The sequence below is a fragment of the Amphibalanus amphitrite genome, unplaced genomic scaffold, assembly GCF_019059575.1.
Source record: "Amphibalanus amphitrite isolate SeventyFive unplaced genomic scaffold, NRLGWU_Aamphi_draft 001940F_arrow, whole genome shotgun sequence".
Classification (NCBI taxonomy): Eukaryota; Metazoa; Arthropoda; class Thecostraca; order Balanomorpha; family Balanidae; genus Amphibalanus; species Amphibalanus amphitrite.
In genome coordinates, this window is record NW_024883433.1 from 25,684 (window position 1) to 87,654 (window position 61,971).

The following is a 61,971-nucleotide window of genomic DNA, read 5'->3' on the forward strand; positions in this document are numbered from 1 at the left end:
CTTTCAGTGCTTATTGGAAACCTCAACGACCTCAGTAACTAGTTCGATTGATAAGTGTTTAATGCCGTAATTTCGGGCGCTAATGTTGGTACAAACTCGGTCGTTGTAATATCGTCAGTTAGCGGAAACATAACGAGACAGGTCCGGACAGACGGACCCACTCGCTCGGCACCCTGCCAATCGGCCGTCCCACGCAGCGTAAATCCAGCTGGAAAACGCTCCGAGCAGCGTTTTTGCTCAGAGTTGACGCACTACCGAACTTTGTTAGATACTCGCATAGGCTTCAACTGCGGGTTGTTAGTCTCCTGTGCCCTTCAACTCCCCTTCCTCAACGGGAAGTTCACACCTCAGAGCCCGTCCGCCTCACGCGCTATCACTGCTATCCGATAACGAGCAAACGATTAATTACTCCTCTACGTCGTCACCGATGAAAACCACCGTGTAACGCAAGCCTCCGCCTCCGGTGCGATGTCTGGCTGGGTCTGACACGGACGTCTGATACCGCTACCGGTGCCTCTCGCCCGCGGCACTATTAGTCGGTGACGGTATATGTAAATACCGCCTCCGGGCGTACAGCACGGCGTTTTTATCACAATGAACGTTAACTGGTCCATTAGGCGCGGCCGAGCCCCTGCACCTGTTCCCCTCCTGATTTATCGTCGCCGACGCTGGAGCCCGCCGGTGACGACGCAACAATTAGTTTCAACCCTGATTCTAGTATCGGGTTTATAGTGGAGGCGCCGTGCCGGCGGCGGCGGCGGCGGCGCGGCGGCGGCGGCATTTCAGGCGAGCGGAGACGGCGCCGGCGCACGTCAGGCATGCATCACATGACGTCACAATACGGGGGATTAATGTGTCGTAGTCCGGTCGTCGACGAGGATGGGGACACATGACCGACGGCGATGCGGCGGCGAGGGGTCCGGCTCGCTCCGGCGTTGGAGTGTGATGAGGTGGATCCTCAGGCAGACAATGCGTTCCTTGGTATAGACGGGACAGTTCGTCGAACGGACAGGGGAGACGAAGGAGCGGTGGTGGTCCGACGGACCGGGTGGCCCTCACGAGGTGGCGAGGGGAGAGCGTCGGGGCGATGACATCAGGTGATGACATGGGACGGAGCGGGAAGATGAACATTTGGGGACCCGTCCACCACGATGGTGATTGATGATGACCATTATTACACTCTACAAGTGACAACATGTAAGACATTTCTTTTTTTCACAGATGTACGACCCGCCGTGAGCTGGGGGTGGCGCCACCCTGGCCGCGGCGGGGTAAGACTGGAATAGTCGACGACAGGGGCAGGCCGGCTGTGCCAATGTCCTGTCCTCGATCTGAGAGCCTCTCTCCATCGCAGCCCGCTGAGAAATGGGCAATGCCCCAGGGCGACGGCCGGTCGCCAGAAGAGCGTTTTTCTGGCCGAAAACAAAGCTCCTGTCGGCCTCAGTAAGCACGTTTCTCGGTGAACTGTCGAGGTTTCTGCAGTGGTAGGTAGTTGGGAGCTGACGTCTGATTTCTCAGCGCTCCATTCGCGCGACTTCTTACACCGGCGCGGGGTCTATTTCCACCGCGACTAGATTTGCCTGGCATTACAATCTGATAGTGTTGAAAACGGGAAACAAGCGGCACCATTAATCGTGCGCGTCTGTTTTCGCAGGCTCTGATGTCTTCCTCTATCACGGTTGGGTTTCGCGATTAGGCCATTTGTCATCTTGTACGAGATGTTCTAGCTGTCATGGTGACGATTAACGATTTAGCGCGGCGTTGTGCCTTCTAATGAGAGCGGACAGTGGTCGGCAGTTGGTGATAGGAGGCGGGGCTGGTGCCCGGCAATCACCAGCCACCAGCCAACATCAATAGCTCGTGACAGCAGAACAATGCACCGGCCGCGAGGACGGGGTGAGGCGTTCCCAGCTATGCGGCACAAAGGTCAGCCCGCGGAGAGGCTCGCTGCCAGAGTGAGACGTGATAGCGGTGGGAGGAAAGTGCGACGTAGGCCGTAGACGGAAAACATATGCCATGCGCTTTGATAGATCTGGAGGCACCCACCCATTCTCGAGCATAATAAAAATCGTCACCCATACATTGAACAACTGCCAGTAAAAGTATTCATATTGTGCATGAACACAAGCGATATATCTTCTTTAATTAAATGTACGCACCCGTTCCGGACAGTTTCATGACTGTATTTGTTACTTCGTCAGCGGTATCAAATTGTCCGTATCAGATGACTGCTGAGATAAAAAGTTTTTTATGCTCGTCAGAGCCACACTGACTGTTTGCTTTGAAGCTTTTAGCGATTGATAAGAGTGACAGAATGTAGAAAACGCGTATCTTGGATTGTTGATATCGGTGACCTCGGGTCAGGTCAACTTAACAATCACTATATTTTCGACGTTTTTCGACGAAAGTCATTATGAACAGTAAGAAAAACACCATGAAACAGGCTATGATTGCATTTTGAACCAGAAAATTGCACCTGAAGCTCCATCTTAGACAGCTGGTCATCTTAGGTGATAAAAGATAAATTACAGTTTTCGACAATGGACAATGACTTGTTTATAAATAAGCCTTATAGTGCGATAAAAACATCGTGGATATGTTTATCTTTGTTATATGAGATCGAATGTTTGCAGCATGTAGCCAGGCCTTTTCCGGTCAGGTCATGACCTTCAGCTTAGGTCAAACTGCCAAATTGACCTTTTAAGGTCAAATTACAATTCATTCAATGCGTCTTCAGGAGAAGAAGACGATGCCGGTAAAGTTATCGTAATACAAGTTTAATGTTTAACCTGGCCGGGCCCGGGGGGTAATCCCAACCACCGCAGCCCGGGGGGGCGTTTTTCGCCCCCCTGTCTAACTTCGTAAATAAGGGAGCTACGGAAACAAAAGCGATACCAAATGAAAGGTCCTTACGAGACGATTCTAAAACACCTAAAATTTTTGACCTCAGGTCAATTTTCAAGTTCAGAGGTCAAGGTCAAAGGCAAAAACCGGCACATGTGTAGTGATCTCAAAGTAAGCCTTTTAGAGGACGGCAGGTTGCATCAAACCGTCAAAATTGGGTGTCAAACGAAAGAAGAGAATCTGAGGATTCCGAAAATGTGCTCAAAATTAAAAGTCAAGGTCAAGGTCACGCTCAAAATTGACCTCAAACTTGGCACTTTTTCGCACATCTTGCGTGCTAACTTTCAAGATGTTTTGAAATGTTTTGAGGCTTATCAGTTCCCTATTTGTGGTTCATCTTACGATACAAGGCTGCTCAAAGGTCAAGGTCACAGTAGAGTATCCCTGCTAGAGGCTATTTCACTGATTCAAGTTAGTGATAATAAATAAGACAATTTTGCCATCCGGAAGCTCTAAATGAAGGCTTAGAGGGAAGTAGATGCCAGATTCGTGATCAGCGGGTACAAATCCATCATAAACGACCTTTCATGTGTCAAGGTCAACCAGAGGTCATTCGAGGTCACATGAGGTCAACATAAAACTTGACCTTTTCCGAACAAAATATACATCATTCGACGCGGCTTGACAAGGTGAATGCGATGGTTACCACTGCCGTAGCTCTAGGACCATTTTTGTCGAAGTTATTTGCGAAAAACTAAAACAACATTTCGGGGTCGTTGGCCTGACCTCTGACCTCAGGTCACCAAAACTATTTTTCTATTTTTCTCTAGGTCACACGCTACACAACCGTGCTCGTAATTTGTCTTTATCTTTAAAACTCTATTTTTAGCAGCTCTTTGAAGTTCGCGTCTGTGACGCCGAAGTTTGCCGTGCAGGGGTCTAGAAAAATGGACCTTGTGACGTCATCAAGGGGGTTATGTCCAAATTTTTTACTTTAGAAGTTGTCAAATTGATGGGAGAAAAGGTACTGAAAGTTTCGCTTTCCTATCCCTAAGCGTTCGGGAGCTATCGCAAATATTCGCCAGGGGGGGGGGGGGGGCGAAAAGCCCCGGGCCCGCGAGGGTTAAAGTTATGGCATAAAAGCATTTTCCGCAAAAACGTTAATGTTAAGAGCTGCTGTCCTCTGTAGGCGAAACTATTCAACATAGATTAAATCTGAGAAGACTTTTAAGAAAGAACTTTAAAAGATCTGTCGAATACGCTTAGTCTGCCACGCTGTAGCTTCATTTGTTCTCCGATTCATTAAAAAGTGTTGAAATAGGTGAAAATTGATCATTCATGATCTCTGTTGTCCTGACCTTTGACCTAATCTAAAAAAGTGGGAGATACCTTCTTCGTGATTTTGACGCTCTTTTGAACCCCTCTTACCGTGCCATTTGATTGCTACGTTACTACGTGGCCCATAAGCCGAGTTAGACAGGGGTGTTCAGGCCCTCCCTCGACCCGGTGAAGCGCTGGAGAATGCGTATGGTTATTGTGGGATATTGCAACAGAGTGCGTTCCGGACAAGGCTGCATCCATTCTATATAGACGATGATTCTGTGCGAAATTCTCGAAAATATTCGTTTTTGGGTTCCGACAGACTGAGGCAGACATATTTGTTAAAAGTAATACTTAATAGCCATTTTCACGACGGGCTATCCGGCGAATGCACCTGATTTGACCAAATCTGCACCTAATTTCTTTTACAGCAAATATCTTCATTTTATTAATTTATTTCAGTGTTTTAATCGATGATGCTCTCTGATAATATGACAAAGCAGGCATATAAGCAATTAGTGCAACCCTAGCTGATAGCTGCTAAGAGACACAGTGAACCTGATTTGACCAAATCTGCACCTAATCTGTACTGCAGATGTGCACCAAATGTGTACCAGATGGCCGTCGTGAAAACGGCTAATATCTACATTTTAGCGCATTCGAAGTGAGCATAGAGCGTATCTAATGTTATGAAGCACAGACTTCTCTATACTGTATAGAGAAGTCTGTGTATGAAGGATGGACCTGTGCATACCGAGATCTATAGAGGTCTTTGCTTGGAGTGTCGTTGTTTCGCTTTTTCGCTTTTTAGAGTCGCTTTTTAGATTTTTCGCGTCGCTTTTTCGAGTTACTGACTTCGTTTTTTCGGCTTCGCTGCCACGGTGGAGCTAAACTAATGTCATCAAATGAAGCTGATCGTTTACTGAAACCGAAAAAGCAAGAAAACGAAATGAAAAACCAAAGAAGTGTGCCATGGAGCCGGCACTTAAGCTTGCGCAATAAATAATGTATGGCATGCGCCCTTTAGTGCTTCGACTCCTGTTTGATCTCTGCAACGGAACCTCCGCCTAAGAGAAGCTAGTCAATAACAAATGACATCAGCATTCAAATAGCATGTACTTTCTTCACTTTATTCCGCAATGATACAGCAAACAGAACACGATTGTCTAATCATACTTTATTACACACATAACGATTCTGTGCACAACACGCATTTTGCATCGCTCACACATCTGTGAGCGAGAAAAGCGGGTAGGGGTCAACGCACACAGAACAATGAAACGATCTATTCACAGTATTGCAAGAGTAGAACTTCACTTCAACATGAACCAACTTGCCATCTTATGACCGAAGATTATCCGGTGCTACTGACTGGGCACCGAGAAAAGACCCATTCGCTCATGTTCTACATATTTGGCGTTTTCTTTGTTTGGCTATCTGGCAGCAACATTCACCCAGCATATTCAAGATGTATTTAAAGCAGGTTCTTCATTGCATCGCTACCGAATACCTGAACTAGTCTAGGACGAATATTTTAATAAATAATTGAAAACAACTGGTTTTCTAGCGCCTCTTTAGTCTTTGGTGAGGACAGATCAACAAAGCAGTACAATTTAACAAGGCACAAAGGCACTTTTCACTCAAGCTCGTTATGAAAACGTGAGTATCAAGTGTTCTCAACCCACTCCCACTCAAAATCCTCGTCAACTCTGCCTCCACACAACATTCCCCCAATCTTTCGGCGACCAGCGCCATTGTCCTAGTCTTTCCAGCAGCACCTTCCACTAGATCACACTGTGAGTTCTCCGTGTTCGTCGTGAGGTTCACGTCGTGCACGGTCCTGTGCACTGTTCCGTGCACGCTCCTGTCACGCCGTGCACTGTCCCGCGTGCACGGTGCAGTGTGCACAGTTCGATCGGCCACCACTAGGGCGCGCTGTCGGTCGCCTGTTGAATGGCGGTGGTGGAGGTAGGAGATATGCTCTGGACGATCATGGAGAGACAGTCCAAGCTGGAGGTGGAGGTGGCAGTTCCAGCTGCCGTCGCCTGCTCCACGCCGCCACCTGAAACACAAGATGTCGGAGGTCAGTGCTGAGGTTAGGATCATAAGTCAGAGTCAAGAGGGGTCGGGTCAGGGTCGGGTCGGGTCGGGTCAGGTCACGAAGACATGTGTCAGCGCCACCGCAGATCACGGAAACTGCTCCTTTGTTGCTCAATGCTCATCATTTAAATCCTGCCCCGTTTTATTCCACGTTTTTGTAATTCTCAGCATGCTGATATACGTCATGAATCCGGCAGGCGCTGTTATGTAACCGACATTCTACTATCCCGGAAAAGAAACAATAATTGACATTGTTTGTTTTAACGTAGACTACCCAGACGTGCTTTTTCTTTGTTACTGTATGCCTGGTCTATTCAAATACATTAGCCAGAGGGGTGTGGTAATAACTGGTGTAAGCAAATTGACCACGGTCAAAAATGCATTACCAGAATGCACTAAAGCCAACATTTTGGGATGGTCTCGTTCCTAAGTCGGCTAAGAGCTTCGGTCCAGAAAATAAATTTATCGTTGGCATACAGTAAAATACATACCAAACTCGGCCGGTGATAAATTTTCAAGACCTCAGTCCTTACTGATTTTTGAACTCGGCCTTCGGCCTCGTTCAAAAATCCAGTAAGGACCTCGGTCTTGAAAATTTATTTACACCGGCCTCGTTCAGTATTATATAATCTCACTAAGCTGACACATATCCATAAAACACCCCGTCAATGTTGAGAGGTCGGAGAGGCGGCCGAAGCCATAGAGCTGGCTTTGGGAGCCCTCGGGGTGTCAGAACAAAGTCATGTTTCCGGCCAGATTTAGGCGGATCGCGTCGTTTTTATTCTCCGCCGGGAGCAGTCCGGGCCGTATTTAACTCATGACCGGAAACTGGGCGGTGCTCGTCAGACGGCGAGGCAGCCGCCGTCACGCCGCCAATCTGGGCTGAATGACAGGCTAAGTATCTCACTGGAAGTGTGACTAATTTAATGGAATGTGACTTAGCTAGCACAGAGGGCGTCTGCTCAGAGATTGGCTTTAGACAGAAAGAGTTACAAAAGAGGGACATTCTCACTTCCAGAATGACGTTCTCAATGGTCTTCCTGTTGTCTCTTTCTTTTTAATCTGACAAATCAAAAGTCATTTGATTTATCCCAAGTAATTTGTGCATTACTTTCCCGCCACGGAGAGGCCGTCGGGCGATCTCTGATGTCCGGGGAGGCCCAGCCGACCGGCTCAGTGGCCAACAATCACTGGCCACCGATAAATGTTACAACAGCACGGCCCACCCGGGTGGCGGCTTCGGCTCAAAGGCGGCCGCGGCAGCTGTCACAGCGCAGCCGGCAGCTGTCTCAGCGGCTGGCCAGCTGCCGCCGCATTCCAAGGTCACCTGCAGCTGTCAGGGGTCGTCGGCACGGCCAGCAGCCGCAAGTGGGCCGCGGCCTGTCGTGTCAGGGTTACGTCAGAATCGGACGGCCATTGTTCGGGCGTCAGAGCCGAACCGTGTCGAACCGCGACAGCGCGATGGTTTTCGGGCGTTTACACGTCACGGTACTCGGGTGATCGACAGAGGAGTAGCCTCTGGGCAGCCCAGCTGGGCAGAATCCAGCGGCTAGGTCACCCGGGCCGGGTAATTTAGGAACAATAGGCCAGGTTCTGGGCGAGCGAGAAGTATGACAGGGCTTCATCGGCATGCAAACGATTGGAAAGAACGAAGGAGCTTATTTTAGGAACGTACGGTTTCAAAAAGGGGCTAACCTTTAATTGTTTCATTAATTTCCGATTTGCAATGTCCAGAAATGAGAAAGCCGAAGAATGCGCTCTGGCCCATCCACTCATTTTCCCTCAGTCTTCTGGAAACTGAGTCATGAGCCAATTCGCACTCCTTTAGCTCCCCATCCTCACCCAACACCTCCAAATCCCTCGGCACCCTCCCCTGGGGTGGAGCGGCGGGTCTCCTCGCGCCGCCGCCGTCGCGTCGGTCGGCCGCGCGCGTCGGAAGGGGCGCGTCGGAGCCGACGGCAGGGGGCCGGCGGCGGCGCGGCTCACAGGGCCAGATGTCCGCTCGCCGCCGGCGCATTCCCGCCGCGCCGATAATTTGTCTTAGCAATGAACCGCGCCGGGCCCGCCGCGAAGACGCGCTACAAAGATTTATTGACGCGGCGTTCGTGCGGACGAGCTGTGGACGCGTCGTCGCCGGAAGGAGGAGCGTGTCGCGCGTCGTCGCCACCGTCGCTGCTCGGCACGCGCGCGCCGCCGGTCAGCCGGGGAGGGGCTCAAAGTGCGCCAACTATGCCGCCGGCGCAGCGAGCGGTCCGGCACGGCGTGACAGAGTGCTGGTCACTGCTGACGGCTGCAGCAGAGTAACCGGGCATATTTGAACGGCCGGTGCCAAAGAGCGGATACATAAATTTCCAACTGAGGTGCTTTAGAGCTGAGCTGAGTGAGTGGAGTCATAGGTCGCCCATTAGACGTGTATTCAACAAGATGGGACCGAGCGTTCACATCCTGACAATATGTGTGGAATTGCAAGGAGGTGAATCTGAATTATGAAGCTGGTCAGAAGTGCGACACATGAATAAGGTAATCAATTTCATTAATTTGTATTTATATTTGTGCTTTCTTGTGAAAAAAAGCTTAGAATTATGAATTAGAATTCGTGTGAAAAATGCCGAGAACTATGAAGTTTTAGATGTCTTCCATTGCCTTTGATTTATCGTTCAGTTGACGAGCATCGTCCTGTAGATGTAAACGAAATATGAAATGTAGTGCTGTGAAATCCAACCCGTTCCGGGTGTTTAAGTTAATTGAGCCACCCAGTGCGGTGACACCACATTTGTCTCGGAGCTGTTGGGCGCTGACAAGCATGGAATGCCGCTCCCTCCAGCGGGCCCGTAAACAAGACGCCGTGACGCGCCGGTGCGAAAATGAGAAGAGGTGTCACTTTGTCAGATAAATAGTCCGATGACAAACATCAACACAACTGAGTGCGCTGCCATTAGCTGCTGCTTAATTAGCGAATGCAGACAATTAAGAAGGTCATCCTGCTTTATAACATGGTTGCTGATTATTCTTGGGCATCATATGGAAGCATTGCACGTAAACTCAACGAAATGAATGTGTAAGGCAAAATTAGCTGAATGTTTAGGGAAACAAATATTTGATGTGTTGGAAATGCATGAACACTTTTATTTGGAGAAATATTAGTGGTTATAGCTATAGGTGGAAAATTGTGGGGGTGCACAAGCTCTCCCAATGCCACGCCGGCTTGGTTTGGGAGCCGTAACAGACGGCGGAGGCCAAGGTCACCGATATAGGGCGGCGGCGGATTTGCTGCGCCCGAGAACCCCCAGTACGGCACAAATCTCCACCTATGGTCATAGCTATTAACATCTTCGTTTGTTAAAATGTGATATTTTTCATCTATTCGCGTCATCTATTCGCGTCAATTTAGAACTTCAACCACCCGTCGTGATATCTTCGTGCAAGCTTGCTACCGTTTTGATTCGTCTCTCTAGCTGCCGAACTCTTACCCTGACCTCCTGCACTGATAACCCGTCGGTACTCCCAGCAACGGATGCCTCTCTTTGCGGCACACGGCGACGCCAGACGCGTCGTGATCGTCGGACGCCAGATGCGCCACAATCACCTCCTGATGAGCCGGCTGACGGCGGCGGCGGATCCTCTCCCCCGGAGATGTTTGCTTTGCAATCGCAGCCAATCGAGGCGCGATTTACTTAAAACAACATGATTGATTAGTCATAGAGGCGCCGGCGACTCGATAAAGATGATGAAGCGGAGTCGGAATGGCTGTAGACGGCGAGTGGGGTGGTGCGTGGGTGTTGTGACGACGCCGTCGCGACGATAGGAGGGCCCTTTGGGACTGACGTTGTGCAGAGTGCAGTGTGCACTGTGCAGTGTGCAGCCATTGAGATGGAGGAAAAGGGGAGGGGCGACGGTGTGGAACGGCACAGAACAGTAGCCAGAAGGAAAAGGCGATGAGGGTGTTTTGTTCAATTAGCCGTTGACTAAGATATCCTGGATCGATTCTATGCGGAACATATTTTTTTTGCAATTTTAGCGCCATTTTGTTGGCTAGGTATTAAGGCAGTCCAGTGGTTTTGAGGTCTGTGGTCGGGCAACAGTTCGCAGGTGACCTCAATTTTACAATATATGTGTTTTAACTGAGGTCATTGTAGATGGGACGACTATAAAGCTCAGGCCGGTGAAAAATTGTGTGGGAGCGTTCACACAAAAATGTCGCACTTTTTTGCAGCAGGCAACGGGCACGGCTTTGTGATGTATCCAACAAACATTGAACGTCAAACAGTGAAATAAATGACTCCGCTCGCCATGGAATGAGGAGCTATTTCGGCTCATTTATTACCCTTGCTTTGATCTGAGCTTGTTTGAATTGTGAGACATCAGACATTCTTCCTGTAACGAGCTCTTGCTATGACTCACTAACAAACTCGGTCCCTGAGATCAAGAAATTATGACATTTTGAAACAAGCTAAGCGAAATGTACACATTTTTTTAGATATAACAGAAACGTGAATTTCCGTGCTAAATCTAGAAGTGAAATACACCAGGCTCAATCTCTCACATCCTGGGAGAGAACATGAAAGCCACATCCGCCGATGGACCGTTCCCAGAGGGAGGGACAGCGTTAGTAGGTTACACTCCGTCACCAGCGAGTCGGAAGCGCGGCCGGCGGCACGGCCATAGCCGCGGTCGGGACCCGCCAATGGGCTCAGTGATGGGCCCGCGACTTCGGTGCCAGCTAACAGCTTTCGAATGCCACCACCCGCTCATCCCAAACGTCAATTAGAGGCCGGGAGCGCCTATGAAAAACAGCCGCTCTCGAGCGCCGCTCGCGACGCTGTCGGCCGTCGCGGGCGACGCGCCGTCGACGGTGGCCGCCGAGCTGGCAGCGCACGTCGACGGCGGGTCGTCGCGGAGTCGCGTCTCTCGGGGCCTAACGGCCGACGGCTAGGTCTGCCTGAACTATGGCTGACGGCACTTACGCACACGGGCCTGTCTAACGGCGCTGAGGCTGGGCGTCCGCTCCGAGATGGCTACACCCCGAATGGCTCCGTCAGATTGAGTGGCAGACGTGTACGGCGTCCGATTGAGCTGGAGTTTGTTTGGTCTGCACTGCGTGAGCGCATGGAAGCAACACTCTCGTCTATAGTGAGAGACAGTGCTTATTTTTCGTCTTCTGAAAGGTTTGCTCTAGCTCTTTGTCCAGGACTCTAAACGTCGTTGATGCGTTCAACTCGCCGGATATTGTGGCAGTCTAGCTACAGTTATGATAGGACTAGCATATGTATCTCTGCTCTCGCAAGCACGAAAGGCAAACAACGTGTTTCTGAATCGCATGCTTTCTTTGACTCACGCATTTCTGCATAAAAGCAGTTTGATGGCCTCAGAACCATAATGTTTTTTATGCTTCCCAAGTTACTGTTTAGAAATAGAAATCAAGTAAATTCGATAGGCTTTGACCCTTGCAATCTGTTGCGGTCACAAAGCCAAGGCGGTGATGAGTTGTAAGAGCCAGGGCACCCACAGGCCAGTACAATCTCCCTCTGTGCGCAAGTTAGGCATTACCACTTTGATATCAATCCTGTATATACCTATTGAGAATCTGAACCTTGTAGCAGGTTAAATTATCTTCCTCTTATTCCCCCAAAATATTCGTGATTGCTGACCGCACCGTTGCCAATATCTATGACCGGGGACCGTGCAGAAAGCTCGGCTGTTTTCTTTGGAATCTGGTGGTGTGACGTGCAACGCATCACCGCCACCAAACAATGTATTTGTCAGTGATAGCATTCGCCCTGAACACCTGTCGTTGCAGAGAAATAGCAGAATTAGATTAGGAGACTTCAGTCAAAGTTTTACCTTTGATTTCTTCGGTAGCGGCCCGGTTTTTAGGGACGTGACACCTAAGTGCTTGATAACATTTTAGACGCTTTACCACAAAGGTTAGGGTTTTACGCGTATTATACTGAAATGCCAAGGCGTTTTTGTACATGCTGGTAATTCATTTCTGAGGAACTCTCTCAACTGACATGAATGGCTATGGTCTACATTTGAAGACATCCATGCTGTTTGTTTTGCCAGGGAAAGACTGCAATAATCCAACAACGGTGATTTTTCCCCAATCGCTGGAATTCAAACCTTTCATCAGTTCCAAGCGTGAGGGTGGTCATCAAAGAAATACTTGCGTCACAAAGCGAAACACAATCTGTGCCGCATACCGTTTTCCGACCCCAGGCCGCTCGTATTCCCGTTAAACGGCCAAAACAAACAGCAGTACAGCTCAGAGGAAGCATTAGCCGATAATACGCCGTCCGGCGCGGCGGGTGGCGGCCGACCGCCGCGGTGTCTTACCATTGGTTATTGGCGTGTAGCTGTCTGGGCTGCTATAGCTGCTCTGTCGAGTATTGTAGTAGGACGTGCCGCCGTTCTGAAACCAAAACGCACTGGTCAAGAAAAAATAGACACACGACTAGGCTACCAAGTGTTATGTTAAATGGATCGGCTCATTTCAGTATTAAAAAGTAAAGCAGGATGAAATTGGATATGAAGCACAACAAAGAAGCTGATCTTTATTACTAGCCTGATGGAAACAAGGGTAAGACAGTCAGAAAATGAGTAAGTTTAACATATTTAGCGCATGATGAACAAGACATGGTTACAAATGTCCAAAGCTGTCGTTTCCAGCATTTTTCATTTAATCCACGGCATTCCCTTTCTTCCCATACAATCAAAGTTCGCGGTCTAATCACGGCAGACATGAAGAATGCAGTCACTCTCGCTACTAGCTACATGATAGTTGATACGATGATAAACAATGTTTCCCTCCGAAGAAGAGATACCGTGGCGAATCGGAAAGGGGCGTGAAGCGGACAGGATATGAAAGTGAGACGGTTGTTCTGGCAGGTCCCACGCCTTGGAGCGTCTAACTGACGGGCGTGACGGTGGCACGGCCATCCCGTTGATATTGTGTTGCAGTTGCGATGTTGTTTTGCCGCTGTTGTGGGCGCTAAGTGACGTTGCCAGGTGTGTTTGGCAATGTCACGCCTAAATGTTCAGACAGCCGTTGCGCAATTTCTGTATTGTGCTAAAACGAAACCATATGGTACACCTAACAAAATAAGATATGTTTACTGTTTGGCTCGACTAGTTTGAGTTTCCTCCGTGCGTCTCTTATTGCGTGCAATTAGAGTACGATAGTCAAGTTGCATATTGATTTCAATTTTGCTTTTCAAATATGTATTATTTTCATATAAGTAAGCTAAGCATATCCTAAGCATGTAAGCCTTAACCACTTTCTAGAAGACATAAAAACAAGTATTCTCTTATTTCTTATTCACACCCAAGCATCCATGCAACTGCCGTCATCTCATAACAAATCACTATCACCGTCCTATCTCCGTGTCTCCGCGCGGACTCTTCGTGTTGACCCGAGCGCGCTGTCGCCGTCGACGCGGCGTGACGCGTCGGCGGCAGGTGGCGCAGCCGTCGTTACCGATGCTGCCGACGGTGGCACTAATCAGCCTTCAGCCGGCCATTGTCTGCCCGAGCCGGCCGCGTCGCTACCGGAATGGCGCAGTCGAGACGAGACGGAGCCGGTCGTCGGCACACAATGGCAACATTCAGCTCAGAGAGGCTACCGTCGAGAATAAAGTGACTGCTGAGTGCTAATGATGACGACTTGTGTGTCAAAACAGGTGAAAGTGAATTTTACTGCGTTTCAAGGAAAGTAATGCACCTTTCCGTTGTGTTGACATTACATGCATGGATCATGGAAACATTTGAAAGGCATTTTGAAAATACGACAACCGTTTAGAATCATTCATTAATCATTTTGCTGGTTACATATCTGCTTATAAAAATTGAATGCTTTAAAAGATATTTTTGGCTTGTTTGGTGACCATGCGTTGGCGGCACTGCACTGATAGTGAATATAGCATTGGTCAGCGTCAGCCCTCCATTCATTGGCCGTTTCTCCCGTACGAATTCCCCAGCGCGGCTTGGCGACTGTACCTGGAGCGGTAGACTGTACCGCCGTACACGCGTGTCCGGCGGCACAGTATGCGCTTTCCGCCAGGCGGCGGCGGCCGGCGCACCTGCCTGTGCTCTTGACTGAAATCGGCAGCTGTTGGCGGAGGGTGAGGCCGACAAGACAGCATTCCGAGATTCATTCATTCCCTGTCCGGTAGTAGCGAGTAGAACACTCGATGTTGTTTGTAGCGAGCAAGACTGACCTTGATTTCCACAAATAGACTCAAAGAGATCGCTGGCGTTGGAGGTGGAACATTTGTTTGCAGACGAATGCTTGGAATGGAGGCTGAAGAGTGGGGATTGCTGGCGATGCCATTCCTTATTAAGAATGTTTAAATCATTGCTATGCTATTTTTTTTTTTTTTTTTTACCAGAAGGACAGCTATCTACTTAACTTAGCTCCATGTCCTGGCTTGTAAATAGTCAAAACAAAATAAAGTATCTCCTGGCTCCATGAGTTTCACTGAAGCTCAATATTATTAATGCCTTGAAAAATGAAAATATTAAGGCGTTTTCAGTGTCAGTTCCAGTTGACGCCTGTAACCCTTCCTACTGTTACAATCCCAACATTTCCCTTCAGTCCCAGTCAGGAAACCCGGTGGTAGCGTTCCCGGTTCCCGAAAGGTGCTTCTCTCGGCAGAACCACACGTGTCCGGCCGCGCCGTGCGCCGTCCAAGGCCGGTGCTACTCCTCCCAGTGCGCTGGCGGTCACAAAAACTCTGCCTGCCTGCCCCAATCCGGCCTGGGCGGACGTTTTTCCACAAGTCGGCGGCGTCTCTGGGCGGCCACTCTGCCGGGGAGCACGGCGGGGAACACGGAGGGAGGCCCGCGGCAGCCACGGTCTCATCAGACGGCACGTGTTATGACACCGGGACGCCGGGCCGGCCCGACCGGCGCCCCTGTCCCCGGCCGGGAGCGGTGCCCCCGGAGCCCACCGGCTCACCAGTCCCCTCTCAGCGACTCAGTGGCTCAGAGCTCACCGGCGCCGGTCTCAGACATGACCCAGGCACCGACAACACGAGCCGCCGCGTCCGGAGCACGCCACACAGACGTCTGGCGACTCTCAGGCACGGGCGGGCAGAAACCCCTCGGTGGAGGGTTTTAGTGGAACTTTATGGGCTTCTGTGATGGCGCCGAGAAGGAGGGGCTGACGGAGTGACTCGGGTCAGTGAAAAACAGGGGATGTGCAGAAGAGATGAGAGGACGTGACACTCCTTTGGTACTCCTTTTGAAGTCATCGCTAGAGGGTTGAACAGTGAATCTATTCAACCGCACAGCAGTGTGTGCCAGCGGTGGCTTTAATGTTTCCCACCGAGTGTTTTTGGAGCTCACGGGCATTCCCAGCCCACAGCTCGCAGGGCTGAGTCGAGTTCGTAACAAAGTTCACTCATCATAGGCGGCCGTTTTTTACCCCTTTGTCTGTCACAGCCGGGGCTTTATGGGGTGACAGATTGCAGTTTAAGTAGCTGTCTTCATTACCAAAGGGTATTTTCAGAGCAGTTTTTGCGGGCGTTTTTTATTGAGGCTGGCCTGCGAGTTTTGCTCGGTAAATACGGTCCGGCCGCTGGTCCTGAGAAAGCGTCTGGTATCTGTGTTAACTCGAGCGTGGCCTAAAGTGCATAACGATGCTTCCGTCCAGACGTGTTTGTTTCAAGGTGAAGGGCTGAGTGACGACCCGCGGACTGTTTGGGTGGTGTGACTTGTTCTGTGTCAAATCAGGTTTCATTCGGAGACATGTTACATCATTCTGTCGCTCAATCATGTCGAGATCGAAAGGATGGGTGACGATAACGTGCGATTGGTTGGCGAAGAGGGAAACAAATTTATTAACACTGAATATTTACAGCCCTAGCCTAGTTATAAGTGTAACTTTATAAATATCTTATGTTTTTTATTGTTTGTTAAGTGATTTATTTCGGGTAAAGGAAACGTAGCAACATTTTGAATGATTCATTGTAATTTAGAATACTAATGACAACATGAGTCCGACACCACCCATTGAAGCTTCTCAACCAATCACGCTAGCCTCGCCTCGCCTTGCCTCGCCTGACCGGCCACCTCCATTCAACCAATCCCACACTTGAAACATCCTCAAATCGTGGCACGTGGCAACGCTCGGAGGGAGAGGGTTCCCCGTCGCGGGGAGGAGGCCGCCGACTGGGGACGGGGAGAGGGGAGGGACTGAAATTAGCGCGTCCCTCGTCGCTGACTGAGGCGCCGCCGTCCGGCTGGACTCCGGGGGTGGTCTGACGGACTCACGGCATCACTCGAGGACCCGCCGTCTGTTTTTCGCCGGTCTGTGCCGCGCCGCTGGCCGGTCAGCCGTGCGAAGTGGGCCAGCAAGGCACACAACATCAGACCACACACGCCCACGCAGGGAGAGTGACGAGGGGACGCAGTGAGAGGATGTTCAATGCTGACTGAGTGAGGAGCTAAAAAGGTAGTTCAACAGAAAATATGCGGTGAACAGAAAAATATATATATATAACAGAAATCTATTGCTGTGATAACTTAATTAAGATGTGTCTATAAGCGAGCATACTTCTAAGTTATATCATATCATCGAAGTAAATAAATTTTAGATACTGATCAATGCCATTTCAGATCATTCAGATAATTTACAATTATGAACTGTTCAAATAATGAATGTTTTAACATTTTGCAAATGATCAATCATTTGACGTTCTTCCATTAGCTGAAGCTGTTAGGCAAATGACGTGGATTAAATGTTTCAAGCATGTGCTGAGGTCGTCAAGGGTTAATCTGGCGAAGATTAGTCTGCCATTATGAATCCCAGCTACCACGAAATTCAAATTTAATGCAGCTGGTGTTGCGCATTCATCATTTGAATTCTCGTTCACTGCCAACTTATCACATGCGGGGGCGGCAATAGTAGAGCATCTTCTCCGAGATATGCCGAAGAAATGGAGGCGGACAGGAAGGAAAAGCAAGAGAGGAAGAGAAAGAAAAAGGAAGAATAAAGGATTAAAACAAAGAGAAAGATGATTCAATTTCATTAGCTGGAGGCCAATCAGCAACAATAGCATACTGTGTCAACAATGCGGACCAGCGCCCACATGACCTGCATACATACAGCGCTACCGCCTTCTACTCACCATATTATAGCCAGAGGCCGGGTTGATGGGCGCGTCGGGGCGTGCCTCCTCGGGGGCGCCCGAGCCGGCGGCGCCCCCGGAGCCGCCGCGGGCGCCCCTCAGCATGTCCTCCAGCGCCTCTATGTACTCGATGGCCGCCCTCAGGATCTCCACCTTCGGGTACCGCTGGTTCGGGTTGGCGCACGTTCGCTTCTTGAGCATGTCGAATGCTTCGTTCACCTGCGAATGACGGAGCTTAGTATGATTGGGGCATATGTGTGCACAGGTGCTTTTGTTATCTACTTATTAACATCACATTTAGGTAGGCGATAAATCATGAGATGTGTCGGTGGCGGTGCCGGGTGCATCCATGATCAGCTAAAACAAATGCAAGCATGACGACTTTCATCGACAAGTTTACCACCTGTTGGTTCATGTGTAGTAAATTGATTGCTACCACTGTTCGCATCGTAAACTCATATCTGATTATAAGTTGACAAATGGAACACGACGCGAGGCTGTCGGTAACATCACCCGCTCAACTGTTAGCCGTCCAACACGATTTTCATCGTGTCAGCGGCTGTTGAAATATCCGCTCATAATTCAGCTGTTGGCTCGGACTTATCGGCTGATCCATCGGAGCTGCGTAGCATTAATGGAGCCCTCTGGATACACACGTAAATCACCCCCAGTCAAACTGTCTGTTTATTTGTCTCAGAGCGCTGCGGCGCGCCCGTTCGTCATATTGCAGAGGATTAAGGTGTGAGCGCCTCGAGCCAGGCTATCATAAAGAGCTCAGCACTGTGTTTTTATCGGTGTTGATGGCGGGGTCTCGGCCTTGTCGTGGGAAGACCGGGCAGGAGGACGTGATTCAGTAGCGGGGAGGACGACATGTGAGATGAGATGATCCAGTAGCGGGCACATAAACATGCCGTAGAATTACGGAATATGATCAATGGGTCATGGCTGGTTGACAAAACGCCCACCCGCAGCATGGGTTGGACCGCGGAAGAGGAGTTGGAGACGAAGACCAACAGGGCGACACATAATTCAGGGTTCTTGACTGAGTCGCAGGAGCGAAAACTTTCGAAGAGACTTGTCTTTTTCGCCGAGACAAGCGAGCAAATTTACCTACTGGATTGTGAATGCTGATGCTTGACGGTCCATTTGATATTCTTAATCTCATTTAACATTAATTGATAAACTTAATTAAGATGCATAGGAAGGTACTATTGCTTTATCTACAGACGGTAGTACCTAATCAATAAGCTATTTATTTCAAGGACATTTTGGACAGCTATTTTTTTCTAGGACAAATGTCAATTTGGACCATTATACTGCTTATTAGCACTTAGCAGTGTCATTATGATGGATCATTATTTGCACCCATTTTCAATTAATGGGTATCTGCAAAGTCCCATGCTTTTTTAGACAGAGAATAGATGTATTATAACCATAACAATGTACTTCGATATCTATAACTAATAACAGTGTAAAAAAGGTGTCCCGTCATTCTGTCTGTAAAATAAACAAACATATTTAGAGCTAAGGAACGAATTCAATTCATAATTCATATCCTGGGCTGCTGAAAAATTAGTCCAACTGTGCCTGTCTTTTGATAGGGAGCTTACTACGACAAGACAAGCAGAGTTTATCACCGTGTTCTAATGCTCGCACCAACTGCTGTAATTATTCAGTTGGCTTCAAATTGTAATGATTATAGAGAGACATTCGCTATATTCATAAATGAGACGAAATGCTTCTGAGTCAGACCTCTGAACTAACACATTTGAAGTAATGATAATTTACCCTACAGTTTTGCTCGAACGCGTTGCACGATGCACAATTGATGACGTTAGATCGCGGATTAGAGCACAGGTTAATCGTAGCAGCAAGTGTTGAGCATGGTGTAGATCATTGCTCGTTTTGCACAATCTCGACATCACTTTTATGTTGTTTTTTTTTTTCGCCTTAAATCGTTGCATAAAGATTAATCAATAAAAATGTCCCGTTTATGATCACATACCTACCAAGCATGGAATTGAAGAGCACAAATCCAAACCAATGTTACTGGTGTTCTAGTGCAGTAGTGAGTAGTACTCGTAGCGTAATCATTGATATTTTTTTTGCTCAATTTCTTGCACGCGAGAGAAACTTTTTGTGACTCGAAATGCATTCTAAGCAATTGCATATTTGCGAAATATGCGCCAATTTTGCCGTCTTGACAGATGCGACTGGTTTCCTTCGAGTCATCCCTTCCGACCAAAAAATGATATTAAATTTGTTCTGCATTGGACACTTCATTTCTCTGCTACTCCATTTGTTTCATGGAGTGTAAATGTACAATGTACAACAAATTTCCTCTGTTATACATTTATGTATATGTATCTGCAAAGATACAATAATACAGTCACCAAATTCTGGACACTTTACTCGTCAGTCACTACCATAATTTCGCACATGTCCGCTCCCCTCTGGTCGATGGGCGCCGCCATGTTTGCTGGCGACGGCCGGGCGTCAGTCGGTCAGAACTCGTCCGACCGAGATGGTGCGGTTTGAGGCGGAGCCAGTGAGTGCGGTTGGGAGCGGCTACAGGGCACAGAGAGTGTCTGACGTGGAACGCCCGATACCGTGCGGAACGAGCCGTGGGCGCGGATTGACAGGCCGGAGACACGGAGCCGGGTCGTCTTTGTTTTGATAGGCTAATGCAGCGCTCATTTGTGCGTGGTTGTGTTGTGGCTCATGTTGCGTGTTCATCTTTTTTGTTTGATTTGAAGGCCTAACAGTGGGAGTGATTGTGCTTGCAATATTGTCTAGACAGTATTTTGTCCTTACCGATTGTTATAACGCCCATATTGTTGAAGGGGTAGCCGATAGACAATGGTCGACGGATATTATCTTGCTGAGAAATTGCTATTGCTGTTGTTCGTGGCCAAAAATAACATTGAATGAGCCTAAATGAGATCGTTTCTGTATCGTCGCATTTCGGATTCTTCCCACAGTTAATGTTTCGTCTTATAACCAGACATGTGCACGGATCCTAGAAAATGGATCAAGAATTTGATCCCACATATCTTGAGCTAGGATCCTATCGGAGCATATATCCAATTCCCATTAGTCGAGAGATCCATTGGGATCATAGGTCCAATGCTATTTGTCTAGAGATCCACTAAGATCATAGATCCTTACTATTTTTTGACAAAAAATAATCCAGGATCACTTGTTTCAATTCGCAATGGTTCTGCTTCGGGAATACTCTGTGATTTCTCATTCCAATTCATAGTCTTGTCAGTGGTACATTTTGACATGAAACCATATAAAAAAATATGATTTCAAAGGTCACGTATGACGAGATCCACTCGGATCAGGGACATCTGTTATCGGTTTGTCGTGTGATCCGATGGTGTCATAGATCCGTAACTTGTCGCTTGTTTTGAGCCATCCATTGAGATCACAGATCCATCGCTCAGATCCATGCCTATGTCTGGTTAAAACCGCGGTTAAAACATCGATTTCGTGTACTGTAGACGCCATTTGCACTTGACTAATTTGGGAAGAATGATGAAGAAGCTGATCATGCATTTATTATAACTTATAATATATAGGTCTGGACACTGCACTGATTCTCTCACCTTTGTATAGCAAAAACATGTTTTATACATTCGGCAAGTGACATACCACTCCCATTAGTTTGCTTTATCGTTCAGTGTTAGATTTGTTTGAAAAAGGACACAATAGACAGCCAACGATTTGTTTGCATGAATCGAATGTTAGTCCAGGCGTTCAAATTACTTTTTACGTTAAACTATTTCGGGCTATTGAACTGACTGACTAGTGACTGCCCCGTCTCGTAAGAGGTTAGTGAATGAGGATAATCTTTCTATAGGAAAGCAATTAGCAAATATGCATAAATCACATAAGCATTCCGTTAGAAATAGATAGAATGTAAAACAAGGTCAACTCAGCACTACGAGTACTCTCTGCCACCTGATTCTACCTGATTGATCTGAGTCACCTGGTCCTGTGGGCTGTGACTAACTTGCAGGGACTCTTTGGAGCGTTTGCAAGGATACATGTGGTTGTGCTGCCGATGAGCTCCTCCGTCCTGACACCCACCTTTTTGAGCCGGCGTCGCTCGCGCATTGTGGCCGCCTTCCTACGGTCTATGGTCACCGATTTGCGCTTGCACGCCTTGCACGCCCAGGGCAGGCAGCGCCGCTGGCCGTGGCCGTGCGTGTGCGGCGCCAGCACGTGCGGCACGTGCTCGTCGTGCTCGGCGTGGCCGTCGTGCTCGCCGTGCTCCTCCTCGCTGAAGGCGTGCGGGTAGTCGGACTGGTCGGGGCTGAACGGTGCCGCCGTGCTGTCCGGGCCGGCGCGGAAGGCCGGGTACGGCTGGCCGTAGCCGGGGCTGCCGGCGCCGTCCCGCAGCGGGCCGTAGCCGGCCGAGAGCGGCGGGTAGGTGCCCTCCGGGAAGCGGCAGCTGCGCATGTCCATCACCATACTGCCCGGCCGGCGGCCCGCACGCCCGACCTGACCGGCCGCTCACTGCCCCACCGCGCCCGCCGACGCCAAGACTGCACGACGCGACGGTAACGACGGGGTCTCTCACGAGGAACACCTCCGCGCCGCGCCGGTCGTTTGGGCTGCGGGTTCACACGCCCGAAAGGCCGCCGGAGATGAGGACACGCCCACCTCCGGCGGCAGCCAATGAGAGACCGGGGAGGAGGCGGCGGGGCGGAGCCAAACGCTCGAGAGACGAGATGATACTGAGAGGCGATGGGACTGGAGGATTGAGGGACATGGTTTCTGTCCAAAATCCATGAATTTGAGTTTTTCCATTTGCACATTTCGAGTGCTGTGGTGTTCCCTGTAGCCTGTTGGTAGCATAAGTCTGGCACATGTCAAATTTGCTTACCTGAATTTGCTGATGTCTTTTGAGCTTATAAAACATATTCGACAGCTCTTCTAAAGCTTTTTTCTTATGTGTCCTCATGTCATGGCCAATATTTGGCCAAAAGTTACCGATATGGTGTTAACTCAGTTTAGCCAGCAAATACCAACAACATGGAGTTTTTTGCGGATCTTTTTTACAATAACTTTTGATATAAATCTGGTTAGATCTTGAGTTGGCCAGCATCGTGTTTCTCTCTTCGATGCGCGTCGACCCGGCTTTTTGCACATCATCAAACGATATGTTTTGTTGTGCTGGAACATTTTAGATGATTTCATTGCTTTAAAATGTCTTATCAAATGGTATAACTAATAGCCGAAAAACTGCTGGTGACATCCTGCCGATGATAATGATATCCTAAGCACTTAACCCGGCAGTTGCTGGGGTATTTCGCCACCCACCGTTTGCTGGGGGGGGGGGGGGGCGTTAAACGCCCCCAGCCGATAACTCGAGAACCAATAGGCGCAGCGAAACGCACGAGGCGGCAAACGAAAGAACGCGACGAGACGCTTCAGATGAGTACTTTAAAGTTGAATTTTGAGGTCACAGGTCAGGTCAAGGTCAGGTCAAACACCTGAAATCGGGCTTTCAGTGGCATGGACTTCAGGACTTCGCAATGGGCGGCTCTCGTCATAAACTCCGTCAAAACGGTGCACAATCCATCATATAAGGCCTACAAGAGTGTCAGCTCCATGTAGGGGTCAGTCAAGCATAGGTCAGGGTCAAGGTCAGGTCAACCGGGTAGGCACATATCCCCGAAAATCAAAACTGATATTCGCAGCCTGTGACACATGTTTTATGGGTAATTTGGGGCGTAGAACACGATGGTGACATTCATTTTGTCATATGTGTACGTGTTTGGCTCAAAAAGTTCAATTTAAGAAATGCATGTATCATGGTTACGAAGTAGTCACGAGAAATTGCCAAGATTCAGTTCAAGATTTTGGAAAATGCGAATTGATAATCAATAATCGAAGATAGCCATTTGATTGTTCATGGTATTGGCAGTCTAATGGCGTTTACGGCATGTCTGTATGTCTATTCTGTGATTTTATATGATTTTTTGAACATATGCCGTTTTTGGTCGAAAACTCAGAAATCATGACGTCATTAAAACCTCGATATCTCAAAAATTTTCCGACCGATTTTTTTGAAACTTTCTCACAATACACTTCAATTAATTCCCTACAGGTACCCAAAATTTGGCGCGCCTGCGGCGCACTGTTTTTATGCTATGGCCCGGCGAAAAAAGTGGGGGCGTTTAACGCCCCCCCCCAGCAACTCGCGGGTTAAGCAGACATGTCATGACTTTGAAACTATCTCGCGGCTTTGGCGCGTAAATACGTGAGCGTCAATTACAAACACCGAATCATTTTGTTTCCTGACTGCCAGTGTTCCTTCTGACCGCAGCCCTTTCTGCCAAATACCTAGTGAAGAGGTGAAGAAGACACATGCTGGCACTCACACATGTAGGGGATTGATCGCATCCAGTTTCGCAGTTTTGACAGCGTTTATGACGAGAGGCGCCAAGTGCGAGGGTTTTAACCCTCGCATAAGGTTGGATGGACCCCCCCCCATGGTTTTTCGCGAATAACTCGCGTAAAAAGCGGCTGATCGCGACGAAACTTTTAGTACCCTCGAGTTGATCAATTTTACACCTACTCTGAAAATTTCATGACCCTGACCCAAGTGACCTTTGACCTGTGTGTGACCTATTTCTCGAACCCATGTGTTGCCGGAATCGCGATTCGGCGCGGTCGGCTCACATAAGTCGCACGAGCTTCTCGTGGTTTCAAACGTTCAAACATGTGATTTGATGTTGCTTCAATGCATTTGGATGGATGTCAAGGTCACCTGAAGGTCAGGTCAGGTCATTGACCTTTGGTGACCTCGGTTCACTTTTTCAAGCTATGCATGTTTCTAGGCTAGTTTTTTTTTTAGCTGAATTCGAATTAAGAAACTATTTGAACATTTACGAAGTAGTTTTAATGCCTTCGTAACATGTTACGAAGCTGCCAGAGGCGGTTGACACGTACTACGAATACTCGTCACGACCCCTACTGGTTGACCTGACCTGACCTGACCCGACCTGGTCTAAATACTTAAAGACATCATCTGTGATCAAAACTAACACCATATTCGTGATCAGCACCCCAAAAACCCCCTTAGCAGCCACATTTTACGACTTTCTATCAGGTCCTGATTTTCCCGACTTTGGGTCATTGACCTGACCTGGAAGGTCAACCAATGACCTAGGACCTTAAAATTAGGTATCATCGGCTTCCTTTGTTACGGGCAACACGCTCGTTTTATCCGCGAAGCTCTAGCTCAATCAGGGGCCAAACGGCAAGGGGGTCCAACCGACCCCCCCCCCCCCCCCTACACCTTAGAAGCTGGCAAACGCCGCACACATGCGAGGGTTAAACTTCATGCTACTGAAAGCCAAATTTCAGGTGTTATACCTGACCTTGACCCGATTTATGATCTAAAATTCAACTTTCAAATACTTAGGTATCTGAAGCGTCTCGTCGTGTTCTTTCGTCTGCCTCCTTGTGTGTTTCGCTTGTGGCGTTTAACGCCCCCCCCCCCCCCAAGCAAATGGCGGGTGGCGGGTTTTAGCCTTCCACAACTGGAGTTAACTCCAGTTTATCGTTGCCAGTAATAACTATTTATCTTCGCGGTCGCTCGAATGAGCCAGACCGAGGTTTCCAACCAGTCACCACTGTTCCGTGACACACGGAAAGGCATTTCTTTCCAGGCTACATAGTACCTAACTATTCTCACGCTTCTTAAATGTTATTTTATAATTTATTCCATAGCCGTTTGGAAGTTCGTTGAAAGTTTCTTGGTTATGCATTGTGTGTGTGGTTGTGGTTTTCATTACATACATGTCCTCTGCCAACTGAATGTTGATGCGTTTTTCCCCACTTGTAGCTGGGCTGGAAGATTTTTGTCTCGGACGGCATGCGATGCGCGGGGCAAAGTGGTCGGGGCAGTAGACACTGCACAGCTCCCAATAACCTATTCCATAAGTTATTTCCGCTTGGACAACAAACGTTATTGATGTTGAAATATATCCTCATACATTTATCTCGGGCACTTCTCGGTTAACCCGAGCCCTGCTGGGGGGGTGTTTGAACATGTTTGTGGTTTTTTCGCGAATATCTAAAAAAAACATGTTTGAACATCGACTGATATGCAGCATGACCCTTTCCGGTCAGGTCATGACCTTGACCTGAGGTCAAATTTTCAAGTTGACCTTTCAAGGTCAAGTTATAGTTCATTCGATGCGTCTTGACGAGAGGAACACGATGCCGGTAAAAGTAAGCTCGTACAAGGCTTGGGTCAAAAGTTATTGTAGAAAAACTGTTTCCGAAAAAATAGGCTATTTTTGCAGTTTTTGCCCCCTGCGGCCTGCAGGCAAAACCGTTGACGTTAGGTCAAATCTGAGAGAATTATTCAGAAAGGGCGTTAATAGGGCTATCGAATGCGCTTTTCTGCGACGCTGTAGCTCTATTGGTTCCCGAGTTATGCGTTGGTTTCCTGAAAATTGTCGACATTCGACTTGAAAATCGGCGAAATTTTGCCTTCAATGACCTCTGGTGACCTGACCTTTGACCTGACCAAAAAAGTGACCGAAGTGATTTCGTCATTATTTTTGGCGCTCTTTCGAACGCCGCCTTCCGCGTATCGCTACGTGGCCCAGGAGCCGAGTTAGAAGGGGGGGGGGTGTTCAAACACCCCCCCCCCAGCAGGGCGTGGAAATCCAGGACCCCCAGCCGGGCGCGGGTTAACATGAATTACATTTTTTTTTTACAAGAAATGCAATTCAATGCTTTTCAATAATCCATGAATGTTCTTGCATTGTTTTTTATGTTTATCTGCCTACAGGTGGGGAGACGACAAAATAAACGTCTGTCTTCATTTAAACCTCAGCCATCAAATCCTTTTGCTGTACAATGTACCTACAGCTATCTTGTTTTTCATATTGGGCCAAAGAAGTCGCGCGGAGAGCCTTGCCCCGGGGCTGGGGTAAAAGGGGGCAAAATGCATAGGCCTAACGTTTTGCCAATATCTCCCACATGTGCAAAAGCCTTTAGAAAGGAAACGGAGTTTAAAGGTAGTGTGCCAGCTTTCTTGGACCGTATGGAGTTAATGGCCCAGATAAGGAGAACCGGATTTTTAGAACTTATCCATACCTTCAAAACTCATGGAAACGTCTTAAATTCTTCAAATTTTGAGTACCCCAGTGCGAAATTCGCCCCGACGGGTTGTCGGTCGTACCCCAACCACATTTCACACCACTATGAACAATAAATGCACACACTGAAATCGCTATTACCGATATGCTCATCCAATCAAGTTTCCATAAACCCGTTCATCATCATCTCCTGCGGTTTCGAACACGCCTGTTAGGTGGCTTCTGATGCTCGTCGAGGTCGGAATTTCCAAATACGCGTGGTGCGTCGGGCCGCGCGCTCTGACTTCGGCCAAGAAAAATGCGTCAGCTGATCATTGTCATTTCTGCCACTTGCGTGTGGTGAAATGGGGTCATAACTTATAAGACGGCTTTTTCATATCAATTATTTTACATAAAATCATATTTCAAACCATAAATAATGTTCGACAGCCAAATAAAAGAAACAATACCAATACGGGCTTACAGTTTAAGGCTCGACATTGTGTTGTCTACGATTAGACAGCTGATAACTCATTCCCGTACGTCGTATGGTCGTAACACTATAATGACCTTTGCTTATTGTCACAAGTGCGCCGCATTCGCGATTGTTGCCCGACGCCTGTTTGCAAGTGAGCCCACTACAGTTGTTATAGGGGAAGGTGGGGTAAGACGGCCCAGCGGGGCAAGACGGACCACCAGCCCTCCCGGCTGAACCGCTGCTGGTATCTACTGCTTTATGCACTCACTATGTTTGTTTTCCTTCGTAATAATGGCCACCTTGAGCTCATGCTGCTAGGATGCATAGCTTTTGAGTTATTGAGAAAAATGTTGTTTTTCGTCAAACCGATCTAATATAAGAGGTCTACGGGTGATTCAATTTCGGCGTCTTTCTTGCATGATTAGTTTCTATTTTGCACTTAACTGTGAAGAACAAAGTTATAAACTTAGTTATAGTCACACTTTAGGAATGGCAAGGTTTTGCAATGTTGGGCTATTTGACATATACGTCATGATAATGACAGAATTTAGATTTGGGGCAAGACGGACCACTGTGGTCCATCTTACCCTGTGGTGGTCCATTGTACCCTGCATATGGAAAGTTCTTTTCCAAAACATTGACACAAGTTTAAGTAAGCTAATTTTTCAGGAAGGAGTCTTTGTTGCATGTGAGCCATGCATGCAAGTGCTCAGTTAGCATGCATTCATGCCAAACGACAATCAACACACATGTTCCCAGCTTTTAGCTGCACTTCCATCACACATGAGTAAATAATAAAGGCTCATTTTGTTATTTTACCATTCTGGTTACTTTTTCTTACAAGAGTACAAAGCAGAAGTGTAACCACATGAACGGATAGCAGGCACTGCTGGGTGGTCCGTCTTACCCCACGTTTTTTCTTGTCTGAGTTTTTGACATGTCCCTCTTTAAGAGCATCCACCACCTAGATGTCTTTAATTTGAAATTTAGTCTTTACACATATCAACAGAGGAAGGATTGAGCATTCCGAAGACTATAAATAATATGAATTACGAGAGCAGTGTAGCAAGATATGCGGCCTCAAACCTTAGCTGGTCCGTCTTACCCCACCTTCCCCTACATATCTAAAAACCGAAAAACTTTTAGGCGAAAAAGGCACTATTCCAGGCCCATTTTTGATTTTTTTTGCGATATTAGGTAAAAACAGAAGCTTCTTATCCTAGGAAAAATAAAATGGGAAATCTTTCAAAGGTGGCACACTACCTTTAAATGAAAGACTATTTATTAAGGATCATATAATGGCACAGAAAGAATACCTATTTCCAAATTCAAAAAATGAGACGTCGGCATCGAGATGTTAGGGTGTCCACTTTGCCCCGGCCTCTCCCACTGCGGCGCCGGCATTACGCTCCGTTGCACTATGGTTGGAAACGGCCTCACGGATGGCCGGGGGTCAACGCGAAAAAATGTTTTGCTCATAACTTGTTAATGCGTAGACCGACTGTGATGAAACTTTGCATAGGTATACCAGTGTCTTTCGTGCATCATACAGTAACTCAGAAATGACGAGGTCACGTCACGTCACGCGTGTGTGACGTCATCATTGCAAGTATGTTATAAGTCGCATATGTCTTTCGTTATGTTATCGATATCGCGAGGCATTTTGAACATGTTTTGAATACTGCTATTACTGAATGGATATTGTTGTTATGCTTTAGGGCGAGAAATATCAACGTAGTGACGCACAGTGTCTTACTAATGGTCATAAAGGGTCAAAAATTTGGAGAAAGAGTATTTATGATTTTTTTAGATTAGGCAAAAAAGTAAGAAATAAAATGACGATTAAATGACAAAACATGCGTCAGATTAACCCTGCAGTTGCTGGGGTATTTCCCCATCCGCCGTTTGCCGGGGGGGGGGGGGCGTTCAACGCCCCCAGGCGATAACTCGCGAACAAATAGGCGCAGCGAAACGCACGAGGCGCGGCAAACGAAAGAAGAACGCGACGAGACGATTCACATGAACTTTAAAGTTGAATTTCGAGGTCACAGGTCGGGTCAAGGTCAGGTCAAACACTTGAAATCGAGCTTTCAGCAGCATGGACTTTAGAACCTCGCAATCGGTGCCTCGCGTTTCGCGTTTCGATTATATCGTCATCAGTTGGTCCTAAATAAATTCAGTCATCAGTTGGTCCTATCCTATACAATCTGTCACAACTGTCACAACTGTCACAACCCTTCATATAAGTGCTAAAAGAGTGTCAGATCAATGTAGGGGTCAGTCAAACATAGGCCACTGGCCAGGGTCAAAGTCAGGTCAATCAGGTAAGCACATAACCCCGAAAATTAAAACTGGTACCTTTTCGCAGCCCATGCATGACACATGTTTTATGGGTACTTTTGGGCGTAAAATACGATGGTGACATTCATTTTATCTACGAGTACGTAGCTGGTTGAAAAAAGATCAATTTCAGAAATGCATGCATCATGGTCGTGAAGTAGTTACGAGAAATTGCCAACATTCAGTTCAAGATTTTGGAAAATGTAGAACGATGATCAAAAACCATAGATAGCCATTTGATTTGCCATGGTATTGGCAGTGTAATGGCGTTTACAGCATGTCTGTATGTCTGCTCTGTCGGTGGATATCCATATCCATACTCAAGGATATCCATACACGTTTGCACGATATCCATACTCCAGGTGCAGGGGCGAGCAGTTACTTCTTACGAGGGGTGCGGAGTCGAAGTCAGAGTCGGAGTCAGAGTCGGAGTCGGAGTCAGAGTCGCCCAGAGTCGTGGCAACGAGCCAGGAGTCGGAGTCGGAGTCGGGGTCGGTCAGGAGCCCGCAGTGGAAGTCGGAGTCGGTCCGAATCGGAACAGCTCCATCACGACTCCGAAACACTGGCAGGGGTCCGGAGTCGGAGACAGAGTCGGCCGGAGTCATGGCAACGAGTCAGGAGTCGGAGTCGTAGTCGGAGTCGGATTTGGCGCCACCATGACTCCGCAACCCTGCTTCTTGCCATCATTTATTAGGATAAGCGATTGCAAGACTGACGAGCCGACCTGGTGCCAACGAAGCGACGGGTAGGTACGCCTCGGGAGATGAAGCTTCACGGACGATTTTGCGCACAAGTGCGCAGTCTGCTTTTACGTTCCTCTTACGCAGAATTGAACAGAGATTTATTCTGCCAAAAAGCTCAATGGAGGTCGATGGAGAACTTTTTGTATGTCCAATGAAACATACACGTAATTTTGCAAATATTGCTGTGGTGACACTGCAAACAGAATGCAATGCCGTTCCTGATTTTGAACACGCATGGGAAAAAGAGTCACTCCACTCGATAGCCAACATAACAAGGATTATTTTGATATATAATAATCCAGTTTTACAACGTCATGGAGGTACTCCACATGCTATCACCAGCGCGGTTGTTTAAACCTTTGACGGCGCACCAAAAAAGCCACTATCAGAAACTCCCGATTCCACGTACGATAATGGAGACTAAATGCGCAACTAAATAATTTTTTCTGCCCAATTCAAAACATTTGATCAATTTCCAACAGAATGACACCCCAAATATACATATATTCCGAAATTGCCCACGGCCATCCGTGAGGCCGTTTCCAACCATAGTGCGTTGTGAGTCTTACACGACCGTTACGCACACTGGGAGCTGACGGTGATAACTGATATGAGGGCTCGGCTGGTGGACCCCAGCGGCGCCGGTGTCCGCCTGGGGCGGTGGATGGGGTCAAGGGAGGCTGATACGAGCACAACCTCTGGCCGGCCCTCCATTGTTTTGACGCGGTTTTCAGGTAGGTAACCAGCGCCTCGCCCTCCACCATACTTTCCTACAGAAGTTTTACTTTTACCGCTGGCGCTGACGTGGGATTATGCTATACAGCATATCGGATCTTTCTTTGATGATATCTATACTTACAGTACGAGTCCAATCATGACCTGACCGCTAGTCGCTAGGGCCCTCAAACTGAGCAGAGCAGATCGTCGATCCGCCGCAGACTGTCATAACCTGCTCTCGCCTCTACCGGCGGCCTCCCTCCCTCTCTCCCTCGCATACTGGTCACCCCTCTCGTCCCAGTGGACTCGCCCGGTGCCTCGGGCAGTATCTGTGACACGACCTCGGGTGAGCGGCCGGGAAGCAATACAGTTTTGAACGGGACGCCGTGCTGTCTACTTCAATGGCGACGAGGCGGTGAACGTGTGCGCCGCGCGGTGATTAGTGGCAAGGGAAGCAGTGATAGCGTCAGTGAGCCGGGCGCCCGAGTTTGATGCGGCAGTGGAGTCGTTCGGCGCGTACAGCAGGCGTCTCGAACAGCACTTTGTCGCCAACAGCGTCGGTGAAGATGAAGTCGAGAAGCGCCGCGCCATACTGCTCAGCGCGGTTGGCGCCAGCACCTTCAGCCTCCTGGAGGACCTCATAGCCCCAGCCGCAGTGGGAGACAAAACGTTCAAGGAGCTTGTGAAGATATTGGTCGATCACTTTGAACCGCAACAATCTGCAATTGTCTCCAGATTTCGGTTTCACTCCTGCACTCGCGATGCTGGAGAGTCAGTGTCTTCGTTTTCGGCGAGGCTCCGCAAGCTTGCGAAGCCCTGCAAGTTTCAGCCAGGCCAGCTGGACGAGATGCTTCGTGACCGACTGGTTTGCGGTATTCAGCATGAGCGGCTGCAATCACGTCTGCTGAGCGAGCCGCGGCTGACTCTGGACACGGCTCTGGAGATCGCTCAGGCCCACGAGTCGGCAGCAGCCAGTGCAGCCGAGCTCAGCGGCCGCTCCGAGTCGTCTGCCGTCATCGGACGGGTCGATGGGACACCACGGAGGATGGTGAACGACAGCCGACCAGCCCTGGTGAACGACAGCCGGCGAGCACTGGTGAACGACAATCGGCGTCCCCTGGACACCGGCGGGGCTGCCTCCCGCGCTCCGCCGGCGCGGGGTGCCTGCAGCCGCTGTCTCAGCCGACGGCACGTCCCGGCGGCCTGCCCCTTCCGCTCGCAGAACTGTTATGCGTGCGGAGCCGTGGGCCACACCAGAGCGGCCTGCGGAGCCGCGCCGGGTCTCAGCGTGTCCGGCTGCTGGAGGAGGAGGAGCAGCCGGAGCCGTCCGTGACGCCTGGGACTTCTCAGAGTGGCGCGGCGCCCCACAATGACGGTGAGGACGAGCCATATTACTTGTTCCGTGCTCAAGGGGTGCAGTTGGGAGTAGATCGTAAACCACCACTAATGGTTGATGTATGTGTGGACGGCTGCCCGCTGCGTATGGAGTTAGATACGGGAGCTGCATTGTCTGTTTGCTCAGAGAAAGTGTTCAAGGGTACTTGGCCGGTCGGTGGGCCCCATCTTAGGCCATGTGACAAACTGTTGAAAACTTACAGCGGTGAGGTGTTAGGGGTGTGTGGTCAGGCGATGGTGGATGTTCAGTATGGCGGGCAGCGAGCACAGCTGCCGCTGGTGGTAGTTAAGGGCGAGGGACCATTTCTTTTTGGTCGAAACTGGCTGTCGACCATACGACTGGACTGGCCCTCCATATGTCAGCTTACCGACCGCTCTCGGGCTCAGACGCTCGTTCATGAGTTTTCTGAAGTTTTCAGCGATGGTTTGGGGTGCTATCGTGGCGCTGAGGTGACCATTTCGGTGGATCCCGATGTGAAGCCGAGATTCTTCAAAGCTCGCACAGTCCCACTGGCATTCCGCGAGCAGGTGGATGCCGAGCTGGAGAAACAGATCCAGCAAGGACTGTGGGAGCCGGTGGAGCACAGTAAGTGGGCCGCCCCCCTAGTCGTCGTGCCAAAACCAGGGGGAAAGATCAGGTTATGTGGGGACTATCGCCTCACGGTCAACAGGGTGGCCAAGGTGGACCAATATCCGCTTCCACGCGTGGAAGAGCTGCTAACACGCTTAACGGGCAGTAAGGTCTTTTCAAAGATAGACCTTAAGTCCGCGTACAACCAGATGGTTCTCGATCAGAGTTCACGTGACTTTCTGACCGTAAACACCCAGAGGGGATTGCTGAGACCCACGAGACTTAGCTTCGGGTACGCTTCAGCCCCGTCCCTGTTCCAGAGAACCATGGACACGCTGCTAGCGGGGATACAGGGTGTGTGTGTGTTCCTCGATGATGTTGTCGTGGCGGGTTAGACTGTGGAAAGTCATGATGTAGCGCTGCGTGAGGTGTTGCGCCGGCTGCGTGAGGCGGGTCTCAGGGCGAACCGGGACAAGTGCTGTTTGGGCGTGGACAGCGTAACGTACCTGGGTCACAAGGTCAGCGGGAGCGGCGTGGAGACGACTGAGGAAAAGGTCGCTGCCATCACGGGCGCGCCAGAGCCCCGAGATGTCTCCGAGCTGCGGTGCTGGCTCGGCCTTATCAATTACTACGGAAAATTTTTGCAGGGTTTGGCCACCACCCTTTCGCCGCTCTATGTTCTGTTACGGAAAAATCGCCCTTGGCGGTGGACGCACATTGAAAGGAGAGCTTTTGAGGATGCGAAACGTTTGCTCAAAAGCCCTCCCGTTTTGGGACATTTGACCCAAAACTCCCTGTGATTTTGGCATGTGACGCCAGTCCAGTGGGATTGGGGTGCATTCTTAGCCAGCAAACGAGGCAAGGGGAGAGACCGATCGCGTTTTATTCGCGCTCTTTAAACGAGACTGAAAGGCGCTACTCCCAGACCGACCGGGAGGGTTTGGCGGTGGTGGCCGGTGTAAAGAGGTTCCACTATTATCTGGCGGGCCGTCCGTTTTCAATACGGACCGATCATAAGCCCCTGCTGGGGCTGATAGGTGAGTCCAAGCCGCTCCCACTGATGGCATCGCCCCGGGTGGTCAGGTGGGCCCTTATGCTGGGAGCGTATGATTATCGCCTTGAATTCGTTCCCGGCGTTAAACAAACTCACTGTGACGCGCTCAGTCGGCTGCCCGTCCCGTCGTCGGTGGTCGGTCAGTCGAGCCCCGTTCCGGCGGAGACGATACATTTGATGGAGTTTTTAGACGCGTCTCCGGTCACTGTGGACCACATTCGCCGGTGGACCTCTAGAGACCCTGTCTTGGCTGTCGTGCTTCAGTATATTCAGGAGGGCTGGCCGGATGACGGGGAGGTGCTGTCGCCAGATTTCCGACCTTTTAGGTCCCGTAAAGCCGAGCTGAGCATTCAGGATGGATGTATATTGTGGGGTTCGCGCGTTGTGATACCGCCACAGGGAAGGGCAAAAATTTTGAGTCTTCTACACGACGGGCACTGCGGAGAGACGCGCACCAAGTCTTTCGCAAGAATGTATGTGTGGTGGCCTAACCTTGATCAGGACATCACATCCATTGCACAGAATTGTGGCAAATGTCAGGCTTATCGTGCCAACGTACCTGAGACTCCGCTGCACCCATGGATTTGGCCATCAAAACCATGGGAGCGTGTGCACGTAGATTATTGTGGTCCAATTGATGGCTGGTGGGTATTAATTGTCATTGACGCTCATTCAAAGTGGATGGACGTGTTTCCGTCGCGATCATGCACGTCCGAGACCACCATAGAACATTTGCGCGCTTCATTTTCCTCGTGGGGGCTGCCAAAGACTCTTGTGTCTGACAACGCACAATGTTTCTTGTCTGAGACTTTTCAGACGTTCTGTCGCTCGAATGGCATTCATCATTTGACTTCTCCTGCACTGTCTCCGAAATCTAACGGGTTGGCGGAGCGTAGTGTTCAGACATTGAAAAACAGCATTAAAAAGCATACATCAGGCACGATTCACACCAAAATAGCGCGTTTTCTGCTGCGCTATCGCACAACGCCGCACACAACCACCCAGGTGTCCCCAGCGGCATTATTCCTTGGCAGGACGGTGCGAACCCCGCTGGATCTGGTCAGGCCTGATCTGAGTGGTAGAGTGAGGAAAAACCAGGACAAACAAAAACAGTACGCCGACAGGGGCTCCTATGAACGTTCCGTGTGCGTAGGCGATGCTGTGTTTGTGTCAGCCGTTGATCGTGTACAAAGTGCTGCTGGTTGTAAATGGCTGCCGGGTGTGATAGTGGTGCGGAAGGGAGTAAAACTGGCTGTTCAGTTGCAGGATGGGAGAGTGATCTGGAGGCATCTGGATCGGGTCCGGCCGCGCCGGACTGTGGCCGACGTACCGCCGCCGACCGCTGGACGGGCGCTGGACCTGGATCGGACGCGGCGGGACCTGTTTGATGCCGACGTACCGTCGAGGGCCGGACTGACGGCTCGGGCGGTGGCCCCGGCTGCTCCGGACGGGTCACCGTCGGTCCCGGCGGGCGGACCGCCGCCGGCACCGCGTTACAATCTGCGTCCGCGAGAGACGTTACGGCGGCCGGACCGGCTGTTGTGTGAGTGAAGTTTGTGAGCTCTCCGTGCCTGATATCGTTAAAAGTGACCAGAGTTTTGTTGTTACGTTAGTTGTGATTATGTTATATTGCGGGGTGGAGGGATGTCATAACCGGCTCTCGCCTCTACCGGCGGCCTCCCTCCCTCTCTCCCTCGCATACTGGTCACCCCTCTCGTCCCAGTGGACTCGCCCGGTGCCTCGGGCAGTATCTGTGACACGACCTCGGGTGAGCGGCCGGGAAGCAATACAGTTTTGAACGGGACGCCGTGCTGTCTACTTCACAGACCATGCGCTGATTCTTTCAAGAGGGACTACCCTGTACTCAGCCTGTGACTATCCCAGACCCTGGCTCCAGCCAAGGCTGGCCCCAGCAGAAGGCGATCGCGTTTGCTGCGCCATCTACAATACTATCAGCGCCATCGTGCGCTTCTACTGAGAAGCTTGGCAATGGGTGACGGGAGATCAGCTGCAGCTTGGGTGTGATTAATTTCCATGGTTATCTGACGATGACACTGGTTCTGACACGACTTTTTTCAATGACATTTACCGTTAAATTGATCTGCGAATAACTTTAACACTGACCCTAGAATGCTTATTCAAGCTAGACTTACAGATGCAGGAAAAACCGGGAGAAACCAAGAGGAGAAACTAGTGCGGAAAAACCTTTGAGTTGGTAGCACTTCAGTTCTGAGTTATGCTACCAAATGTTGTCGCAAATGGGGACTTTCCTGCAATGCTTGCGACAAAAGCGCAGTTTACGCGAATATGCAATTAGTCTGCAAGGGAATAATTAGCTTCAATAAATAAAGTAATTCATTTTCAGCCGTAATATCCTGCTCTGCTTTGTTTAATCTGAAGATCTTGGGTTTTATTGATTCGAGGCAAGTCAAAATATGATGGATGTTTTGTCTGTCTGTCGCTGTTTCATGGGCCAATGCTGAGGCTGCTCCTGCAATCGGACTTCATGACTTGTGTTTAAATCAGAATGCAATTGGAATTAATTACAGATCCCAAGGGAGGAGGATTGGTTTTAAGTTTTCATAAACGTGTTTGTTTTTAAACGATGACATTGAATTGCCACTATCCATTCCAATTGCTACTGCTTTTTTCGGCAGGAAATTACTGAAACCATGGTCCTGAGTGGGCTAGCTTTAAACATAGATTGGCTCCATCAATGTCTTTATTTATCTACATCTAGTACCTTGCACCGTTTTGAAACAATTGAGCAAGATGGCTTCAGCAAGATTGAGTTGTGTGATTGGCGGCTCAGGGGAGGGGGTATCTGTACTTTGGAGCGTGTGCTATTCCCCCTCCTCATCCTGCAGTCCCAAAAAGTTAGGAAAAAATTATTTACTTTTGAAGTTTTCCTCCCATAGAAAGAAAACCTAACAATTGAGCAATTTGAATTGGAAAAAAATTATTTTAAACTGCATTGCAAGTCATATGTGGAGGTGAATTCTGATGAGTTTTAGGAAATTGGAGATACTTCCCCCACATCATCTCAAATCACCTTTCTGGATCAGTCAGTTATTTGTTTTGTGACTCGTAATGGTAGGCTATGCTTACTGCTTAGCTGCAACTAACCTGCTTGCTAAACACATTGTTTTACCACCTATATACCAGGCCTGGGACAAATCCCTAATTCAATATAACTTTGACTTGAGCCTTGAGGTTAGCCCACTGAACATAAGACCTTTGAGCTGGCTGTATTGAGTAATCAGTCAGTCTATTAGGTAGTTTGTCTCTAATCCAGTCCAGTGTTGTCCAATGTTTAGTCCTATTGGGAATCCTCATTTTTTTTCTTTCTCATATTTCTCCACAATCAACAAAACACTATCTTTTCAGGTGTTTGCCACCATATCTGTCATCATTTATCGATAATCGAATGGTGTGCCATCTATGTTATGTCTATTGGACATTATGCCATCTCTGTCATCGTCGTTGTGTATCATTCGTCTTTGTCAGATACCTCTCAGGCACCTGTCGAACAGTGTGCCGTCACAGCTGCGATCCCGTCAGTACACCTTTTACCAACCCTTTCCCCTCATTGCTGTATTCCAGAGATACGGTACCGACATGTGACTGCCGTTACCGTTGCCGGGTGGTGTGCTGAACGGACGGATACCTGAGGTGAGTACGGAGTACTGAATGGGTGCGGTCGCGGAGAGTCTGATTGTGGGGCCAGGTACCGTCTGGTGTCTGTCTGTCAAGTACCGCCGATAAGAATTGATGTGATAGTAGACGGGGTTTCGAAGATGATGATCGATTCAATATAGGTATCGACCGATACTCACAAGTACTATGATGCATAGATGTTATCAGAGTTATTGGATCACTGATAGTTTTTCTAAGTGGCAGTTTCGGATAGGTATAAGGGACATGTCATGTCTGAGATGTAGTTCAGACTCGTTGTTCTGAAGAAGAAGAACTGGAGAAGTGTAAAAGCAGCATGAAACCTCAACGATCTTTTCGATCGTTTTTGATCAACGATCAAACTTCTCTTTTTGGCTTTTTGTTAGTTGTTTTAGTAAATTCACATTAAAAAATTCATTAGTTTGTAGATAAACTAGTGGGTCTAGATTCGCTATCGTTCTTAATTCTGCTTACAGAGTCGTAAGCAAATAGGCGATTTTCTCGTTTCAAAATAGTCAGTCCTCCTTTCATATAGGTATCCTCAAAAGTCAAAATGATGGGCAAAGGGAAAACGAATTCCCCAATGGTAGGCGGTGCATGTCAAAGATGCATCAGTCGTTTCAATCTTGTTGGCTTGCAAGCTGACTCAGCTACTCGTATTCCAAAATTTAATTTCTCTAATGCTTTGATTGCATGGTCGCCGCCGTTTGGAGATGTGTTTGATTGTAATTTGTAAGTCCTTGCTTATATTTTCTGTTGTGTGTTATTAAGTATGTGGTTATTCGTTTCCTCATGCTGGCGATGAATTTATTCATATCCTGGGGCTGCAAGCATGATTTATGCTTGATGAGCGGTTATTGGGCTCGTTGATACGATGTAATAACATCAAAAAGGGCGTAGCCAGACTTCCGTATGCTTCAAGTCATCAAGCGATACGAAACGGAAGAAATACTCGTTTGTTTTGCGTTTGTCGCGCTTGAAACTTGGATTAGGCTTATGTATGAGTGAAGCCTGGCTTAGAAACAAGTGTAAAAATGGTTATTTCCTTTTTTACCCTCGTTTCAATATTTTTATGCATCTTAGCTGCACGGCTGAGCTATTAAGAATAATGTCAGATCCCAGACTAATTATCGGCATTGATAACATCACTTAATAACGGTATTGATGCCATCATTTAGATATGTAATGATGAGTAGGCACTATTGGTACAGACGTCAGCATGGGTGCACTATCAAACTGTTCCCATCAGCAGTTACGAATCCGCACTGCGCCACAGCAGAGCGGGTTTACGGGGCTCACTAACTACTGACTACACTCAGTTGAGCGAGCTGCACTATCAGTTCTGGACTTCCTGATGTTTCCAGCCGTCGGGAGTCCCTGCGCTGGTCAAAATGTTTGCATGGTAGCTTGATTTCCACAATTGATTAAATGTGAATGTGAACCCGCGCTTGTGATTGTTTTTTTTATACTATGTTTCTTATTTTATTGTGCTTTTAGAGTTACATCACTGGTAGACCCAGGGGATGGCGGACGGGGGTATTTGGGGCATTTACCCCTCTGCAGTTTCCGAAATCGATGAGGCATTTTTTCTGCTTAACTTATACAATGATAAGACTCTGTATCGAATGGCCCATTAACGCTGAAAAATCAAATCCCCTAGGAGTGTTCGGCACTTTGAAATGGAGAACCTTAAGGTAGTAGTCCCCCGCAAGGTCTTACATTACCTGTCTGTATCTTCCAACGAGTTTCGTGCGAGCATGTCTTTATGGTTTTCGTATAATCTGTTCATTGTGAAATATCGGTTTGCATGATAACAATAAAATGCCCTCAAGCATTGTTTCCTCCAAGTTATGTAACGCTAGCGATACATTCTAAGTATTCAAAATGGATTACATGAGGAATGCAAACCGACAAATGAACGTTAAATCATTTGTTTGATGTAAAGCTACATAGGCGTTCGGCGCTGGCTATGGGTGCTTGATATATTTTGCAATAGGGTTTATCATAAATGATAATGTGTCTGGCATACACATTACACGTGTCATGTGGTGCCTGCATATAGAAAGGAATAGGGGAGAAGCGGAAAGGTGTACCAATGAAGGCCGCATGAATTTATCGCCAAATTTGTCGTACCATTGATATGTATAACTGTGCGGGGTCGTCTACGCAGCGCTGGGGGGCGCCGGGCGGGTGTGAGCGTGGTGAGTCGGGGAATAGAGCTCGGAACTGAAAGGTGTGTTTTGTCGGCTGTGAGGCCGGCCGGGCTGGTGGTGATCTACGGACAGATCAAGTGGCGACGAGGCTGAGACCGTTCTCGCCTTGCCTGTGACCGGTGGTGGAACCACCATGGCGTCGGCCCTTATCGGGAGCGTCGGTGAGTACGGCGACGACGGCTCGGACTTTAACGAGTACCTAGAGCGTTTTGAGCAGTTTTTGGCTGCTAATGCGATCTCGTCAGCGACAAGGAAACGTGCGGTGTTTCTGAGCGTCTGTGGTCCCAAAGTGTATTCAACTCTGCGCAGCATTTTCGCGCCTGATCTGCCAGCCACGAAAACTTTCGAAGAGTTGGCGGAGGCAGCGCAGCGGCATTTCGCTCCGAGACCGGCTATAATTGTGTCACGGTACCGGTTCAACCGTACCACGCAGCAAGCCGGACAAACAGTTGGAGCGTTTTTGGCAGAGCTGCGGCGCATTGCCAGAGACTGTGCCTACGGAGACCGCCTAACTGAGCAGCTTCGGGACCGGTTCGTGTGTGGGATAAGTAACCCGGGAATGCTGAAGCGGCTACTGCAGGAAGGTGACAATCTGTCGCTCGAACTGGCTGTCAAGATAGCGACTGCGATGGAGACAGCAGCCGCTGACCTGCAGGATATCGCCTCATCGGCAGCCCCGCTGGCAGGCACAGCAGTGACCGGCCCGGACCCGCTGCACGCAGTCTCCGCTGTCGCGCCTGCCGCTGCCGCGGGGCCAGCCGCGGGAGGGCTGAGGCGACGACCCCGCGCATTTCATACACGCACACGCCGGCCGGCCGAGACGGCGGCCAGTGCTGGCAGCTTGCCAAGTGATTCAGCCGGTGGTTTACCGTGCAGCCGCTGTGGCAGGCGTAGTCACCAGGCCGAGGAGTGTCCCCATAGGCGTGCGACGTGCTACGGCTGTGGCAAAGTGGGCCATCTCAGGAACGTCTGCCGAGCGGTACACACGGTACTGGCAGACGACACGGAGCCGGATGGCGACATGTATCAAGTAAACGCCACAAATACTCCACACCGGGTTCCTGCCTACAGGACGACGGTGGATGTCAATGGAAGGCCGCTTGTGTTCGAGGTCGACACTGGAGCGAGCCGAACGATCATCAGCGAATCTGTGTGGCGCTCAGAGCTGAAGAGCACCCCTCTGGAGCCGGGTCAAGTGGCGCTAACCACTTACACTGGAGATGCACTGCCGGTGCGCGGTCAGCTGACTGCACACGTCTCGTGCGGCGGCCAGCAGACCACACTGACTCTGCTCGTGGTTCGGGGTGACGGCCCGTCACTTCTCGGCCGGGACTGGCTGGCCAAGCTGCGGCTACCGTGGAACGACATATTCAGTATCGCAGCACCCCTGTGGGATCTGCAGCAGCAGTACAGGGCGCTGTTCCAGGACGACGGTGGCACCTGCAAGCAGACTGTGAGTTTGGATATCGATCCGTCGGTCTCGCCCAAGTTTTACAAGCCTCGGCCCGTCCCTCTTGCGCTGCAACCGCTGGTGAATGCGGAGCTGGACAAACAGATCGAACGGGGAATTCTACGACCCGTTAAGACAGCGGAGTGGGCAGCGCCGGTCGTCACAGTGCTAAAGAATGACAAGAGTTCGGTGCGTATGTGCGGTAGCTATGATCTTACCGTTAACAAAGCCTCACGGGTGGAGCAGTATCCGCTCCCTCGAATCGACGAGCTGCTTACAAAGTTGGCCGGAGGCCAAAAGTTCACGCGCCTGGATCTCAAGGAAGCGTACCTGTTGGTGCCCCTGGATGAACAAAGTCAGCGCTACACCGATATCAACACTCACCGAGGCCTGATGGCAGCCACACGCCTGGTCTATGGAATAGCATCAGCTCCAGCGGCGTTCCAGCGCATGATGGAGCAGCTGCTGGCCGGCTTGCCGCACGTGGCCGTGTTCCTCGATGATGTGTGCATCACGGGCCGCAACGATACGGAGCACCGGCGCAATGTGGACGCGGTGCTGCGGCGTCTGCTAGACGCTGGTCTACGGCTCAACCCGAGCAAGTGTCAGTGGATGGCCAAGGAAGTGGAGTACCTGGGGTACCGGGTGGATTGTAATGGCATCCACCCCACAGCAGCCAAAGTGACGGCGATCGTGGAGGCACCGCGACCGGCGAACGTAAAACAGCTGAAGGCGTATCTCGGCCTGCTCATGTATTATTCAAAGTTCATGAACAATCTGGCCTCCGTGGCGGCGCCGCTCTACCGCCTCCTGAAGACGGGTCAGCCGTGGCGCTGGGGCCGGGCGGAGGACACGGCGTTCGCTCGCACCAAACAGCTGCTGGTGCAAGCGCCCTGCCTCGCTCACTATGACGGGACCCTGCCGCTCGTGCTGTCGGTGGATGCCAGCCCCTACGGGCTCGGGGCAGTGCTGTCCGAAGTGGACTGTTCCGGAATGGAACGGCCAGTGGCGTATGCATCGCGGAGCCTGGCAGCAGCAGAAACCAACTACAGTCAACTGGACAAAGAAGGACTGGCGGTGGTCTTTGGAGTAAAAAAGTTTCACCAGTTCTTGTGCGGTCGGCACTTCACTGTGCAGACGGACCACAAACCTCTCCTGGGTCTGCTAAGCAGCGACAAGCCTCTGCCGCTGATGGTATCGCCCAGGGTGGCCAGGTGGCGACTCGCGCTGCAAGCGTACCAGTACAAGCTGGTGTACGCCCCCTCGGCACGGCAGGCTCACAGCGACGGACTGAGCCGCCTGCCCCTGGCAGTGTGCCCTGCTAGTGTTCTAGACCCCGGGGACATTGTCTGTCTTCTTGAGTCGGTGGACCAGATGATCCGCATCGAGCAGATCCGTCGACGCACGAACTGTGACCCCGTTTTGTCGCGCGCATATCAGGCGGTGATGAACGGTCGTTGGACGGAGCCAGTGGATGAGGAACTTCAACCGTTCTATCGGCGTCGCCTCGAACTCAGTGCTCAAAATGGAGTGGTCCTGTGGGGTAACAGAATCGTGTTGCCCACGGCCCTTCGGAAGCAGTGGCTCTCGCTTCTGCACGAAGGCCACCCTGGAGTGGTGGCCATGAAAGCAAAGGCTCGCGCCCACGCGTGGTGGCCGGGCATGGACGCAGCTATCGAGTCGACGGTTGAGAGCTGTCAGGCCTGTCAGCTGAGCCGGCCGCGGGCACCTCCGGTGTCTGAGAGTCCGTGGCCGTACCCGGATGCGCCCTGGGACCGCCTGCACATGGACTATGCGGGGCCAGTCCATGGGATGATGATCCTGGTCATCGTGGACGCTCACTCGAAGTGGATCTCAGCGTACCTGACACCGTCGGCTACAGCAGAAGCGACCATTGAGCGGTTGCGGATGGCGTTTGCGGAGCACGGTGTCCCTCGCGTGGTGGTGAGCGATAACGCGGCGGTGTTCACGGGAGAGGCTTTGCGTCATTTTCTAGCGCGTAATGGAGTGCAGCAGGTGTTCTCCCCGCCTCTCCACCCCAAGTCGAACGGGCAAGGAGAAAGCGCCGTAAAGGTGATCAAAACGGGGCTTCAGAAGCGGACTGATGGATCGCTGCAAACGCGTCTGAGCCGCGTTCTGTTCCATTACCGGACGACACCCCATTCAGCAACGGGAGTGACGCCCGCGGAGCTGCTCCATGGGCGCCCGCTGGTCACTCACCTGGCGCGGCTGCAGCCGGACCGCGCCCTGCTCGACCGTGTCCGAGCCAATCAGGAACGCCAAACGCTGGCCAACAACCGCCATTCGGTTGCAGTGCGACAGTTTGCGCCCGGTGATCTGGTTTATGTGTCAGCAGTGGATCAGAGGCCCTGGCAACCGGCCGTGGTGGCATCTGTCTCCGGCAGTCAGTGTGATGTGAGGCTGCCGGATGGCCGTGTGTTCAGACGGCATCTGGATCACCTGCGAGCTCGGTCGGCCGAAGGCTCGCCGGTGGAAAGGGAGGTGTTGCCGGTTCCGGATTGTTCTACGTCACTGTCTGAGAGCGTCGCTGGTCGAGCGAGTGCTGATCGTGAGGGTGGCGGTGGTGTTGGATCCCCCAGCTCACCCTCAGTGAGTGTGAGACGCTCACACCGCGAGCGAAGGGTGCCGCTTCGGCTGCTCGAGACGTAAACTGCACGGCACTAGTGGTATAGTGCTAATGCAGGTCTTTCCCCTGTGTGATGTCAATCGTTTTTTTTTTTGCAACAGCCACCGGTTTTAGTTCAGGAATGTCTAGTCCTTTGTTGCTTACTGATTTGGACTGCCTTTATCTTACGGTGGAGGAGTGATATGTATAACTGTGCGGGGTCGTCTACGCAGCGCTGGGGGGCGCCGGGCGGGTGTGAGCGTGGTGAGTCGGGGAATAGAGCTCGGAACTGAAAGGTGTGTTTTGTCGGCTGTGAGGCCGGCCGGGCTGGTGGTGATCTACGGACAGATCACCATTACGTCACAGGTATATGGAATGTGAGCTTCTGTGGCAGGTCTCGATCAAGCTACATTGAACTTTGGGTAGATTAGCAACCCATAAGCCAACCATTTCCAATCAGTCTTGCACGGTGGTGAACTGAGTGCGTCATCGATCAGATTATTACCTAATTAAGAAGATTGCATGCACCGTCTGTAAAGGGCTGATTACTCGCACAAAGTAATTCCGGTTAACCCCTTCCTCTGGCCGGGTTTATCGAAACTGATCAAAAAATGTGACTTACAACACTGGGTTAGCGGTCAGTGTGTAGTGTAAAATGTCAGTTCAAATGTCAGCTTCCTCTCTCGTAAATCGATCCTACGTGACAGCTTCCTGCTTCCTACGCCTACCGGTTCCCGGTGTTAACCGTCAGTTTTCGCATGTATATTGTGAACGGTCTCAATGCGCTTACGTGTGATCTTTATCAGATTGTGGGACATCATTCGTGTCCCTCTGTCGTCACCTCTGTGTCTCTGACGTCATACCCGTGTATCTGACGTCACACTCGTATTCACAGACCGTCCGTAACCAGGGGTTATCTATCCATGGAGCGGGTCGGCGGCGAGATGGCCAGACAGGTAGCGCCTCCGGCGGGGTTTTCTCGCACGTACTGATGACCTCACTGACACCGTGTGCTGCCGAGTGTGTGTGGGGTGCAGCATGTGGGAGTGAGTTCCCTCAGGACAGCGCCAGCACTCGCCGCACCGCTTTCTCTACTTCACAGGGACGAGAGGCGAGAGTTTACATAGTGGGACTCGCGCAGCTTTGGTGTATGGCTGAATATGTGCGGTTTTTAGCGTTGTGTAACGGACGGAAGGAAGGCTGGGTCACTCGTGGTAGGCTGATTTTGCATTTAAATTTGGTTTATATAAATCGCGAGTTAGTAGTTACCACATGCCGCCCACCAGGAACTATTTTTATTATTGCACGGTTGCAGGATGCAGGTTGGGCTTTTTGGCTGATTTTGACCGTGTGATACTTTGCTTTGCTAACTATTGTAACACTGGGTTTGTCACAGTGGTGACTTGTAAAGCGTCATTCGCCAGTGCTTTTGTTTGTGTGCTGTTAGGTCTTTTTTTTTTAGATAATATTTTCCCGGTTGTGAAGCTAGGTCAAGAATTTCCTCACGTCAGCTAACTCCATATAGTGCAGGCTTCAGATAAAACACTCGATGATAAAGCAGATGATTTCCTCTTTCTTATCCATGTGGGAGTCCCAACTGACTGCTTCTGATAATCTTATTCTGATAATTGATTGGCCGGTGCTTCATCGCTGATTGACTGAACAGAGGCCGGCTTCTCTATACAGTGTCTCTATCTGGGTCTGGTCGTGAGTGTGCGACTGATTGCTTTGCCATACCTTTTCTTATTGTAATTCTATGCTCTTCAGACCTGGGCCAGATAATGTTACGTCGTTAATTTAGTTCCTTGTTTTGTTTTTGCTAGATACTTTGATGCATCATAGTCACCAATTGGGTAACTGGTTTGGTCCAGCCTTGAAACATCCTTGAAGTTGCATGCTGAAAAAGAACTCGATTATCCAGTTTTTTTTTTCTTCGCCTGAATGTGTTATGACGAGCTGTACATAGTTCAATCTATTGTGTAGCTTGGAGATGGGCCGCTGGCTAATTTCCAGCAGTTACCAGGCCCTGTTCGGTCACCAGTCAATTATCGCCTTCAGCCGTCTGACGAGTGATGCGTGGATCCCGTGTCCGTTGTGCACGGAAACCGTGCGTTCCGTGCGCTGTGACACGGGTGAACGCTGAGCCTACACGGGCATTAATAAATACCGAGCTGTCACGTCTACTGCCGAGTGGAAAAACGGGACGAGATGTGCGCTGTACGCTGTACGCTCAGTCACGTTCGGTTATCGTGCCCTGGCCTGTATTCGTTATTGCATCACAGGGCTCAGTCGTATTCTGTGAGCGAGTGTGGGTTTGGGAGTCTCCTCTCTCCTCCCTTGGCTCTGCCCTCTCTCCCTCTTTTTGTCCGAACCACTGTCGCAAAGACGGTCATTGAGGTCTCCGGGCCGGCGCACCGCCGGCGCCCACTATACTGTGCTTTGGCTGGCAGTGAACATATAGAATAGGAGCATGGCACCAGCACTGAGAGACATAAGATGCGTCCTAAGGCATTGGGCTTCTCGAACGTATCTATAAGCTACTACGGATCAATATATCTGTACCAATGATTGTGAGACTGACGAGTCCATCTGACCCGATCACTGATAGTCTCCTGCTACATCAGTTCAGCGTCAGCATTAATCATGTCCAAATATGTTACACAATCGCACCTCGCTGGATTTGCGGCTACATCAAACACAGCACGCGTTATATCAAAGGAGCACTCACAGTCTCACTTAGGGGCGCACCGGTCACGTCCAAATAATGAACGTAATGAATAATGATAGCGGTCAGCTAGGATATGTCAATTGTTAAGCTCATTCGGAGCGCTATCTCTGGTTGTTGAATGCAATGACTCTGTCGCCACCCAAGCCTGGCGAGACTGGTATCTCAGCTAAACAAACCAATATAACAGCCCAACGGGACCAGAATCCAGTCTGGGCGGCGTTATATCTGAGCTGAAATCCACTGGTATCTCAGCTCAGATAAAATAGACGTCCATCTATGCTGTTTAACCAGCGTCCCAGCTGATCGGGTCCTTCTGGCCAGCCGCCCACCTCCAACCGGGCATGGTACACCGTAGAGGTGACATGACTGCGGTCACGGCCATTGGGCGGCGTCACGGGCGTGACCGGACAGTGTGACGGGCGTGACGGACCGTCACATTGTTCCGGGACCTCAGTGCAAACACAATGGTCCGCGTACCCCGTCGTTACGCGCCTGTGGTCACCCGGTATGTGCTGCAGAGTGGACGCGCCAGGGGTTGGCCTGGGGTCCGTGCTTGGACCGGCGATATATGTATTTATGTAATTCAAATGGGAAGCTTTCCGTCATAGCGAAGAGTGCAATCGAATTTCACATTGTGGGGCTTGGAAAGATGAAAAATTACTGCACGCAAAAGCGGAGCATTGTGGGAATATGTAAGTAGGCTCCAGCGACAACCGACACAGGCGAGAATCCAGATCCGCTTGTGTGGGTGTAATCCTACCGTTTGGTGCAGTCGCGATACGGTCGGTCCAGGCGGGTCCGAGTGCTGGACTGGGGGGGGGGGGGGCACGACTGGGGGCCGCCTCTCGTCGTCGGCTGCGGACGGACCTCGTCGGCAGTCGGTCGGCTGAGCCCGGGGCGGCCGGTGGGTGCGGTCAGACCGGTGTGCGTGCCGCGAGAGGTGCTCTGTAGTGCCGGCGATTCACCAGGCCGTCGAATCTCGAAGCTGGACGCATTCCGTGTTGGTGTCGAATTTTTTACCCGTCCAGCAGTGCCTTGTGCTCGTGTGGCGCCTACTACAGCCCCTTCAGCAGGGGCAGACTGCTGAGCCGTATAGCGACAGGTGAAGATTGTGAAGGCTGGATCCAGTGAGGACTGATGCTGACCGTTCGTTAGTCGGTCAAATACTGACTGCTGATCGCTGGCCGCTGACCGATTACGGCTGACCTCTGCCTGCTGAGCGCTGCCCGGCGATCGCTGACGCTGACTATCTACCAGCGCCCTCCATCTGTGCTCTGTGTCTATATCTCACGGCGCTCCGTCGATCGCTGACCATCTACTAGTTCCTATATCGGTGTCTTGTGTCAATATCTCACTACCTCCCCGTCGACTCCGACAGAGCGCGGCCCGGCGGCCGACCGTCGGCAGCCATGGGCTGTCCGCGCTCTCGGCGTCAGCTGGCCTTCTGCTTGGCCATGCTGCTGCTGCCCTTCTCGCTGATCGTGCTGCTCAACCAGCCAGGTGAGTGCCGTACCGCGTCTAACGAGCAAGGCAGAAACGTGTGTGGGTGTAACGCTGTTCGTTCATCTAATAATGGCACCTCAGATGTGTTCAGTGTTGCAGCGTGTACTATCCATGTGGAAGTTCCATGCTTAACAACGCAGCGCCAGTACAGCGGCAGAACAAAGGCAGTAGATCGTCATGGTTAGAGCTGCAATCCTAACTCCTCTTGCATCAAGTTCCTTGCACCCCAAGGCTGCTTTGGCGTGTTTAGCCAAATGATCTACATTTTTATGCTCGGTATGCATTGTTGCGAGTGATTCCGATGGCAGTGCAATGGAAAATTTGGGCTGTGCATTACTTTAGTATCTATGTGAGACACAATTATTGTTATTTTTTACCCTTGCTGATGTGACAAGTTAATTGCGTAGGTTTACAGACAGCTGGATGACAGGCATTTTTCAAGTTCAAGTTCAAGTTCATTTATACACGTTAAATTCACATAAATGCGACTTTTCATTAACGCAATGTCAAGTGATTAAAAAAGGGCACGATGTCACAGTCACACCACATGTTCATTATCACAGTGAATCGGCATACGGTCAACGTCTTCACGTCTGAGTTTGGAGCAAGTGAACTTTTACAGCTCTCTTAACCCTCGCATGTGTAGGGGGGGGGGGTCGGATGGACCCCCCCCATGGTTTTTCGCGAATAACTCGCGTAAAAAGCGGCCGATCGCGACGAAACTTTCAGTACCCTCTCATTGATCAATTTTACACCTACCCTGAAAATTTCATGACCCTGACCCAAATGACCTTTGACCTGTGACCTCTTTTCCGAGACCATGTTTGGCCGGAATCGCGATTTCGCGTATGTCGGCTCGCACTAGCCGCGTGTTTGCAAGCTTTTCGTGGTTTCAAACGTTCAAACATGTGATTTGATGTTACTCCCGTGTGTGTCAAGGTCACCTGAAGGTCAGGTCAGGTCATTGACCTTTGGTGACCTCGGGTGACCTCGGGTCACTTTTTCGAGTTTTACATGTTTCTAGGCTAGTTTTTGGAGCTGAATTCGAATTTAGCAACCATTTGAACATTTACGAAGTAGTTTTGGTGACTTCGTAACATGTTACGAAGCTGTCAGAGGCGGTTGACACGTACTACGAATACCCGTCACGACGCCTACTGGTTGACCTGACCTGACCTGACCCGACCTGGTCTAAATGCTTCAAGACATCATCTGTGATCAAAACTAACACGATATTCGTGATCAGCACCCCGAAAAACCCCTAAGCGGCCACACTTTACGACTTTCTAACAGGTTCCGATTTTCCCGACTTTGGGTCATTGACCTGACCTGGAAGGTCAACCAATGACCTAGGACCTTAAAATTGGGTATCATCGGCTTCCTCTCGTCACGGGCAACACGCTCGTTTTTTCCGCGAAGCTCTATCTCGATCAGGGGCCAAACGGCAAGGGGGGGGTCCAACCGACCCCCCCCCCCCCCCTACACATTAGAAGCTGGCAAACGCCGCACACATGCGAGGGTTAAATGTCATTCGCCCGTCATAAACTGCAGTGAACGCGTTGTATGCGTCCACACCACTATACAGCAGCTGCCTTCGCCCCGTCTCAGTATGTATCCACGGTAATCGCAGTCTCTGTGCGTTGCGGGTGTCATGTCCGTGGTCTGTCGCGTTTTCAAGCTTGCACGCGATAGCAGAAGGCTGACCCGTCTGAACGATGATTCGCACGTTGCATATTCTGTGGTACAGGACTAAGTTTGTAGCGCTGAGCCACTTCAGCTCATCCAAGACATCGCTCACATGGCAATACTTCCGCCGGCCACTTAAACGCGTGCACAAAAATTCAACACTTTTTGTACCCGGTGAAGCTCAGTGGTGCTGCATGTCCCGTAAATAGATATGCAGTAGCGCAGTGCAGACAATACGAGAGAGGACACGATCGGTATCAGCGTGGACGGCGGTAACACGTTCTTCGTGTTGTTGCGCCAATAGCGATCCCGTGCCCTTTGACACGACTGGACACGACATAGCTGACAATTGACATGGCCATGATACGTCAGATGTCTGTCAATAACGAGGCCGATATTTTTGACAGATTCGGGCTCGTGAACAGTTGCATTGGCGAAGCGAATGCTACCAGAAGGCAGTCCTTTCAGCATCTGACGTGTTCCGAGTACAATCCACGTTACAATCCACGAGTTTTTGACGCGTTCACTTTCATGTTGTTTGAGCAAAACCTTGCAAACATTCTCGTCTAGAGTCCGCTCCATTCTCAGGATTAAGCCAGCTAAGTCAGCCTTTTTACCAGATACTAAGATCTGAGTGTCATCGGCAAACTGTACGATCGGGACATCAGGGACGTGGAGACACAGATTGTTTGCGAATATGGAGAACAGCAGACAGCTGAGAGATCCCCTTGGAAAGCTTCGGATTCTATTGACAAAGACTTTGAAAGAATGACAGACCTGTCAGCTTAGCGCAATGAGCTCTAATCTGCGGAGAATTACCTTGGAGATAGTGCCTGAACCATACCGTGTCTTTTTCATGATTAATCAAATCGAAGCATCTTATTTCTGAGCTAAGTGTATAATTTTACGCTTTAGGAACAGAGTCGCTGTGCGCCCATCTCGCCACCATCTTGGAGAGTTGGACCCACTTTGGTTGACCTGTAGCACACAGCTGCCGGTGTGGGTCGGGTCAGATCAAGTAACAGGTGTGTATCGGATGTCGCGTCTGACCGGTCCTGCCCGCCTCCCGACCGGACCCGGCGTGGGGGATCCGGTGTGGGGAGCTGCTGGGTCCAACGTAGTAGTGGGTTTGGCTTGTTGTTTGGTGTGCGGCTCGACGAGTGTGGGAGGAGGTTAGCATGTGGGCGGATTTTTTTTGGAGCTTATCGCTTGAGCCTGTATGCCCACTGAACAATAGACGCTAAGATTTGAGGCCTGCACACTGCACCTGGCGTTCTATCTCCAGCGGCCTGTTATTCCTCATCGAAGACCACAAGCGCACGGATCAGTTAGAGCTAGCAGTCCCAACCGGGCTTTGGACACCTGTAACCACAGGCAGCGACTGTATCACGAAACGAAACAAGGCTGCTGGGCTCCAAAGAACGAGCATTTGGGGACAAAGTCGGTATGAGCCGATCGTACGGCCACCAGTGCGGATCTTTTTGGTATACTGAACCCCAGCAGATGGTCGTTCCGCTCGCTGGGATCTGTCTTGCCTTCTGGAGTCAACAATCACCAGATATTGGCCTTGTGCGAGGATCTGCTTTGTTGTAACACAATCCAATGCCGACCAGCTACGGGCCTGGCTTATCGCTCTGCACCCGCTCTAGATAAACAGATGGGCATCGTTAAGAACAAAAACACAGAGCAAAGTAGTGTCTGCGGTTGCTCATTTCTGACATTGAAGAAGAATGCGGGTGTGACAGTGGCTTTGCTCTGTGCCGTAGACCATTTTCTTAGAAGGGAGGGGTGGGAGGGGGGGAGAAGGGAGGCTCGCGCAGCCGCTCTTTTCTATCATTATCTGGCTCGGTGTCCCTACCTACGAAGGCCTCACGTCAAAACGATACTGGTTCACACATTATGAGCCCTGCTGGGATCAACAGGGTCCAGTTGACGGCTGAAGGGAATGCGGCCCGTCTGAATGCCAATGACCTCACATTGTGGTCAATCATTCGTTACCTAGATAAACAATTGATTTATATATTTGCTGGTTAATGGCAGTGGCTATGTTTGTGCTCTTTTCGTCCACATTTGTATAAGCTTATTATCCCCTCTTTTCCATCACCTAGCTGCATGTAAATTCTGAAGAGTGAGACGAATACGAGCACGATACGTAGTTCGCCCGAAATAGAACGTGATTATGCTAATACTACTGCGACATTCACAGAATGAATGCCATTGACGTAAAAAGCGTCAATGTATTGTTTTGTCCTCCGTTCCGTCACTCAATGAAGCTTTCTTTAAAAAGAATGAGCATTGAGCCGCCTTTGGAAAGCCCTAAATCAGTTGTTTGAAGTAATTGTACGTTACTGCTGAATGATTGGCAGGGATGCTGAATCAGCACGATGAGTGTTCAGTGCCGCCTAACGTTGCGTTTTCCCTTGCCTAGTGATGTAAACATCAACCCCATGGGCCAGGCCTGTGACCATTCGTGACCTCTTGATGCTGACGTTTACCCCTACATGCTGATCAGGGATGGGAGGCCGGGTGGTGTGGAGACGACATGGCCATCACGTTCATCTGCTGGTGAATGCCGGCCTCGTAACGCTAAATCACCAAAGTTACAAGTAAATTGGCTCTGCTTCTGGAAATGCGTCTGACTGAGCGACTGTACTGGGCTGTAGCTGTACTGGGCTGTAATTGGGTAATCTGGGTGACCGGGGAAGACTGTGACTGAGTGACCCGACCTAACTCTGATTGGTTGACTAGACCCTGTGGTGATTTGATGGCCTCGCCTGTACTAACCGGGTGACCTGGCTCAGCGGTGGCTGGGTGACAAGTCCTGTAGTAACTGGGTGACCCGGCCTAACTCTGGCTGAATGACCCGTCATTCCTCTGATTGGGTGGCCCGACCCTGCGGTGGTTCGATGACCCGACCTATCGGTGACTGGGTGAACCGGGCCCACAGCCACAAGGACACACAGCTGAATGGGGGCAGGATCCGGCGCCCGGCGGGCCGGGCCAAAATAGACACTTGTCGCCGTAATGGCCGGCCCAGCGGACTTAGCCGCTTCATAAGTGGCGTCGGATCGCTGAGCCCTTACAGGCAGCCGCTGGCCGTTTGCCAAGCTAGGAATAGCCGGCTGGGGGGTATTATCCGCATACGTATGATGCTCAAAGTAGGCGATATTTTAAACTTGGAACTGTGTTTCATGGCTGGCGGCGACACGGGCTGTAGTTAAAATGGTCCGTCTTAAAGTTACCATCTCTGCCAGATTTCACTCTAGCGGGAAGCCAACAGCTGGCTGAAATAGAATGTGCACCATCTAATTAACAAATCGCGTTATTTGTGAATCTAATGAAGATGGAAGGCGAAGAAGTGCCTACTTGAATTAATTGGAGCAAGGAATTCATCAGCACGCAATTTGTAGAATTATGTTCCGTGCTGCGATTTTTTGCTTGGATTCTCCAAATATTACTTTTTCGACGAAAAAATCATATTTCACGATGTTTTGTTAATAAATTCACCTATCCCTCTTCCATCATAGCATTTTATGCTAACCCATCCAACACCTTGCCTGTTCCTTCAGATCCTTCGGACTGTACCGGCAGGGGTCTTCCGTCAGGGAGTGATAAAACAGGTGCGTTTTATCTTCTTCGCAAACGTAGTTTTGATGTGCAGTTGGACATTGTTCTACCTTCATCGACATTAGACACGCCTCTATGTTTATGAAAGTGAAAATAATTAAGACCCTAAATAAATGCGAGTTTAAGTCCTGACCTGATCTGCTTGCTCTCTTTGCGCCCTTCGGCCTGCGCCCTGACCTGCGCGCTGTGACCCGCGCCCTGACCTGTACCCTGCTCCCCGCGCCCTGACCTGCTCTCTTCACCCCGCTCCCCGCGCCCCGTACCCTGACTTGCTCTCTCTGCTCCCCGCTTCTCTGCGTGTTGACCTGGTCACTGCACCACCACCCTGACCTGCTGTTCTGTGACCTCTGGCCGCAGTGGACACCCGGCTGGAACGGACGCTGGTTCAGCAGCTGGCGGAGCTGCGCCAGCGCGTGCAGCACGCCGAAATGACCAACAGGGAGCGGCGGAAAGACGTGATGGTGCTCAACAGACAGCTGGACACCTACGGCGCCGCCGGTGAGTGAGAGCAGGGAGACGGGTGGGGATCGGGGCATAGCTGGGGTACGGGGACGAGGGCGGGGACAGTGAAGCGCCGTTCGGTGTCTTTTTATCAGCACGCTGTCGGTTTTCTCAATATGGTAGTTCGTTGCTGGCGTTTCTTGGGCTCTCATTGATGAATTATGAAACGCAAAGACTGCGTGATTTCGACTTATGAGGAGCCGAAAAACTAATAGTGGTTCGCCACTTACCACCACCACTTATACTAACACCATTTCTATTTTCTATCAGCAAGCTAGTAGCCTGCTTTATTAAAAAGACGGCGATCGAACAGCGTCCGGGAATGGGATAAGGATGGAGACAGAAACGAGGATAAGCCTAAGATCGGGGTGATCGGTGATTATGACGGTGACGGTGAGTCGTGGAGGACTGGAGGAGGACTCGCCTATGACCGGTGAATGTAGGGGCAGCTCTCTACCCCGAGGGGGGATAGAGGGTTACGGAGACGATCCATTGATAATGGATTGACCCAGCTAGGAACGAATCTGAGATGGGGAGTGACGGCGACAGTGATTGAGACGGAGAGGCGAGTGTCGGGACTGACGGAGACGGAGACGGAGACGGAGACGGAGACGGAGACGGAGACGGAGATGAGAGGGGAGGGGACGAAGATGGGTGGGGACGGAGGTGGCTGAATGGTCGGTCCGACTCGGTGGTGACTGGTGAGGTAAATGAAACATAGGAGAGGTTGTGCTGCCTCTAAGGCCTGTGGCGAAATTTGAAAATGAAAATAATTGTGCAGGTACGGGCGACCTGTAACTTCATCCCAGCTCGGTACTCCAGGGGGGGGGGGGGGCGGACTACGCCACGCACTAAGCTAATTCCGAGCCAACCGGCTGTTGCATAACCATTGAAAGTGTCTGGCAGGCATATGAATGCACCACACATGTGCGTACTTTTATTCAAAGTGCAGGAACCATTAGATTGGTCTATTGTTATTAGTGGCTGACTCAGCGTCTCTGTTTCCGGCCATCTGATTGTGTTGGCAAGCCACATGCATTGTGCGTGTGGCAATAAGTGGCATGCTTTTGGCAGGTCTTTATTCACTAATGATTTAAATTAGTTCAATATTTCGCAAGTTGAACTGTTATTTGGTAAAGCTCGGGTCACTATTTAAATATTTGGCATGGGTAAATGAATAAGCCTTGCAATAAATATTCCGCTTTTTAGTTGTATTTTGCATTTGAAAATTTAAATATCTTTTCTTCATTTTGACTTGCTATTTTCCCAAATATTTTTGTTTTATGCTAGTTTTCTTTCCATTGTCGTAGTGGTAGCTGCCTACATTTTCGTCAAGCGCTAATGTGGAGCAAGCGCAATGGCTTTGATTCCGTTGTTTTGTGCCGTCTGTGTCGCAATATGTTATCGTCCTGCATTTTCTGTTTCTACCGTTGTTTTTCCTTGTGCAGGAAAAAGCCACCATGCTCAATTAACTTAATCTGCCCTGTGTTTGCCATCATGTATCCAGTGTTTACCATCACCAAAGTGGTCGGTATTTGTAGGACAGGTGTGTCGTTGGGCGCTCGATACCCTGGGGATCGGCCCGCTGTGGGTCGGGGGGGGGGGGTCGTACGACGTGCGTGTGGAGGTATCCGGGTGTTGGGGGCGTGGTCCCCCTGTTGACCTTCAACCGCTGACTCGTTAGTTATTGGTGCTGATGGTGGTGATTGTAGGGGGGGGGCGTGAGAGCCGAGGGAGGGCGGGGCTGACGCCAGTGACCCGGGATCGACCAGGCTCCAGTCGACACGTCCCATGCGCTACTACCCAACCCGCCCTACAAATCCTGGCTTAGTACGAGCGCCTCTGACACGCCGTGGGTAGTGCACCACGAGTGCCTCCGACGCGGCGCAAACGGCGCGCCATGGTCGTCTCCGGCGCGCCGGAAATGGAGCTGGCCTGTACTAGCGCCGCTGGGGCTCGGCTGAGCCGCGCTCGATCGAGTGAGAGGAATAAAGCTGCCGCCCAGCCGAGCTCAGCTCCGAAATAAAACGGCGACGGGAGCGGGACGGCGCGGCTGTAACTTCAGCCGTGGCGCGTCAGCGCCCCCTCCCGTCCCACGTCCAAATGTAATTGCTTTTTATAGTTATTAACGAATTAAACCTCAGATCCTATCGAAGGGATACTCCTTAACGAAATTAAATGTTATTGGTGCCACACAATTACGGAAAAAGTGATACTCGTGTGGGCCATGGCACTGAGCTGTGCTATGTTATTGTCAACCATTGATCGATATGTCGGTACTATGTTGCACGGTGCTCGTCGTGATGTATTGAGGAATTGGAGTAGGTGTCAATCATAGTTGATTGCTACATTTCGGTAGGTGTCAATTGATGTATTGATGCATTGGAGTAGGTGCCAATCATAAGTAATTGCTACATTTCGGTAGTTGTCGTGCGTGTTTTATTGATGGCTTCAAACATGCGATTTTCATTTCCTTATGCTTATGCTGCTAGTCTTGGGGAGGATGGTGATAGTAAATTATGTGCTTATTTTATCATTTACTTAATGGGGAGGGTTTAATGTTAAATTGAGCACTGCTATTTATGGTAGCAACAACTTGTGATCAGTGTTTCAAAGAATGTTATCCGCGCGTTCTCCATCTCTGTTCCCATAAATGAATGTTTGAAATGGTCACTCTGAAGAAGCCACAAGAATGAAATGTCAGTCTCTTTTATATAAATTCTGTTTTCCTTCATTTTTCTAAGAATTTTGAGCAAAGTATTTCATCGATCTCACTATAGTTTTATAATTATCAATGAATTAAACCTGAGATCCCATCGAAGGGACGCTCTTTACTAAATGAATTGTTATTGGTACCACACAGTTACGGAAAAAGCGATACTACGTGTGGGCCATCACCTACCTACTGTGTGTCATCACCTACCTACTGTGTGTGTTGACACAATTATGAGCTACTTATCTGTCGTACCTGTCTGTCCCTTTTCCCAATGCCTTTCGACGAGTAGCTACGGACGACACGTATTGATTCTTCTCATAATCGTGGGATGGACTGTGGGTCCGTGTATATTGGCTGAATACAGATCGACTGAATACAAACGAATTGGGCGGGCGGGGCACTGCCACTGTATTGTAGTAATGCGAGGGGCGAGCCTGTTGTTGGCGTGTCGTCGTCATACATGCCGTGAGGCTATTGGCGCAATGGCGCGCATAGCTGGGTAGGTGTATGAATATGTCAGGGCTCACATTGTTTGGCGTTGGTAAAGTCGGGCATTTTTAATTTGTTTCCATTGGAGGTGTTATTTTAGTTTCTTTGATTCTGCATTATTTCGGTAAAAGTGAACCTTTGCGTGTAGCCTGACGGATTAGTTTGCCTACTGTGGCTGGTGCAGTAGGGTTGACATTGATCAGCGCTATGACGCTAGCCCATCTTACGTTGTTTGCTAGTGCGAGTGGCCCTTGCTCGTGTGTTCCTCCCTCATTCATCCCGATGCGTCAGCCCGCCGTCATACGCAATCATATCCGCTGTCGCTGTGCCAACATTGCCAATCTCCTCCCTCAGCTGTGAAAGCGCCGTCCCAGCAGCAGCAGCGGCAGCAGGAGGAGGGACCTCCAGTGCTACCTCCGTCGCAGCAGCAGCTGGCGCAGCTCGCGCCGCCACATGAGCTGAACGACACGACGACCCCGCGAGGTCGGACGGTGCCCGGAGCGCTGCCAGCAGCTGTTTCCGGGGTGCCGCTCACTCATCTGCAGGAGATCAACAGCGATATGGAGGTAGGCAAGCTTGATGTGACACGGGAAGTGCACGATTATAGGACGCGGTGCGGCACTTCTGGGACTTGTCTTAAAATTTAAGCGACTTCCTGTAACATCAATAATTCAAGCTGGCATTCACAGTACCTACTTGTTATGGCCGTGACACCGTCAGCATTTTCCGAAACTTCCAGCAGGCACGTACAGCCCACCGCTAAAGTAATGTAGGGTTTTACCAATCTCAACGATTGGCTTTGACTGGCGATTGTTTAATGCGGAGTGATCGAAAAGAAGATGTCAATAGCTAAAGTTGCAGCTGCAAGGGTGACGATACATATAAGCTACATTCAAAGTTTCATTGTAGTCTGGCTAATCGTTCCTAAGCTTCAGAAGCAGAACATACCCATGACTGAAACCCCACATTACTTCTGCTGTGGACTGTACCTAGGATTTGGCCAAGGGGGGGGGGGGGTGGTGGAGGGAACGGAGGAATCCCGGGGGCCTCCCCTCTACAGAGGGCCTCCTTTCTATTGAGAGCCTCTTCTCTAAAGGGGCATCCTCACTACAGAGGACTTCCTACCTACAGAGGGCCTCCTCTCTACTGAGGAGTTAGATGGACCCTAGCGGTCAGACACAGACACTAGCGGCTATTTACAGGAGGCCCAGAAGGACCCTAGTTGTCATGCTGGTCAGAGGGCTCTGATTGTCCTGACGCGATTTTTGGGATTTCCGTGAATTTCGTTCGCCTCGGACGTGATTTTGGCCAACGTAGGCCTTCGGCCCGCGGGGGCCCTGATTCCATCCGGAAGCCCTGAAAACCCCAAGGGGGGAGGCGAGGCGCCCCGTCCGCCGTCTCCCGCCCTGGGTACGTCCCTGACTCCCAGTATTGATGAAATATCGCAGGATGGGGATTTTCAATGTTGAGATAGAAGTGGAAAGTACATGTATGTATTTTGTGGAAAGTGGAAGTTTAAGTGCGAAGTGTATGTATTTTTATTGGATCTCGCTCTTTATCCAAATTGATAGATTGTGTTATACTGCTGCCCGCTCCATATTTCTCCTGACAACTATCCTGTCGGCTCTCACCCAGCCTCTAACCGCTCACCTCTGACCCCACCAGGTGCCCGGTCTTCTCACCTACCTACCGCACCTGCTGGGCCGGCCCGACGCGCTGACACCGGCGCTACACGTCAGTCAGGGTCGGCGGGACGTGACTGTGGTCATGGGACTGCCCACAGTCAAACGTGAGGTGCAAAACTACCTCATATCGACACTGAAAAACCTCATCGACTCTATGTCTGAGTCGGAGAGGCTGGAGACGCTCATTGTTGTCTTCATTGCCGAGAGTGAGTGAGTGAGTGAGTGAGTGAGTGAGTGAGTGAGTGAGTGAGTGAGTGAGTGAGTGAGTGAGTGGTGAGTGAGTGAGTGAGTGAGTGAGTGAGTGAGTGAGGAGTGAGTGAGTGAGTGAGTGAGTGAGTGAGTGAGTGAGTGAGTGAGTGAGTGAGTGAGTGAGTGAGTGAGTGAGTGAGTGAGTGAGTGAGTGAGTGAATCAGTCGAAATTTTTCTGAAAGTTTTAGTAGGCTTTGCAATGTGCTGAAGTCAATACCATATTTTTTTTTTTACCTCGTTTATTTCCCAGGCGTGATGCACTGCTCACCTAAAAGCCTTTTTTGCGGCACTTTGTTAAATTGATTGATGTTTGGTTCTCGTGCCGTTTTCTGTCCCCAGTGACCAAGTAGTTCCACAGCATTGCTGTCAGAATGCGACAACATACGTCATTTGCGTTGTACATTTGCGTGACAAACGTCGGCCTTTTGCCTGTAAATAACCATAAAGCTACATTGCTGAGCACGCAACCTCAAGGCTAAAGGCTCCCTGTCATGCGCCGCACCCGGGCCCGCTGCCCTTCTGTTGGTCTGTTTCTATGACGCTTGGATTAAAGTCCTGTAATTTTAGTGTGAGATGTGTGTTGGCGCGTTGTCATGGTTTCCTGCGTGTTGAACACAAGCTGGGTGGGGGACTGATAAACTATGAATTTCCAATCTGAAGCGTCCTGTATCGCCGGCTCGTAATGCCGCTATCTTGTTTCAGAAATTCGTAATAAGTCTGGCTAGAATGAGCCGTTCTGCAGTCGCTTCCTGACAACCATTGTTTCTTTTTCTTTGATTGTGATGTTTTTAGCATTGGTGTCCATAGCTACGCCATAGCTGAACCTTGGGTCGTGACTATATTTTTTCAGCGACGTTCCGAGTGTCGCCGTTGCTATTCTATCGCGTTGTGAAGCGTTTCCCGTCTGTCCGTCCCCTCCACTCCACTGCTTGCATCTAATCTGTTTTCGTTCCCTCAGACGGATGCGGAGTACTGCAGCCGGACGGCACAGGAAATCCAGGACAAGTGAGTGATCACGATAGGCCAACTCTCGGCGTTACACTCAGGGTTCTGTGGCTGTTTGGGAGTGATGAGGTCGGACGTGACTGCTGCGTCGGGCCGGTAGGGAGGCGGGCGTGTTTGGGATACGGTGGTTTACCGCTTGTTTGATTGGCGGGCCTCGCGTGCAGTGCCGTCACACCACCTGGGAAGTTTGTTGTATCGACCCGTGCTGGCCGTAGGCCGGATGCGGCATCACCTGTGCCAAACAGCCGGGCTCGACGCCATCCGATTTCTCGGAGCTCGTCCCTCATCCTTGTTCCGGCTGCTGAAAACCCTCCTCTGTTTTGGTACGTCGCTAGTGCCGCAATACCCCTCACTTCGGTATTATTCCTACATTACCATTACGACAGTCTACCCCACCAGCGTCTGACGTGGGCACTGGATAGAACAGCGCCCCGATTGTTCTATGAATGGCCCTGCTCGACCCGTTCCATCAGCCGCCACTACGCTGAGGGACGGCACTGCTGTGTCAATGAGCACCTGCACGAAGCTGTTAGCACCTGCCGGCGATGGTAGTTCCCTCTGAATGAGTTCGCAGCTCTGGCACCTGGTTTTTGGTCGATGAAAGTCCGCAAAGCTTAAACACCTGCAAGAGGTTTAGCGCGGCAGTGAAGCGGCCGGCGTTTGCGGAATTGATGTGAACCAAACTGAAGCGGCGAGCAAGTCTTTTGATTGATGTGGGCGTGGGGGAACTTTACATTTTGGATAACGGGACAGGATGAATGGAACAGTTTCCGATGTTCGTGCATTGTCAAAAGGGTTGTCGAGGTGACTAGAGCAGTGCTTATAGTTCCTTGTTTTCGATACAACGGCGCTGATGAAGTCGTAGAGACGAAACCGGTACGCCATTCATGTAATTGTTTTTTGATAATTGTATCGTGAATTTCATAAGGTACTCTCAATACAATAGAGCAGTGCTAAATGTTTGCCTCGGTTGTATGCATGCAAGTTGAAACAATGGTGGTAGTGGTATTAATTTTACAACTCCCTCCTGCAGTTTGTCCGTCGCTGTCATGTGCTAGAATATGAACGATGGTATGATAAAACGGCGGTGTTTGTGTTTTAGTAACACGTAAAGAATCTGATTAATCTTGCTAGGAATGACGCTTGTCACGGTGTTATACGCTGGTTTACCTTTAGCCATGAAATTTGTAGCAATTACATCCGTTATGGCGGAAATCCTCATCAGTGTATGTGGGAAATTTAGTGATCGAGCAGTCCTTTGTACCGGACAGTTTTATGCTGATCCACTGCGATAACTAGTGCATTCATCGCTCCTATACCGTGAAAAGGCAACTTAGGGATTGAGTGTTGTGTATGACATCACCGTTAGAAAGTACCCTAACGTGCAGTCGGTCGCGCATTCAGTCACATGTGGGAGGCTATTGATCATGCAAGTCCGCTGCTAGCCTACTTCGTGCCACTCAGCATTTTTGCCCCACGAAAGTTTTGTATTCCCTATAGAACCCTATGGAAATGTTCCGTTTGCACACATGGTTGCCATGCAACAGATTGCGCGTGTGTTGCAACGTTTTGTCTATAGGCCTACTGGACCGTAGTCTTTGACCTTTTTTCTGCACTGCCGGTGTTTTCATTGAAGGCCGGTGCTTTGAACGTCCATGGTATGTTTTCATCGCTGGCGCTGGAACACTCGGCCACCGAGAAGGCGGTCGCTGAGCTGGTGTGTCGGTAATCGCTGCTGACCCGGCGCTACGTCCCGCCCCCTCCCTCCATCCCCCTCCCCCCGGTCGGCGGCCCGCTCGCAGTCCCCATCAGCACAGTACAGGGGCGGGCCGCCACAGCGGTAATAACACGGCTCCCACGGCATTTTTATGGACGGCGAGCCGCCGGCTGCCGGACGTCCTGCTCGTGAATTGGGCCCGTGAGCTGACGCCGATCGTGACCGGCGCTCGTGGTCGTGAGCTCGTGACCCGGGGTCAGGATTGGAGTGGCTTAGGGTCACGGGAGGTTGATGAGCAGACCT

The 61,971-nt window shown here is 50.1% G+C and overlaps 3 protein-coding genes across 3 annotated transcripts; 2 read left to right on the plus strand and 1 right to left on the minus strand.

The window, feature by feature from the left end:
* Positions 1-5,278: 5,278 nt before the first annotated feature.
* Positions 5,279-22,016, minus strand: LOC122375861 (transcription factor SUM-1-like). The gene is made up of 4 exons (XM_043355426.1): positions 21,486-22,016; positions 17,391-17,609; positions 12,598-12,673; positions 5,279-6,226 (listed from the first exon to the last, which is right to left on the minus strand). The coding sequence occupies exons 1-4, from the start codon at positions 21,867-21,869 to the stop codon at positions 6,090-6,092; spliced, it is 816 nt and encodes a 271-aa protein (XP_043211361.1). The 5' UTR covers positions 21,870-22,016; the 3' UTR covers positions 5,279-6,089.
* Positions 22,017-36,128: 14,112 nt separating this feature from the next.
* LOC122375859 lies at positions 36,129-58,903 on the plus strand (the record flags this gene model as incomplete). The annotated part of the gene is made up of 7 exons (XM_043355424.1): positions 36,129-36,221; positions 37,402-37,470; positions 47,869-47,990; positions 53,249-53,299; positions 53,664-53,804; positions 57,367-57,578; positions 58,678-58,903. Coding segments are annotated over exons 3-7 (721 nt in total), but the record flags the coding sequence as incomplete, so codon positions are not given.
* Positions 39,658-44,109, plus strand: LOC122375860 (uncharacterized protein K02A2.6-like). The gene is made up of 2 exons (XM_043355425.1): positions 39,658-40,935; positions 40,990-44,109. Exons 1-2 carry the CDS (start codon positions 39,820-39,822, stop codon positions 43,804-43,806), a joined length of 3,933 nt encoding a protein of 1,310 aa, XP_043211360.1. The 5' UTR covers positions 39,658-39,819; the 3' UTR covers positions 43,807-44,109.
* Positions 58,904-61,971: the final 3,068 nt, after the last annotated feature.

Bases quoted from the DNA above. Each gene is read 5' to 3' on its own strand.
- LOC122375861 (XM_043355426.1), bottom strand. From the start codon at position 21,869: ATGGTGATGGACATGCGCAGCTGCCGCTTCCCGGAGGGCACCTACCCG. The intron at 17,610-21,485 runs GTGGGTGTCAGG...CGTCATTCGCAG, and splicing joins AGCGACGCCGGCTCAAAAAG to GTGAACGAAGCATTCGACAT. The intron at 12,674-17,390 runs GTGAGTAGAAGG...TTTTGGTTTCAG, and splicing joins CGGCCTCTGGCTATAATATG to AACGGCGGCACGTCCTACTA.
- LOC122375860 (XM_043355425.1), top strand. From the start codon at position 39,820: ATGGCGTCGGCCCTTATCGGGAGCGTCGGTGAGTACGGCGACGACGGC. The intron at 40,936-40,989 runs GCACACGTCTCG...CTCGTGGTTCGG, and splicing joins CGGTGCGCGGTCAGCTGACT to GGTGACGGCCCGTCACTTCT.